We start from the raw sequence: 71,750 nt of genomic DNA on the forward strand, positions 1-71,750 counted from the left end.
ATGTTCACATTGAGGACAATGTGAAGTTTAGCTTGGGGGAGGGATTACTTTTGGCTTTGGGTAGTTACTTTGTGAATCATGACGATGAATGGCTAGTAAACTACTTCTCTGTGCCCCTATCCTTGATGATTTAAAGGTTTTTGGCTTGATTTTGATTAAAAGACTTGCAATGCGGATTAAATGATCATGATCTGATATTGGATTGTCTTGGCCTAATGGAAATCAACTTTGTGCAACTGTGTATGAATCTGGAGCTTGGCTGTGTTAACTGTGAGGCTTGAGCCTTTATTATTTATTCATGTGTGTTAGTTCCTGGTGTGACATTGATCTTAGTTTTGTCTTGAGACTTTTAGTAGTGTGTCATGATACATTGCACATGCACGATGAGGAGGATGAAGGCCATGTTCATTAGGTAGCCTCCAGATGAATTTAGAAACGTCTGTCCCCTTCTTGCTTACCCATGTTGTAGCCTTGTCCATGTTTTTCATCTAAGTCACAAAATTAACCTATCGGCCCCAATTAGTAACTTATCCCAAGTCTAGCTTGGGGGAGCCATCTATCTTGGTGTTCTCTATGGTTTGTGATGATGTTTTGGAGAAGATTAATTTGAAGCTTGATGATGTTTTGGAGAAGATTAATTTGAAGCTTGAAGTTTAATTTTGCTATATGATCTATTTTTAAGCTCTTATAGTTTGTTAAAAAAAAAAAAAAAAAAAAAAAAAAAAAAAAAAAAAAAAGAAAAAAAGAAAAAAAGAAAAAAAAAGAAAAAAAAGAAAAAGAAAAAATTTTAGCTTCTTGAATGATAAATAAAAGAGCTTCAAAAATATGAGTAGTACGATGAATTGTTATGTAGGGTGAATAAGGTGGTAGTTGCTCTCAATTCAAGTTATGATTGGAGTGTGTACTCTTATGGAGTTAGTTCAATGGGATTTTGATTTATATTGATTCATTTTCGATGGCTTCCCTAAGGGACTATTTTAGCCCACATTTCCCAAATTTTTCCTACCCATTTTCACCCGGCCTACATTACAAGCCTGAAAAGACCTTCTGACCTTCGTGCATAGTATTGTGTTCATGTGAAACGAGTCTTTTGTCAAAATGCTGGAGTATGTGTCACATTTCGAGTCGACTTTTGACTAGGTTGAGCGGCATTATTACCCTTTAAACACGCGAGTGTTGTGAGATAAGGGGGGTTATCATCATTAGTGGGGATGGAGAGAGATCGGGCTCATTTTTAGCTCGCCATATAAAATTGTGCGGAGTGACCACTAAGTGAGATATTCTAGTCATCGATTCCTTATGTGTACATGGTTGACTCTGTTTGATGGCCGTTCAGGTTGATTGATAGTCTGAATAAGGTGATTGGTTTGCTAAGATGCTTGTGTGTCCGATTTCGATTTTGAGTATGGTATTTTCAAATGTAATATGGGGTGAAGTATGTTTATTTGGTTGTTGCTTGTCATTGATTGTCTCGCTTGAGGGCAAGCAAGAAGCTAGCTTGGGGGAATTTGATGTACACATTCTATACCATATTTTACCCTCATTTTATAGCTATGTTCGTATGATTTCTAAGCTCTACGGAGCTATTTCTCGCTAATATTTTCCTCTCTAGTGTGGCTTGGTCTATTTGATTGATTTTATAGGCATATGAAGATTTCCGGATGATTTGGACTAGTTTTGGATAGCCACGAAAGCTTATTAAGATGGAGGAGAATTTTACCCGTGTCCGCCCTGGAGGGCAACATTGCCCTGGCAGCCAGGGCGAAGAAGGAAATTAAGGAAGGAGAAGAGAAGAGTAAAGTAGTACATAGATGTATCTTACCCCCGTCGCCCTGGCAGGGCAAGGTTGCCCGGGCAGACCGGGCAAGTGAAGTTATCAACATTATAAGCTCCGAAAGTCAGATTTTCTACTTGATGCTTCTCGCGCCTGACCGGGCGGCTTTGCCCGGTCAGACCGGGCGGAGTGTCGAAGACCGCATTTTCCTATTTTTTTCGGGTTTTCTTAATTAAGGGATATAAATACCCTTTGTAAACCCCGACTTAAGATACTTAGTTATTATTTTCTAGCTTTTAAACATTCATTTGAACCCTAATATTCTCTCTAGATCTAGATTACATTTCACTTTCAAGTTTTAATCTTTATTCATCAACAATTGGTACTTTTCTTCATTCAAGCAATTGGTATTCATCTTTAATTCTTCTTTTACTTTTAATTGCTTATTAATCATGTTTTCTTCATTGAATATTGTCTTTGCTTTCATTAATATGTGTGAGTAGTTTCTTTATTCCAAGATCTAGCGGAACCCGAATATGATTAATGCATGATTTAATTCTTTAAGTTCTCTAATAATAATTGTAATTGATATGCTTAATTGATTGTGCTTATGCCAATACTAGATTAGGGATAATTGGTATTGTTATTAGTCCTTTGTTTTAATCGCAACGGGAGTTGGGTTTTGACGGATTTGAATAAATCAATTAAGGGTTTGAAGTTCATCACGGGAGTAGTTGAATGGATGATTAGGAAGTTAGAGTAATGTGCTCAAGGTCTTTAATTTACACGATTCCACGGAAGTAGGCTTGATTGTGATTAGAGAAGCCATTGATAACTCGGGAGAGACCATTGGTATTATTCATGGATTACTTTTCCTCTTTAATCAATTGAATTATGTGTTAGGGGTAGAACGACTATTGCATTAATTATATTCGCGGTGAAGCTTGATCTTGGATGTTTTTAGCATTGAATTGTGCATTTTATTAGATTTTATCGTTTTAGTTAGTTCTTTAGATATTGATTCCCACTTATTTGATTTGGTTACTTGCTTAGTAATTGCTTGAGTCTATTTAATTAGTTGAACCATAGTCTCTTGGGATCCGACCCTTGCTTGCCCGTCTACATAGTAGTGGTCTAGTTAGGTTTATTTTTGTTAGGTACGCGACACGCCTATCAATGAGATCCATGAAGGTTCAAGTGGGAGCATTTTGCTTTATTAGTTTTCTTAGGATTAAGGGGCCATATTATGTCATGTTTTATTTATGCATTAGTAGATTATGCATGTTTAGGTTTATTTATGTTGCTTGATGATGCGCTAGAGTTCACTAAATAATCGCAACATAATAAATCTAGATCCCAGTAATATTGATGCAGCTTTTCCAATTAAAAACCCGACGAAACCTTCGATCGTTTATGATAGGTCGGCCCTCAGCAAAGTGTCATAATATATATTGGGGAAGTGGGGGTAGGACCTCATTCTACAATTTTAATTGGTTATATTCAACAAGGTTACCTAAAGCGTTTAGAACCTTGAAGCTAAGGGTAATAATTAAACATGTGATGGTTAATTATTCAACCAAGAATTACAAGAGTTGTAATCAGTAAAGAGTTTACTCATCTTGAAAATGTAATGGTTGATGGCAGGGCCTCACTCTGGTTAATTATTGCACAAATAAAGGATCTTGGAATCATTTTATTCAATGGGGATCATTTAAAATTGAATAAATGCTTTAAAGGTACCAATTTAATTCGCTTATGGTACTTTAAATTTTATTAAACATAATTGAATTTTGCGTTTACTTATAAGTAACATATCATTCTAATTTTATTATTATAATTAATCTCCTCGATTGAAAATAAAGTTGAGAAACGTTCTCAAAAGGTTAAAAGATAATCCATAAACCTATATTCCAATTTTGCTAAGATTGTTCTAAAAGGCAAGTTTTAGAAATTCATGTCACATGTCTAAGGTTGTTTTTATTCAAAATGTTTGAGTAAAATGCCAACACATCTTCATTTTGAAAAGTGTTTCAAGGGATATAATGAGATGGGAGGTACAAACCCTCTAAAAGACAAGTATAAAAGACCAATAAAATCTCTTATCTTCAACATGATTGAATATAAGAAAGTGATTGGAAATCTCTATGATCAAAAGTTGATCAAATGACACTATTTTTCATCCATTTCAAATATGAAAAATGATTGAATAGACTTAGCAAAATCATGAAAAGTGCTTAAAGAAGTTAAGCAAAGTATCATTTTTGAACCTAAGAGAAGTGTTCTAAGTGGCTCAAATGGGAAAGGTTTAGGAATATATGAGGATTGCATTAAGATGTTATAGGCCAAGAAATGCAAACAGGTTGCTACTTCTCAAACCTAGAACTACTTACATGCTAAAAGTTGTTATAAACAACAAATTTTTCCAATTAAATGGACCAACTCCAATTGATTAGAAACTACCTCATATAGTTGGAAGGTAAAGGAATGGAAATGTTCCAATTTAAGAAGTATATTATAGAAATTGATTTAGCATATTGCTACTTCTTGGACATATGATGTCTTGTTTAGCTCACTCATTGCACAATATGGTTGATCTAAAGGAAGAAGTTATAGCTAAAGGAGGAATAAATCTACAAGTTTAGAAGCAAATGTTGCTACTTCACAAGTAGAATCTACAAGTCTGGAAGCAAAAGTTGCAACTTTACAAGTAGAACCAGTATTTCACCTTACCTAGTAATTGGCTAGAATTAAACAAATGTTATTCATTCTTGCCATTATCAAAACATCATTCAATGTTAGTAATGACTAAGCATCGAAGATTCAAAAACGTGGAATAAATGTTATTCTATGCTTCATTGAATCATAATGTGTTTTGAATTGCTAAATAAGTTTAAGTTCTATATAATAAAAATAGTTAAACCATTTCTATATATATAAATTGTCTCTAAAATGTCAAATAATTCGAATGAAAATGAACATTGCATGCGAAAGATCCAAAGGGATGGACTCTCAATATCATTGGATTATGAATCCATTGATATATGTAATTATCATTCAAATTTGAAATTTTGACAAAGTCACCATTTAGAGAAATGATGATGTGAACTCAAGGTCGAATACATATCGATGTAAGAAAACCAAAGATTCAAAGGCTAGAGACGGACAATGAAACTTCATTTGTGATATGATCACTTGTGCTTAGTTGAAGCATAAGAGTGGAAATTTTGAAAAGTTCAAAATATTCAGTATGAAGTTCAATATCAACTTGACAAGATGATGATTACATTACAATGTGATTGTAACTGTGAAAATTTAAGTCAGGACATATACTTGGCAACACATTCAAAATATTGCGATATGATCGTAATAATGAGAATTTAAGTCAAGACCTTGATAAACATCCAAGAGTTGTGAAATCGTTTTACAACAAACTCCGAAAGAAAACCTTATGAAATGTTCATAAAAAGGATCCATCAATCTATATGAAATATATTTTGATAATGGATGTAAATTGCCTATCTTCCAACAATTATTCAAGGGATATACTTTTAAAGCTACAAAACTAAACAAAAACTACATAGGTCAAATCAAAATGTAGCAAGGCTTCATATGTGATATGGATAAGAAAAGTTATTATTAAGTCTTTCTACAAAGCAAGGAACAAAAGTTGTATTAAACGTTTAATGCACATTGTAGGGAATAGTTTCAAGCCTTTAAAATCCCACTAGCTTGAACCCCACTGTGATCATACACTAAAGTACGGTGGCGTCCAAAAGGGAAGAAGATAGAGCAAAAGAGTCGCCAACAAGTTTTTAAGGAACTTGTAAACCATCACGAGGTGAAGGTTACACCCCTTAACGATCCAAGAGATCGTCAACTCCATAAGGTCATGAACCAAAATAGGGTTCGGGGATGATGGTACAAATCCAACCTAAAAGAGATTGAACCTGCCCTAATAGTAGGCCTCTACTTTATTCTGATCGTATTCATGTGCGCTTTCTGACTAACATACAATCAATAGGATTAACCCTAAACCTGTTTAATCTATGTTGGTTGAATATTAATGCACAAATAAATCTATTATTGGCGATCACTTGAATTATAATCACAATTAACCCTAAACAAGATTATTAATATCTTATTAAGCGTGATTACAAGTACCAATTCCCTTTAACATGCATAAAAGGTGATCAAGCAATAAAGAAATAGCATCAAGCAACATAAAAAATAATCAACATCATTAATAAAAATAATATCAATCATAATCATAATCATGTTAAAGCATAGCAAGATCCTAGGCATGATACTAACAAGATTAATAACAAACCCTAGCATGTCACTAAGCAATAAAAATCAAATCTTTAACCCTAACATGATACTAACAATCATAAGTATTAGGAAGAATATAGGAAGCATCGTAGCAATCATACTTGATATTAAAATTACCCTAGACATGATACTAGGAATCATAATAACAATCTAAACATGATATCTACATCATAATATCAATAAAATCAATTAAAGCACTTACTTGGATGCCTCGTACCTCTTTCTAATAACACAATACACGCGTTAGTAACTTCAAGGAAAATAATAATCAAAGCAATTAAATTAAATAATTGAAATAGAGATTTGGGACCAAACCCTCAGAAATCAAACCTTTCACGTCTAGGGCGAAGGCAACTTCGAATATGGCTAGGTGTATCTAGATCTAATGAATGCGGAATTTTGTATGAAAAAGCAAAGTTTAGAAAAGAATGCTAAAGAATTAATGTTATTGAAAGTTGATGAAAAGAGATGAATTGTTTATATATGATGAATGAAGAGAATTAATGAATGGTAATTGATGATCCGTCCATCAAAACGGAGTTTTTGATACGATATTTATAGAGAAAATCATCCAAAAAAGATAATTTATCAAAACAGAGTATGAAGACCACAAAACCACTTTGGCGCCAGCCCTGGCTCATTGGCGCCAGGACCAGTGGCTAGCGCTAGGCGCCAATACTGGCGTCTGGCGCCAATACTGGTTCCAGGCGCCAAGGCCTGGGGTTGGACGCCAAATCGGCTTTCAACGCGTTTTCGAAAATCTGATAAACTTACCGTACTGGAAGATAAAATAATATAATTTCAGTCGAAAATGCTATTTGATCTTGATTAAAACTCTGAAGAGTCCTAATTGAATTAAAAATGAAAAGAACCTTCTAGAATTTTCTAGAATACTAAAACCATTCCTAATTATATTAGGAATGATAAATTATATTAGGCCCTCCCCTAGATCATAGGGCCGTACTTAAAGCTCAAACCGGGCCCAGTTTAGTAAATTGGCCATAACTTCCTCAATATTCATCGGAATTGGGCTTATAATATATCGTTGGAAAGGTCTTTGCAAGCCCCATCCAACTACACCACTATTGGACCCATATCATGGACCAACCAACTGGATTGGCTGTTTTCTTAAAATAAAGTTTTCAAAAACAGAAAGAAAAGAAAAGAAAAGAAATAAAACTTTCCACAACACTAGACCTTTCCACACTTTCGTTTCATTCGATTATGATTCGACGTGAAAGGTACTCATCACCGGGTTTGGTTTTGGGGAGACACAAATGGGTGTCTACAGAAGCCCCCACTTTGACTGAGTTTGGAGAAACGTATGTTTCGAAAACGAAAGTCAAAGTATCGATAGGGACGGAGAATGATTCAGAACGTTCTGTGATCCTAAATCACTCTTGTAACGCCGATACCTGCAAAACAATGTTAGTTAAACAGATAAAAGAGTTAAGAAATGCGTATCTTGCACCGTCGAGCACACGTCTCTGAAAGTAACCGATTGTTGCCGTTGTTGCTGTTGTTTTGATGACCTTCTACAAGCTAGAGAATGCCCTCCCGCCTAAAAACCGCTACGCCTTGTAATTGCTTCCAAATTAGAAGATTGCTTTGCCTGAAACTATCCTCTCCGCTTTGATAATATTCCACGTCCAAGGGAATACCATCGAAGATTGCTTCACTTGAAACAATCCTCAGTTGTTTGTGACAACTCTCCACAATCTAGGGAACGCCACCTTGCTGTTTGTTTTGACGATCTTCCGCAATCTCGGGAACGCCGTCGATCAATGTTGCTACATCTTGAGCCTTTTCTTGAATCATAATGACAACTTTTCCAATCATAGCAAAAGTCGTCGAAGACTGCCCATCTCGTGCTATCTTCTCAAATCTTGGGTGACAACCTCCACAATCTTAGCGAATGTCGTCGAAGACCGCCCATCTCGTGCTATCTTCTCAAATCTTGGGTGACAACCTCCAAAATCTTAGCGAATGCCGTCGAAGACCGCCCATCTCGTGCTATCTTCTCAAATCTTTGGTGACAACCTCCACAATCTTAGCGAACGCTGTCGAAAATAACTTTACTTGAAGTCATCCTCAGTTGTTGCGATAATATTCCAAAGAAAATTACCGAAGACCAACACTTGTCGATCTTTAAAGCTCACTCGAACTTTGCTTCCGCTATGCCTGTACGTCGGCGCTTTCGTTGCTTTGAACCTATACGTCGGTGCCTTTTCTGCTTTTGAGCCAATACCTAGGCGCTTTAAGCTAAGTGAGACGATCTTTCATTAGGTCGATCACTTATTGCAATTGTAATCCAACTGACTACTTAATCATGTCAAATTGCTTATAGAGGCTAACTGGCGTACCAAGGAACCCGAAATTGCTGTATGAAATCGAAATCACCTTTCTGGGAGGCTTCAAGCTCTGTCGTTGCTGAGATATCTTTGGCGCTAGGAATGGGAGTAGGGTCCTCCCTATTCTGCTGCACCTGTATTTATTTTTTACTATAGAACTTTGCCAATTTCTTTAATCATCTTAGGGTTGACCTAAGGCTTAATGTTGCTTGACTCATCGACTCGACTCAAGGTATAAACTTGACTCGATATGTTGACTGACTCGAGGTTGACTCGACTCGAAGTGAAATGACACATGTGTTAGACTCAAATCAAAGTGATACGGCACGACATGACTCAATGTGTACATGACTCGTGTGTGCATTGTAATGTGATCGTGCGACTCGAAAAATGCAAAAAAGCAAGAATTTTCCGTCATTTTTGTGGAGGGTGGTACCGACTTTCTCCCGAAAAGGAAAGACGCGAAAAAGAATTGAAAGTTTTCGAATGCTTGTTGAATGAGCTTAGTTAAATGTTGTTTGATACTATCTCTCAAGATTCAAGGATTAACCCATCCTAGGCTATCTCAACTGTTGACTCCATGATGAAAGTATTTGGGTAACTTAGGCACGGAGGCTAAGCACTTCATACTTCGTGATGCAATGATGATTACGATTGATGAGCGATTTTGATATGACAAGGCATGCTTCAGCGTTGTATTAAGATTTCATGACAAAGGGTTCCTAAGGGAAGTATATTTGGTCATGTATATGTGCAGTGTGTGATAGTGACACTAAAGTTAGGCCGCAAGAGCTAAGTGTGTGGAAAAATATATTGAAAAGAGTCAAATGGTGGTGACTTTTAGGCTAGATAAGCTAATAATGTAGGGATCAAGCCCCCAAGTCTAGCTCTAAGTGAATAGGGATGAGCACAGGGGATCCCTTGATATGATCATGGTGTAAGTGTGTGAATGTGAATATGAATGCATGTTTATTACAGCCGCACCTCGATGGGAGGTTGCCTACGTATCCGTTAGGAATCAGGCCGAACGTAGCTCTAGCCAAACCTCGCACAAGTGTGTGTATACCTCAAAAAGGTCTGTTAAGGGTTGTAACGTGGTTAGGCTAAAGGTTTAAAGAAGAAGGGGATAAAGGCTCAAGACCCTAGATAAGCCCCCAAGGTGTGCAACCTTGCTTTTGAATATTTATATTTTTATGCTTGAAGTTTCTACTCTTCTTTAGCTCTTTTCTTTTGCTTTAGCATTTATTTCATTTTTATAAGTGTGGGCAATCCCGATCATGCGGTCTATCACTCACTTGGCATTCATGTTTCTCAGGCACGGTACCGAGCACTCGATAAGAAACGCAATCTGAGACGTGCTCATATCGAAAATATTTTCATATCAAAGACATTGGAACACTTACCCTTTTGTACACTTGTTTTGTTTTTTTTTATTATCGCTTATTTTTTGCTATTGCTTTCTTTTGAATTTGCTCAAGCTTTCTTTAGAATTGCATAAGTTGCACGCCATCCCATCCCAAGGTTAGGTAGATGTAGGTTGAAAAAAGAAGGGTCTATCGTTAGACGAGGCTCAAAGTGGTTTATGAAGAAAGGATTGTATAATTGAAGGGAGAAAGGAGATATGATGTGGCTACAAGGGGTGCCTCAAATCGTTGGTATACCTCGTGCTTAGCTCGACATGGATTTTTTTTTTTTTTTTTTATGCAATGTAATGAAATGATCATATATAAGGAATTAAATGCTCATTTTATATTAAAAAAAAGGAAAAGAAAGAATCTACAAAATTAATCTAAGGGAAAAGAAAAGATGTTTCCTGGTTATTTCAGAAGTTGAGTGAGAGCCTTGGTTGCCACAAGATTGGATAGAGTCTTCCTATTTAATTAGGAGTGTGTCTTATTTTGGCCTCTTGAAGAGGGAGAATTCAGAAAATGCATGGCCGTGCTCAAATGTGTTACATACTAACCATTTGTTTTGTAATTCTAACTCAGATTTCAGGAAATGATTTGTAGATTAATAATGATTACATAAGATGCAATCATATTATCAAATCGACACAAAATGGCTTAAGGAATTTGAATATTGCGCACTTGTCTCAGACAAGTGGGAGATTGAAGGAATTGTGTCTTCGATAAGTGCAATTACTAGATATATCAAGGATCACTATTATGGAGATAATAAGTTCATTCTATTGGGGCGTCATCCTCATCTGTTGCTAGACTATGAGAGATGATCTTTGGGCTAGTCAAATAGTCCAAAGCCCTTTAGAATGGATCCTATAAGGTCACACACAAGGGTAATGGGTTAAGCAAGTTAGAGGCCCATTAATGGGCCTCATGAGCATTTAATTAGTCATAAGTGTGATTGGGCTAAATGTAGTTTGATCGGGATTAGGGATTGGGCTTTGATATGGACTATTATTTAGAGATATGATCTATAAATAATAGTCATGCCTAGAGTTGATTAATCAAGTCACAATTAACTTACAGTGAATTGTGAATCTAAGCAACCAACATCCAAAGCCCTCACCTCTCTCAAACTCTCGGCCCTCTCTCTCCCCTCTCACCCACGGTCGGCCACCCTAGTGGTCCTCGTGGTGTTGCGCGGTGGTTCTTGGCTAGTACGTTGTTCATACATCTCCGTAGAAGGTCAATTGAAGGTTTCAATTGCAACTAACTAGCATTAGTGGAGGTCTTAATCCATGCCCGTGGACCAAGTAGAGGAATCACGCTTGAGGTTCTTTATCTCCCCTTGTTCTTGCTCGATCGCACGTGGAATCACGCTTCAAAGGTACAATTATGTGTTCTTTATGTGTTATGCAATGATCCTAGGTTTAGGTACTTTATGAATATGATTCATGTTATTTCCGTTGCGTAGTACCTATAAACTCCTACACCACTCATAATTGTTTATTGATAGTTAAGACCTTTTAAAGAAGATAAACCATAATTGGGACTGCTAGTGTCAAATTGTAAATAAAAATAATGTTGTTGTGTTTAATAAAGTTCTTCACATGCATGTGATCTCTAATGCTCTTATTTGATCATTAATATGAATAATATCTTAAATTAATTGCATATTTGTTTAAATTATACAAATGTAATCCGCAATACATGTATATATTTAGAAATTTTGCCTTGTAATGAATCAAATGAGATCAATGCAATATGTTATTTGAAAGCATGCCTAATGCATTGACTTGATCGACAAAACCAATGCACGTCTGGTTAATTTTGATTATGAAATGGATGTACGTAGAAACCACGTCTCTTTGTTTATATCTAAATTAAATTATAAATATTCTACAACAGCTAACCTTATTTTAAATGGTTAAATTAATTCAATTTGTACTAATTAATTTCACCCGATCAATCTCTCATATAACAAAATTTTATAAAAATGAGTCAAGTTACAAAGTGTATGGTGTTGCTATTGTTAATAGCCATGGTAATGCAGCCAATGCTTGTCACGGCCGTTCGCGACAACTGCATTGGCCTTTCGTCTGGTGGTTTACTTGGTTTTGATTTTGGTGATGACTGCGACCCGACACCGTGATCACCACCACCAGTTATAAAGTTATTATACAAGCAGGAGGCCAGGTTATCCTGCTGGTTATGGAGGTTACCCTGCTAGTTATGCACAATGGTTCTGTAGGTTATCCTACTGATCATGAATATAGTTCTGTAGTTTTTCCAGCTGATCATCAAGTGGTTGTTGGACAACCATAATTGCCTAATTGTATTGCTGATCATCATGAATATATTTCTGTTTTATATTTCAGTTTGTCATTTTACTTTTCATGTAATACTGTTTAATTATAGTATTACATGCATGTTTCTTGTTAACAGTACTCTCTCCATTTTTTGATATTTGCTCCATTTCTCTATGCGCAGAGTTTTAGGAGAAAATAATAAAATATGGAGGTAGTGGGGTACGTCGAAGAATAAAAAAACTGTAAAAAGCAAAAGTATGGGAGAGAATTGGAGGACAGAGAATATAAAATTAATAAAATGTAGTTCATGGTGGGTCCACTAGGTGAGAGAAATTAATTAAATATTGTAAAAGTTTTTCAAATAAAGAGACGAAACAAGTATTTAAAAACAGCCAAAAATGAAAAGTGGAGCAAATATTTAAAAACGGAGGGAGTATTTGAGTGTTTGTTGGAAAACTTATTCAAATAGCTTATTCCACTGAACAAGCTCCTTCTAGAAGTTTTTTCATTAATTTATTCTATATCTTGAGGTGAAATTACACTTATACCCCCAAACCCTATCTTAACTACCTACCCCCATAATTAGCTTATTGGTCATTTCACATAGTTAAACAACTTTAAGCAATCATTTATCTACCAATATCTTACATACAATCAGCTACTCGTCCTTCGTCCCATAATATAGTTATTGTTAGTGTTTTTTTCACGGTATTTAAGAAATAAAGAGGAAGAAATGGATAAAGTACATTCATAGACCTAAGTTAGAGAGAGAATGTAGAAAAAGTACAAAACATGTGCAAAAGTTAAGGGAGCCCTTTCCCTAGATAATGTTGCCTTTTTATCTAATTCCCAAAATAAAGTCATTCTTTTAAAAATTCCCACTGTCCACGTAAGCAAATATATAAAAATCGGGTTTTTTTTTTTTTTTTTTTTTTTTTTTGCGGTTCAAATGAAAACCGTTACTTAAGGGCTTGTTTGACATTGTTTTCATTTTTTTAAAAAACAAAAAACCAAAAACAGGAAACAAGAAAAAGGTGTTTCACTTTTCTGTTGCCAGTTTTCAAAATTAGCATGATTTTAATAAGTTTACTAATTTCTTATTCATTATATGACATATATCATACACTTTTAAAATACAAAAAACCAAAAAACTGAAAACCGCAACAATGCCAAACGAACCCTAAAGTGCCGGTTTTCATCTAAAATATATTTTTTTATTTTATTATTATTTTTTATATATAATAAAATAAATAAAAAAAAATATCTCACACACAGACTTGAGCATCGACATTCACCGATTGCATTTCAACTCCATTTATCCTCTTCATCCAAAGTAAATCTTCCAAATAAATCCAACCAAAATCTAAAATCCAACATTCCAACCCCCAAATAATCATTGAAAAACTCCCAATTCCAATCTCATCTCTCAAAACTTACTCCCAATTCCAATTTCTCTATTAAAATTACAATCACCAAACTTATTATTTGACAAATTTGATAATTGAATTGAAATGAATAAAATGATTAGGCATAACACTTTGGCGGTGGAGGTTTGTCGGCGGCGGATGCATCTCCTAGCAATGGCAGGGAGGTGTTCTCTTTGGAAATCTGGAAGTTTTGTTCTTTGTGGATCAAGGAGAGAGAAAAACTTTTTTTTAATTTTTTTTTTTTTTTTAAAAAAAAAGAAGTACAAACCGCTACTTCACGATAAAAAGACACCACACTAAACCGATGAAGTGGACAGTATAATAGAAAATTATAAAAGAGTGATTGTATTTTGGGAATTAGATAAAAAGACAACATTATTTAGGGAAAGAGCTCAAGTTAAGAGTAAATTAGGAAGTAAGAATAAAATTAAAAAAGTGAGGGTATAATGATATTTACATACTATCCAAAAATAGAAATAGGAATAACATTTTGTATCTCCAAAATAGGAAAACATGAACTATATTATGGGACGGATGGAGAATTTAATACAATCAAATAGTCAAATCACTTAATACAATCATTTAGTCAAATTAGTTAATATAATCATTTAGTCAAAATCAACTAACAAAATCGGATTCAGCTATAGGAGGCCTCGTACGTGCGGACTGGGTAGGTTGGGTCAAGGATAGGTGGGTTATGGGCGGGGTGGGATAGCTCAACACAGGATTGGCAGCCTGGGTTAGGGGTAGGGTGGGCCAAGTCGTGGGTTGCAAGGTAAAAAAAAAAAAACAAAAAAGATGTCGTCAAGGTTTGGTTTGTGAGTTAAATAGGTGGGTCGAGTAGGTTCATGGGTGGGTCGAGTTGGTTTTTTGGGTTAGGGACGGATGGGTCAAATGGGTTAGTGGGTTGTTTAGGTCAAATAGATTTTTTTTTTAGAGAGCCACCAGGGCGGGGGTGAATGTAGGGGTGAAAGTAATTCGGATTAAAACCGAACCGAAAACCAAACCGAATTAGTGGATTTTTTTTAAATTCGGATTGGAAAAATTAAAAAATATGGATTACGGATTGGATTCGGTTTGGGGTTTAAAAAAACCGAAAACCAAATTACAAACCGAATTTTGACCCAATACTTTAACCCATTTTCTTTTTCAAAGTATCCAACCACTTTCCCCTTTCATATATAAACTTAAAAAAGAACCTAATTCTCCTTTCTCAATATCTTACTCTCTCACAAAGAATGTAGTTAACAAGAAATGATTGTAGGAATTTTCACGGTGAAGTTCGAGTTTCGGATTTGAATGTTGCAAAAGAAGGGAACAAATTTCGATTTGGATTGGATTCTAATTTGAAAAACCGAATTAATTCGGTTTGGTTTGGATTGGATTGAATCTTAATTCGGTTTGGATTCGGATTGAGATTTCCGAAACCGAATTAATTCGGATTGGATTCAGTTTTGGCTATAATCCAAACCGCAAACCGAACTTTCACCCCTAGGTGAATGGGTGATAAGAATCGATCCTAAGATCTCTTTGAATCGGAAAAGAAGCTCTAACCATATGAGTTATCCTTCACTCTCGTATAGGTCAATGCAAATAGACGAGTGTGTAGGCCAGGTGGTTAATTGGTTAAATATCCAAGTTTGTTTTTCAAAATAGTCTCCCAAAACATATTTGGTATGATATTATTTGACCCAACATTAATGACTACTGATGTAAAGAACCAAAATCTTTTTTGTGTGGCTACTACTTTTATTTTTATTTTTTATGAAAAAATATAAGATGAAAATTTTCAAAAACTAGTAAAGAATAAGATCTCAAAACTCTTTAATTATTTTCAAAAAACACAACTGCCTAATTAATACAGTAGTACCAACCAGCTAGGACACACTAATCTTCTGATTTAACCCCCCACCCCACAACCCACATTAAAATAAATAAAAGAAAGATTTCAATAATAAAAACTAAAAAGGAAATAAATAAAGAAAACAAAAATAATGAGTAATAATTCCAATATTTAATTCCCTGAGCCGGGTCACAAAATCTAGCCGTTACACTATCCCACCGCTATCTATCTAATTTCACGTTACACCCCACAACCACTTTTTAAAACATCAATCTGACCGTTACTCTTTTTTTCTCTCTCCTCAAAACACTTGACTTCCTCTGCATCTTTTTTTTACTTCACTTCTAACTCTTCCTGTCTTACTTTCTGTACTAGCTAACTCATACTCCTCGTGATACACCTCTCTCGATTCGAGTCGATTCGATTAAAATGTCGGTGGCGTACGCGTTTGGTAAGGAAGATTTGGCTGTGGATCAAAGCCTTGGGTACCCAAGAGCTTACGCTAAGCTTTGTAAAGATACAAGTATTAGTCCTTATTGTCATGGTCCTCCTTTTACTTTCACTCCCTATTCTTTACATCCCCAAGAGGTAAAATATAAATTATAAATTAAACAATTTTGTTTAGCAATATTATATTTTCTTGATTTTAGAGTGTTTTGTTATGAATTTGTGATTGCATAATTGATTTGATTGGATTTGTAACATGGTTTTTTTTTTTTTTTAGATATTGTTGGTTCTAGATATTGCATAATTGATTTAATTTTGCTTCTAATTTTAATATGTTTATATGATTTTGGAATATTGAATTGTACTTTCCGAATTGTTATCAAAATTGATTAATGATATACAGGGCAGGTTACACAATAGGAAATTGAAATGGGCTGCATCGTCAATTAGTGGAAATAGTTAGCTAAATCAAACATTGACGACCTTGATACCGTGATTTTGTCGTGCATTTCTAAAAAAAAAATATTGACAGAATAATGGGTAGTATTCTATAAAATTTACTCCACATTTTAGTTAATTTTATTAGGTTATTGTAGAGTTTACTCTCTTCCGTCTTTAATAGTCACGCTAATAGTGTAACTTGAACTCGCAATATGTAGTGGTACATGATTATACATTTTAGTGATTAAATCATCTTAATTTTATTGGGTTATTGTAAATGTATGCTTCTTTTAATTTTCTTTCTGAACATTGATGATGTATGTTTGGATGTTTTATTAAGAATATATAATCTGTTGATTTAGGCATCAAGAGCAGAGGAATTAGATGATTTGTTTCCTATAATCGACCCACAAGCGAAACCAACAGCCAATTACAGAATCTTTGTTAGTATAATATGGAAGCAACTCAACCACTTAGGGTAATAACCCTTCTACCAAAGAACTTTTACTCTTTCTTCAACTAAATGAACCACAATTCCAAGATATTTAACTAATACTTATGTTGTTTTTTTGTGGTAATTGTTCTTAGAAATGCCGGCTTTGATCCGGCCATGTTTCGGGTTGATCCTTATGGCAATGTCATCTACCTTCATGCTGATGCCGCCTCCCCACTCGCTTGGGATATCGATCACTGGTTCCCTTGTTCAAGTACAGAACACATCTTCTACTTGTGTGTACATTACAATTTTCTATATTATATGACATATTGTGGTACAAAATGTAGGAGGAGGATTGACTGTACCAAGCAATTTAAGGATACTTCAATGGCAAGTTCGCAAGAGGAAGCACAATCAGTTGGAATTTTTAGTACCTTGGTGGGATTTGCAGTTGGGCATATCTATTGATCAGTTTTTATCTGTCTTTGCTGCGTCGAATTCGGATTTTAGGTGAATGGATTGATGAATTATCCCTTTTTTCTGTGATTTTAATTTCAGATTTTTGGACTAGGATATAAAATGTTGTTTATAACATGTAATTTGTTTTGGTAGGCATAGGGCATTTAGGTGGATGTTTGCAGCAGGTGAGAACGAAGAGCTGAATGATATGCAAACTGTAGACTCTCATAATTTTCCTCAACCATTTATGGAGTCGAAAGAGCACCTTGGCCTAGCGCCTGCTGCTGTTGTTGCTCGTGCTCGAAAAGAATTTGTTGATTCAACTTTGAGAACATTAGATGTCAATAGACAGCATAGGCCTACTACTCCTATGATAGGTAATAACTTAGCACATAATCAACTAGCTTTTTCAATATTTTTTTTTTTAGTCCTGTTTCTGTTGTGTAACTTGTTTGTCTAATGATAGCTCCTTCGAGGAAATCGAAGAATGCTGGGTCAAAGGAGAATGAGATGCCTGATATGGCTACAAACCCTTACCAAGCCTTAGTTATGGCAAGAGATTCGTTGAAGCGGAGAGAAGAGACTAATAAGATGAAGGCAGAAATTCAAAGATTGGATGATGAAGTGATTGAATTGAAGCTAAAGAATGAGGAAGAAAAGATGACAATTCAAGAGCTTGAGTTAGCATTGATTAAACGTAGAAGACGGGCTGAAAAATGTCGTAGAGTGGCTGAGGCTCAATCTTCTTACAGAACAATGCTGGAGAAAATGATCAGAAATGCAATGCATCAGTAAGGCCTTTTTCCTCTTTTGTTGCACATTTGTTGGGAATTTTTGGAACTTCTTTTGGTTGTAATCCTAAATTCTAATTCATATTGTTTGTGAATTTTTGTAGGAGTGTGGTTTACAAAGAACAGTTGAGGCTAAACCAGGCTGCAACCAACACACTCATGGCAAGACTTGAAGCGCAAATGGCAATTTGTAACTCGGCTGAGAAACAGCTTGCTAAGAAGTATAAGCAAAGGGATGAACTTGAGAAACAAATAAAGCCAGAGTGGGAACAGGCAAGGAAGAGATCAAGGACTGATATTGATGATGCTTTTGCTGAGGAGAAAGAAGACCGAACACTAATCTACTTACCGAGGATCAAGTCTAAGACACCTTCACACAAGGAGCTAAGGAAGTTCCTAGAAGAAGAACACAACTTGTCAGAAGAAGCCCTTTTGATGATTGAAGAAAACAGAATAGAAGAAGAAACAGAAGAGACACCGAGACTTACATTAGGCCCAGAGATAGAAGAGGAAGAAACAAGTCATAATGTGGAGGAGTTAAGTGTCAAATTCCCCTTTGTTCGAGAAGTAGATGATGATGATGAGGAATCGAGGAAGGAGAAAGGGAAAGGCAATGTAGAGAAATGGTTGCATTTGCTGCTGGAAAACACAGAAGGCGAAGATAATTTGAATTTTAGCCCTCCTAAAGTAGCTCAAGAACCCGAGACTAGCAGCAATACTGATGAAATCATCAAAAAGCTCAATGAAAAATTCCCACAGAAGGAGATAAAAGTCCTGAAACCTCCTGTTTCTGATGAAAAGAAGAAGGGTGTAGAGGTTGAAACCAGTAAACCGAGGTCAATGAGCACTCCTAGGAGATCCATTTCGGTTGAGCCAAGAAGCCATGAAACAAAGAATGATAAAAAGAAGGAAGAAATTGTTTCAGCTGAAGTTAAAAAACCAAGGGCAATGAGCACTCCAAGAAGATCCATATCATATCAGGCTGATATTACTAGCAAAGGAAGTGAAGCAAGGAAGAGTTTAGGAGCAAGGAGATCCATTTCTTCTGAGACTGAGAGTGAAGCAAAGAAGAGTTTTGGAGGAGGGAAAGATAAAGGGATTGCTAGGACTGAGAGCGCGAGGTTCTTCAGGCAACTCCCATCTTCTCCTTCAAAGATATTAAATATGAGAAAGGGGGTGGATTGCATAAGAAAGAAGCCACTCGTGATAGACGATGATGAAGACTATCATATTGATGAGAATCATTATCATTCAGCTGGTGACAACTTCCTCAAGTCATCCATCAAATCCATCAAGAAGGCTGTCAAAATTTAAGTTGTAAATTTTGGAATGTAAATTATTTCCATATTCTTTTTGTTTGTTGAGGTTGATATTCATTTGTGTGTGAACTTAAATTTCATTGTCAGTTTGTTTTTCAGACTGATATATAGAATAACAGCTTGTTGTTAATAAACATAGTCTTATATAAGGTAATACTACTTTACTTTTCTTCTGAATGGCATACATTACTTGACATATCCAAACTTTTGACTCTACAGGAAGACTTGTAGCCTTGTAGGCCTACAAGAAGACGTATGTATTTCGTACAAATTAACAAGAAAAACAAATATATAAATCAGTGTTATTATGCTGATGGTAATTAAAACAACAGACTTCGTATTATAGAGTAAAGAAACTTGAATTGATCACGATAGAGACTTCCTCCATCTGTGTGAGTTCTTGCCCTTGGTAAGAGGGGTATGCCTTCCAAACCCGACTTCCTCAAAATCCCTCTTTCCTACATCAGTAACACTAGTTGAGCCAGAAATTAAAATGAACTTCTTCCATCTAAAGAACCCTTTCTTTTTCTCAACCACTTTTTCCAGCTGATTCTGCAGGGTAGTTATCTGGTTCTGAAGTCTGACAACATCCTCCTTTAACCTCTTGATCTCCATATGCTGGACTGAAACCTCCCGTTTAGACTGACATCGGCCTGGTGCATCATGCCTATTAGAGTTCGGGCTTCTAGCCATAGACATAGGGCCACTCCAGTCCAGCTGCCGGGAAATCTTGTTCTGTTCTGTAAACAGGACTTGCACTACTGCTCGAACAGGCAATCTTTCGTTCTGTGAGGCATGTAGGCATGCTTCTGGAGAGAGTTTTCGACAATCAATTAATCTGCATAAAAGCTTCCTTTCTTGCTTTGTTACCTTAGTATGTGCCTGTACACCCACAAAAAATGTCTAATAACTTTTAAACAATATGTATATCATTCAGAAGAGACCAAAAACCAGCACTACTTGTAAAGTTGTAAATTTGTAATGCAGTATTAGAAAATTGGACTCTTTTTAATCAGAAAAGATTCTGTTTCAGTAATAACAGGCAATAATTTTTTGGGCTCTTCTACTATTCCCTCCCCACAAAATTATGTCTTGGCATTTTCACTTGTAGGACACACAATATAAATTACTGATTAATTTTGCTGTCTTTCATATCACTATATCTATACATCAACCGACAATCATATACTAAATCATGCTTATTTTTTGCCTAAGTACGCGTTTGGTTGTCAATATGTGAGACATTATATTGATTATACTAATATAAACTCTTATTAGAAACTATGTACAACCTGAAATTGCTAACATATGTTGATGGAAAAATGTTGTGCATTAAACTAAATAAGACAGGAAATTTTGCTGAAAAAGGGAGGAATTAGATAATTAAAACATAAATGAGAGGACAAAAACAAAGGCTAGTATTCCGTACAAATACACAAAAACACAAAAAAGGAGCTATGAAAGATTACCTTGAGATAAGTATCAACAGCGCGATATAGTCCATCATCTATGGCTCTAGCATGGGCAGGGAGGGCACCAGCAAGCTGAATGAACTCCTCCAACTTCAAATTTGAGTCCATCGCGACTTCAGCTAAGTACGAGTCCATTAACTTAGCCACCTTAATTAAGGCCGCGCTACTCCTAACACCTTCATCTAATCCCACAAACCTCTTTACTAACCTCATGACTAGCTCTACATCAAGCAATGTACTACAAGTGTGACTAAAAGACGGTATCATAATCTCCTTCAATGTGGCTTGGTCTAATTGCCATGACACCCTTTTTTCTAGCTCTTCTTTATAGGTGAGCTCAACACCAACCATGTTGGCTACCCTTAGTAGCCTTAGAAGGAAGTTACATGGGACGGTGTCATTCTCCGGGGGGAGGATTCCTACAAGTGTTTCGACGAAGAAGCGTTTCTTCCTCCAAGCGGATGTCACGGACTCAGGGGAGGCTGATGGGTCGTCCCCCTCAAGTGTCATGACATCCCTACTCTCGGATAGTTCAGGAACCCACTTAGACGCGTAGTGAGCAATGATCGAGCCAACAAGGTCAGGGCGTACCCCCTTAGACTTTATACCGGAAAGTGTCTTGACAAAGTAGTCCATGTCAAGAATACAAGCATCATCTAACCATTGCTCACCCGCCAACTGCGGTGGGTTGCCTGCAGAGGTCTTCGACAAGGTGACCCTATTATTCATTTTTTGGCCTCTACTATATGGTGAGTGTGTGTGTTACTAATGTGTAACATAACATAAAAGAAAGAAATACCTAGACTACTATATAGCACATAATGTTTACAAGTTTCGAAGGAGTGAAAAGACGATTATACCCCTCGAAAAGTACACATGTTGTACAAAATCCACAAGGGTATTTATGGAATGAATTAGTTGAGGAGGATGGGTGATAAAGAAGAGCTCAACAAAGATAAGAAAGGAAAAGACAATGTAAGATGCCTACCTTGCCTTCAAGTCATTATCCAAACAAGGGTTTTATTTTTTGTATAGAGTTTAGGGGTTTTGTTCTTTGTAATACTAAGTAAGAAATAGACATGGAGAATATTGCATTAATTGTTATTTGTCATATTTTTGGGCTCTATTTTAAGAAATTACCTCATTGTATTCTTATCTTTCTTCCTTCCCATCACTTTGTGTGGGAAAATTAGAAAGTTGTTGCACAAAAAGATAATGTGAGTGATGTATTTTCTCTAAAATTCCAAACCCTTTGAAAATGAAACGTTTAGTGGGGACTAGGGATGATTGGCATAACGCCAATATTTCTATGCTGTCTAATTATGGATTCACGTGAACTCCCATGTAAATCAATATTCCAATTTTTTAACGGTGGAAGTTATTTTTGTTATGTGTAATTTGTTATGTATAATTACCTAATACTGTGATATATAGACGGAATTTGATCCCAGATCTTGTAAGTTATTTGCAGTCTTTGTTACGGTTGAGTCTTGGAGCTAAGGGGCCAAGTTATAAGGATCTAATACTTCGTACATGTTGTGCAATTACCGATGTCGAATCTTGGGTACTATGGGGCCTAATTATTCGAGCATATATGGGTCTAAATAAAATAGGGTCATTCGTTCAATCAATTGACAGTCTATGGACAACTTTTTCACTTGTACATGGCTATTGTTGGTATAATTAACTTGTCTACAAATAATTTTTCCATAAATCAAGAGACAAATGATTGAGATAGATATTCATTAAACTATGATTGTGTTAAATGTTTGACAAAATAACTAAAAACTTAGTTAGATGATAAGTGATGCCGATTCAATTAGAGCCTAGGCATTTGGGACTTTGGGAGTAGAAGGCAAGGTAAGGCCAATTTCATTACACTATTTAAAATACACCAATGACATACTTTCTCCGTTTCATTTTACTTACAACACATCTTTTTTAAGCACGCAGTTTTAGAAGATGATTAGTAAAGGTAAACAAGCGATTTTATCAAAACAATCTTAACATGAGAAATAGACTACCTCATGTCTTCATTAGTCATTAGACTACCTATTTCGTCGCAATCATCTAAGAAGAATATTTTGATAAAAATGATACAAACTAAAACGACCTATTTATAGATCAAGATTAACTAGTAACTAGTCAATTCAACATAATACTATAGGTGGGCCAGTGGGACTAACTAGTAACTAGTCAATTCAACATAATTTCAGATGATCAAATAATCACGACTGTATCTTTGATGATTCACAATTTCACAAGGTAACTTATGTTTAATCAATTTTGATATAGATATATAGGACTAGTTATCTATCTTTAATGATCTGGCAAGTTTATGTTTGGATCTCCCGTGAAGAAATATTATTAAGTCTCGTGAAAGTATTCTATTATTGTAGTTGACTTGTTGATGAGTTATTGGGTCTATAATGAGGTACTTTAGGTATGGTTTCATTTTGGACAAACATAATCCAAGCGCTCATTAAACCCATATGATGAATGCTTTCTCCGTTCTCTTTTAATTGTAACGTGAAAGAGATACACATTATTTACAAATTGAAAGATGAAAGAATAACTCGTATGATGAAAAGAGAGTTAGAAGAAATCATTAGCCAAATAAATTAATATTGTAACAAATTTGCTACTCATTAAATAGAAATACGTTGCAAATATAAAAGAACAAAGTATAATATACTGAACTAAGATTAGTATTTAACGATGCTCTAGGATATTAATGCATGGATAAAAAAACCATGCATAAACAAAGCTCATGATAGAATCATATTTTTATTATTTTTTGGTGTATTATTTTGTTTTGGAAGGGAAACATAAAGTATGACATAAGAAATTTTTTATTTTTTGTATTATTGTAGTTGACTAGTATACTAATAATACAATCGAAAGGAGCATAAAAAGGCCATAGTGATAAATTTTACTTTAAAGGAGGGGCGGATGAGATTCGAACTCGTGACCTTTGTGTCATACTGGCTCCGATACCATGTTAGTGGACCAACTCAACCAAAAGGTTAAGCTGATGATTAAGGCCCAGGAATATATTTTATACTCTATCAAAGGTCTTAAGCAAGCTTACCAAAAATTAGTGTTATAATTTTATTTGTGTTTTTTTTTTTTTTTTTTAAGAATGATAGGTACACAATTGGTAGTGGACTCCTTATTAGTTATTACAAGAAAATAACCAAAATTTAGTAACGGTTTTAAGAAAGAACCAAGAGTTATAAGTTTAAGAAACACATAAATAAAAAGGAACTGAAGTCGGCATAGGGTACACCCATAAGGACAATCAATTAAAGCTTTAGTTCCAAAAGTAGATTTGGCTACATGAACCAAAAATGATTATTCCGTAATTCGTATACCATTTTGGCTCATGTTATGGGATGTGATAAAGTTTTACACTGGTTGAAACTAGCCTACCATAAGTCCATAACCCTTCTTTATTCAAGCTTGGGACTGACAGCGGAAAATTTACAGGCGGAGTTGAAACATGTTGTTGAAAGATGAAAACCACCAAGGACTATGAGACGCGGAGACGTAGACAAGGGACTTTGAAACGGTGAGGAAGGTGGAGCAAGTCGGAGCACTATGAACGGTATAATTTAACACTCTGTGGACTCTCATCTTCGACAAAATGCTAGTAAATGCCGATTAAAATCAAGTCAATATATACCCCTTTTTTTTTGAAAGAAAAGTTAATATATACATATACCCCTCTTCAACTACAAATAAGCTTAGTTGACCTTAATGTAGATTAAAACAAACATAATCAAGAGGGCAAGAAGCCAAGATAGCAAAATAAAGTTGTCCAAATTTAAAGTCAGAAAAACAAAATAAAAATTGACAAAACATTGTCTGTCAAACAAAATAGGAATAATTGAAAAGAAAAAAAAAAGTAAAAACCACAAGATGAACTAAAAATAAATCAAAAATGGAAAACAGGAAAAATAAATTACAAGTAAGGTCAAAAAGTTGCATTACAAAGGCAAGAAATTTGACCAAAAATAAAAAAAATTAATGTCAAAACTTGGATCAAATTTATGAGCGCAAGCTATTGATTTCTGATACTGTCAAAAGTTTTACTAGCTAAGCTAAGCGAGAAAAAAACCAGCAGATTTTTTTTAAACAAAGAAAAAAATAATAAAAGAAATTAGGCTCCATTTGTTTTAGTTTAAAAAAAAAAAACATTTTCTAGGAAAAATAAAAAATTCCCGTTCTCCATTGTTTGTTTGGTTATTAAAATCTTTTTTCTTACACTTGTCTTCCTACGCATCTTCTGCAGCTAATATCAACACACCATTCTACCTGAGAAAGCGAGAATCCAGTCACAGTACCAATCTTCCTCAGCCATCCCAACCGCGTGTCAACTCTCAGGCTCGCTAGCAAGTTACAGAGTTACTGCCATCTCGAGATCCTTCCTCTGTGCTCAATGCAAAACCAGTTTGTTGTTGTGATGAAAATAAGGATCCCACTTCAATGTAGTGTAGCTGTTATAATAACGTCGCGTCTATTTATTCTGAGTTGATTGTTTGTAGTATCCTGCGAAAATGACTAGAACAGCTCAACTGGACCGCGTCTTGTGATAATTGTACATGACATGAACATGTTTTCCTACATGTATGTTAAGACGCCCTTTTTTGTCAGTAATCGTTCTTCAATATTTCTATACCCCCCTAGAAGATCCGTTTGAAAAAACTTGTTCCCTAATGAAAGATAATCAGACTGTTTCTGTCGCCGTTGCTATGATAGCTAAGACTACTTAGTTTCACACTTTCACCTTGATCATCTAATGAAGCAAACATGTTCATGTACAAATGTCACAAGACACTGACCTAGTTGAGCTCTGCTTTCAATGTAAAGATGAATGTCAAAAAATAATGAATCATGAACTAATGATGTGCACAAAAACTGACCAGATTTATAAAAGCATGAGCAGATATTCATCCTTAAAGGGCAAAATAGGATATAGTCATCAAATTATGAAATACACCAAAATCTTCTACACTGCGGCGAAGGCCAGCAATTTTTTAGGAGCTTCAATTTTAACCACCTTAATCCAGCCAATCTATCTAACTACCTATAATTCAACGAACAGGAGCGCCTTCTTGAGGCAATCTCAGCATTTCCAGCTGGTAGGATTATTTTCAGATCCTCACTTTCTATTACAAATTCTACAACCAAACAAACTCTTTCTTCTTTCTTGTGTTTTTTGCATTGATAAATTATAGAGCTAATAAATAATTATAATCTTACTGGGACTTGAGCCTCTCAGATGAACTGCCTGGCAAGTCACCAACTGTTGGATTCAAATCGGACCCACTGCTGAGGGAACCGTTTTCGCTGCTGTTTTCAGCCACGACTGGGATCTTAACAGCAGCTCTCTCCATCTCTTTTTCGAGGTCCTCCTCCCTACGCAACTCAGTGAACTGTTTGTCCAATGACCTGGCTGCTGCTAACCATGCGGTGACAATTAGCAACAAAATTCCTCCAAGGTATGGAGTTGAGTTGGCTAGTGAGCCAAAGGTCAAGATCATGAACTGCTGGATTAGAGCACCTCCTGACTTTCCAAGTGGGTTGCAAACAACATCAATAGCTGCCTTCCCCTTAACCTGCAGATGCATTGTATACGACGTTAATAATGCAGAACCACCAGAAGAAAAAAAAAAAAAAAGTGTGTAGAGTAAGTAATATTCCATATATTAGATCTTAAAGGGTTAGCTGGAAAGTTACAAGGGTGTTACTTTCAAATATCATTAAATATTACCCGCTGTGAGGTTGGGTTATTAACGAAGAGGAAGAGAATTTTAAGGTATATTCCCAAAGTAGAATATTGAAATAAAAAGAAAATCTTTGTGTTATTAAGATAATATGATCTACATTTCACCCTCGCTCTCCTCTCTACCCTTAAATCAAACTTGTATCAATTTTGTCTAACTAGTATTGTCCTTGATGATGAGGAATTAAAAGAATACAGCTTTCACATGTAGAGTAATTGAGCTCTGTTCTACTTTTAGGAGATTGGGGGTTTGTTACTAGGACACTTTATTTCACCTCAATAACGTGTGTCAGATCCTTAAGGCGTCAACATGGGTCCACCGAAATATGGGAGATATTGTCATAAAATAGCCAAGTCGAAACCACTGAATCACTGATACCCGAGTTTAACATACATAAGCAAGTCCAGGTAATAATTCTTCAATATTATTTTAAATAAATCAGTACTTAATGGAAAGGTGAGGAAATGAAGCGAAAAAATCGAACGAGATGAGATAAGGGTGAAGAGCAACACACACTTACAACCCTCTAGTATTTCCAAGTAATTCAAGTGGAGGTTACCTTTCTGCTTGTTTGCCCATATATGGAAATTTGTTTGCTTACCCACCCCATTATACATTCCCCTTCAAGTAACACCTCTTCCAAAAGAAGCATGAAATATTGTTCCTTTCTTTCAGGACTGAGTACAGAACCAGAAACTATCTCTCTGGACTCTCGTTTCACCAAAATAAAAGAAATTTGAAGATCCAAAAGACAAAGACGATATTAAATTAGAGAATTCAGCAGAACAAACCTTAGTGTCCTCGTCCAATGGAATGTAAGCCATTTCCTTGCAAGGATCAAACAAACTGTACTTTGCACTCTTGCTGAAAATATTTTGCAAGGCACCCACATAAACTGCTGCTAGAAGAGGAGTCAACCCAATGGATCCGATCATTGGTGCAAGTGGAGCACCAAATAAAATCAATGAGAAGAAACCAACTCCTGTAATGAGAAGAACTGTAGGTGTAATGGCAGCTGCAACTCCCCAACCAAACTTGTCAAATATGAACTGACTGGCAAGCATCATTGTGAAGGTCATTATCCCGGTTGCCGTTGAAAAATCACCCATGAAAGCAGAATATTCGTTTGGACTAGGGAACTGCATCAAATATAGATATGAGAAGTCAGCTACAGACAACAAAGTAAAAGTGCATAAAAGATGTCAACTGTAAATGAATCCATACCTGAGCTTTAAGCTTTGACTTCCATGTAACCTCAACAAGGTTAATACTGATACCATAAGCAACAACAACGGTAGCAAGATCCCTAATGTACTTTTGCGACACCAAAAATTTCAAGCTCTCCATTGTTCCCATTTTGACCTTCTCCTGTAAAGTTATGTCACAAAAAGGGTCATATAAGAATCAGTTATTTCTTTTCATCCTCCTGAAGTCCTGAGCCATTAAAATATCTAAAAGCACTTGTTTTGTAGATGATTGTTTTTTGGGGACACCCAAGGACAGCGAAATAGATGCAACAATTATGAAAGAGCTTTAAGCAATCCTACAGCTTTTAACAGGTATAATAATTTGCATAAAAATCTGAAAAACAAGTTAAAAATAGATTTGTCGGAGAAAACTAATCTCGGGAGTTCAAGAACAGAAATAAGGTGCATCAGCTAAGAAAGAGAGGCCAAATAACTCATATATGGTGATCGTCCTGATTTTTGTAAATTGTGAAACTACCAACATTGTGTACATAGATAACAAAAGGCAAGCACTAAATATAAAATGTTCAGGACAAATTTAGATTTATTACTGCTTACTCATTGAATTTACTTACCTTTTTCTTCTGGCTGCGGGTTGGAAGCGGTACAAATGTATTCACCCACCAGTAAATACCACAGATAGCAAGGCCCATTAGTACCACAATGCTCATCATACCCTTAAGAGAGACAGCCCAACCATCTACACCAGGCCCCAAGTTTTGCCTGAGTTGGGAGAAATATTTCACTGTTCGTCCAGAGAAAATGAGGGCAATATTAGCTCCTAGCCCAAACAGAGGATAAAATCTCTTAGCTTCATCAACCGTAGTGATCTGCAAGTGACAGTAAAGCATGTAAGAATTTGCAGATATATTTTTGAACAAAATTTAAGAAAGGAAGCCATATCCATACTTGATTGATAGCAAAGCAACAAAGATTTCCCTAGTGGATTCTCAAAGGATCTAATCACAGAGAAAAAATAAATGAAGTGACGACATGACTGTAAATCTCCACACATTTGAGCAAAAGAAACAGCAAACTCAAGGCTCCAAATTGTAAGGAAGTCAGCTTGTTCAAAATATATGTCATCACTCCCAGTCTACCATGAACAACTAACTAAGAGGGTGTAGACGGTGTCTATTTGAACAACTAGCTAAAAGGATGGGATCGCAGACAGATATTCTCAAAAATCTACCCATTCTGAAAGGAGTGTAAGTATTAAGTCACTTAATTTGAGATTTAGACCAGCATGAAGAATGACTGGATACTAAATTGCCATTCTTTCAAAATTAAAAGCACTGTCCCCCATTAAAAGAGACAGTATACCCCAATTCTCTTAAATTAAAGCACTAACAAATAAGAAAGGTGGAAAGAGAAAAGACAGTAAGCTAATTGGGATTATACCCAAGATAGATAGTCAGGTCCAAGTGTCCAACCCCACATCTTACAAAATAATTACCATCCAATTAATCACAGCCTTGAGCAGATAATCTACACTCAATGGAGGTTTAGATGCCTTCCTAAAGATGGTGAAAAGAAGTCAATTCCCCTCATTCAGAAGAAGATCAACCCCCCCGGTGGCAACACATAAATCTCAAATACTACAATCTTTATCTTTTAAAAGGTAGATAATCAAAATCACATACAACATCATAAGAAAATGTTACTACCTTTTAACAAAGAACTTAGCATCATGAAGACAAGCAAAAGTACAAAAGTGCAGCTACAAATCCTATCAGTAACAGACTAACAGTCTACAAAAATTACAGCACAATATTCCTCTACATGACATGACACATGAGTAGTTAAAGTTAACTGCAAAATCTTGTATGAAACGACTTACGGTCTCATATAATTAACTAAGTAACCTAGATAACTTTCTACTCGTAGGGTGACCTCGTGACATTAAACTTCCTCAAGGGGTAACTTTGATGCCTCACACAAAAGACTTACTCAATACTTTACACCATAAGAATCCACAAATAGACTTGACCCAGAAGCAACAATATGAGTCACAATCACTAAAGCATCTACTACCAAATAATACTAAAAAAAATATATTTTAAAAAAAAAAATCCTAGAACAGGCATGATAAGTACACCTCAAAGCTACATTAGTCAACCAATAACTCAGCAAGAATCTGACATATTGTCACACAGTGGAACAAGGCATGTAATTAAATTGTAAAACTCAAAACACATAAGGTGAGGAAAATTTTAAAATTGTTGATTTTCACAATAAATCAGGAATACATATACCAAACAACTCATTGTTTATTAACAAATGATGGAACACCAAACTATAATACCAAACAAATAGATCTCATTGTCAAAATCTACTAAATTCTATTCAAAATTCATTTATGCACAAAAATAGAATAGAATAAAATACAGAGTAAAATAAAATAAATACCACAGTCATTCAAGTATCACCCAGAATCAAAGATGCAGAACATAAACATTAGAATTAGAATATACATAATAGGCATACAGTAACTAATCAAACTACAATAGTAATAATTCAATGGAATAATCACCTGATTAGCAAAACCCCAAAAGAGCACAGAAATGACCACACTCCCCCATAGCTCAGCCATGACATAAAACAAACAGAAACTCCAGATCCTCAGAATAGCAAGGGGACCGAGAAACCTCGGTCCGAGCACGGTCAGAAGCTTATCAGCAAGAGCAGTGGGGTGGAAATAATTGCTCATAGGATACAAGACAAACCCAAAAGCACCAAAGAAGGCAATGAAGGGAAGAATCACAGTATAAAACAATGTCTTCCTAGGCAAAACATCAGCCAATTTAGTGTATAACACCATAAAACCAACAGCCATTGGCAAATTAACCCAAGTTTTTAGAAATGGAATAATTTCAGCACTAGACCCTTTTGCTGTTACAACTAACACATCCTTTGTATCCCTCAAAATTGTGTAATTAAATAGGATACAAAAGAACATTAATCCTAGTGGAATAATCTTCTTATATGTGATTAATTCAATCCCCAAAAACTTTGGTTGTTGAATTTCATCACCACTACCACCATCAGGCGCAGCAGCAGCTGCAGCCGCCTCAGCCCGACAAATTGGGGAATTTCTCAAATTCTGGGCAAACCCTTTTGAATTTGACACAACCCCATGAAATTTTTGAAACCCATTTGAAGAAATTGAAAACCCTTGAAGAGGATTAGGTTTCAGGGCAATTGGGGTGCTGATTCTTTGCCTAATTAAACTACTTTGAGGTGATTTGAATACCCTTAATTTGGGGTTTGAAGGTAGAGAAAGAAGGCCCTTTGTTTGTAGAACAGCCTCCATGTCTCTCCCTCCCCCTTGTTTTCTTCAACAAAATCAAATGAAAATTGCAGGAAAAAATTGGTAAGAAAAATACCCAGATACAAAAAATTACAGACAAATTGAAAAAAATGATGAAAACCCAAATTGGGATTTCAAGATATGAAATTTATTTTGTTTTTGAGGAGAGAGAAAATGGGAAGAGATGTGGTGATAAGGTGGCTGAGAAGATTTTTAGGCTTCTCAGAAGGAATATGGGGTTTGGTGAATTAAATTAGCAAACTTTATAATGGGAAAGAAATGGACAAGCCAAAAACCCTTAGATGAAAAATAAAGGGGTTTTACAAAAATAGAGTAGGAATTTTGGAGGAGAAAATTGAAAATTAAAAAACATAGGACAAAATAATGACAGGACTGTGAGAGGGCAGCAGAAGAAAAATCTTGCAGATTTGTCAGAGGGATTAATGAAAAAGATTAGATGATTATGATAAATTTTTTTACTAATAATGTGATTAATGTGTTACCTTAATAACTACCATGACTCTCTTATGTTTATTGTGGTTAATGTGTTGGCAATATTACTTTAATATGGTTTTCGTCCCTAATCAAACCATATAACCTAAGAATTAGTGTAGACCAGTGGTGGGCATGGGCCGTGCCGGGCCTACCGTGGGCCGTGCCTAGGCGGGCCATGAACAGTGTCGTGCCGGGCCGTGCCGGCCCACGGTGGAGGCGGGCCGTGCCGTGCCGTGCCGGCCTTCAAGCTTTCCCTGTCCACGGCACGGCACGGCCCACCGTGCCGGTCGTGCCGTGCCGGGCCGCCCGTCGTGCCGGCCACCGTGCCGGCCCACGGCTTACCCTTTTTTCTTTTTCTTTTTTAAAAAAAACAATTAAAAAAAACTTTAAAAAAACTTGAATTTTTTTTATGAAAGAAAAAATTGAATTGAATAATTATACAATTTAATATTTGAATTTAATAATTATTAAATTTTTTATGGAGTTAAGTTATATTAAATATTGTTTAAATTATATTAATATTTATTGTTCATTCATAATTTACTATATATCATATATATAATTTATAAATTATAATATATGAGAATAAGAGAGTAAGAGAATGAGATGAGAAGATGAGTTGTGGAAAGAATTGGAAGTTGAGGGTGGTATTTATAGGTGAAAATAGAGCCGTTTATAGCCGTTGGAGGGAAATAGAGCTGCTGCCAACTAGCCGTTACCCACGGGCCGTGCTGCGGGCCGTGCCGGCGGGCCATTTCACGGGCTCGTGCCGGGCCGTGCCATTTTTTGTTTTTTTTTTAAACGCAGCCCGCACGAGGCACGAGGGGCGTGCCGTCGTGCCGGGCCGGGCCACTCAGCGGGCCGTGCCGTGCCGGGCCATCCTCGTGCCGTGCCCGGGCCGCCCGCGTGCTGACCCGGCCCATGCCCAGCTCTAGTGTAGACTATGGAGTTTTTTAATTTTTCATTTATTTTATTAGTCAAATGAGATTTGACACTCTAACTATTTATATTATACAAATAATCAACTACTTGTTAGTTTAATTCTATCATTACTTATAAAAATTGTGTTTTATATGGCGTATCACATGTTCGTATAATGGTGTGACATTATCAATATCTCATCCCACTAAGACATTAACCATTAAATTTCTCTTATAAAATTAATCAATATATTGCTTAAAATCAGGCAACAAATTTTTCTCAATTTAATATATACTTCCAACTTAAACGCATCTAAAAATACTATTTTTAAAGCTTGCTACTAATTTTCTTGTAAAGTGATTTCTAGAAAACCATTAAACCATTATATATTGAAATTTCAATTTGAAAAATACTTCCACCTTACATGTATTTAGGAATACCATACTATTTTGGTGGCTAGTAATAAATAAATTTCTTCTAAGTTATTTCTAGAAAACCATTTAATTTTGACATTTGGCCGTGTACTAAAATGCCCTTGAGATGCCTTGTGGGCTACTAGCCTGAGATATTTGTTCTTCGACTTCTTGCTTATTTTGTGGTCTTGCGCAAAACCTTTTTCCTTTTTGCAACCCAAGTTGTTACTTTTGGTGCATTGCTGCTGTGAAAATTACTTGTGTTGATTATGATAGCAAGTTGTCAAACCTTATTTGTATGATGTGTTCATCTTTCATGCACAAGTTTTTAACCAAAAAAATCGAATCCAATCTTTAAATTTCCGATTCTCAATGTGATTTCTCCATCCCTTGACAATAGTGGGAAAACATGCACTAATGCCCGATTTATTTCATCTTATTTTTGTCAAACTGAAATTATTTTTTACAAACTAATTTTATATGACTACCTCATTTTCAAAAAAAAAAAAATTTTAAAAAATATTACTCGTATTTGTGAGATATAAAATACACTTTTATTATTGTAAATATAATAAGAAATTGAGGTAGTATTTTTATAAGGTGAGGTAAATAGAGTCCAATAAGGATATGTACTCCTTTTATTTCTTTTTGTTAATCATTTTTGGAATCTTTATATTTTGTATATTCTAATGCAAATGATGAAATTTCTATTCATTCTCTTAAACTTTACTAGCTACGCCTTATTTTCCGTAATGCTATTGGACTATGATTGCGCTATTAGTAAATCACTTTCTAAATTTAGAAATTGTTGACAATTACAAAGATATAATACAATATATTTATTTTTAAAAAAAAAACAATGCAATATTAAAATTAATTACCTGATTACTTATTAATTATTATATATTTATATGTATTATGGAAATTTGTTGAGATTATTTTTGGTATATAGAGATCGAGTCACAAAACAAATAAATAATGTAGACGATATTTAGGCTCCGTTCGCTTCACCTTATTTTTGCTTAAATGAAATTATTTTTGCTGAAACAAAATTATATTTGTTGAACTGAAATTATTTTTACTGAACTTAAATTAATTTTACTGAACTGAAATTATTTTTGCTGAACTGAAATTATCTTTACTGATTTTCTTTTATAATTCTTCTTTAAAAAAACTGAATTTTACTGAACTGAACTTATTTTTAATGAACTGAAATTATTTTTACTAAACTGAAATTAATTTTACTGAACTGCACTTATTTTTCCTGAACTGAAATTATTTTTACTTAATATTATTTTTTTAAGGTGAAAAGAAGAGGGCCTAATATAAATGTATGAAATCGTTCTAAATTTTAACTAATTAAGAGCCTGATCTAATAAACTGAAATCAGCTGAACTAAACTGAATATTTTATAAGAGAAGGAAATTAGGAGCTGAAGTAAGCTGAACTGAACTTAACTGAACTGAAAATAAACGTATGAGAACAGACCCTAAGATGTGTAACATGCATGAACAAATGTACCAATATTATATGACTTTATGTTACATGTTCTACCAAAGTTGATTAGGTTCCGCCGACTCCTGGTCAAATTGTTTAAAAAGTTGAAGATTGCAACTTAGGAATGTATGAATTGAATATATATCATGATCAACGTGACTAATGACAGTATGACACCAAGATTTGGGTCCATATATGATTTAATGGTACTCTTATATATATATGGGATATGATATTTACAAAGCCTTATTTTTAATCATACAAGCAAGCTAAGGCACATAAGCCCCACCTCATGATGAGAACTATTTCAATAATCTACGTTATTAGGATTGTTTACCAAACACATTAACTACTTGGTCAACTAATTAGCTAGTAATAATGGTAAGATTTTTGTGTCCTGATTCAGAGGTTAACCAATAACCACTTGATGAAAGGTCAAGCATGATTCGGTAAAGAATGGATTGGAGGACTTGTGAGAGGATAGATTAGTTACGCGTAAAGGTTACACATACAATTGTTGTATGTGGTTAATTTATTCATTTTACATATTCCTACAAGAAAAAAAAAGTTGTAGGCTTTTTAATGGAGTATTATGTCATTTATTTATTTTACATAATTACATAGTACTTTGTGTTATGTAAGACCTTTCTAATAAATGTTCGTGTTCAAGTTTAAGATGAAAATATTAGAGCTCAAGAAAGATGATAAATGTGACAATGTCGTAACCATATTGGAAACATTTATTTATTTATTTATTGCTAAAAGACATGTATACTAATTAAATAGTTTTTTGTACGGAAATGAAGGAGAGGTGATGAATAAGAAAGAAAGGTGGTGCTTGTCCTGCTTGGTTACTATGAATTGTGATGACTTGAGGTATAAATGTTCGTTGTTTTTTCCATGTACGCTGTATACGTATGAATTTTTTTTTTTCTTTTAATGTATAGAAAGATACACAAAGCTAGACAAGTTTTATGTTAAGACTATATACTTCATATAAACTTAACTTATCAAAATAATTATATAAAAAAATAAATAAATAAATAAATAAATAAATAAAACCCTTATAATTTACAGGATGATTTATACCTTGATGAGCTTGTAAGAAATGACCTAATTAACAAGAAGGAAACATGCATAGTCTATGTACAGGTTGATTCTCTGTAAAAGTGACCACACCATAGTGGAGAAAATACATTTGTTGAGTAATGATAATAATAACTTTGTTGTTACTTTGTATAACAAATAAGGCATGGAATTTTTAGAGATGTAAATCGACATTTTATAAATATCAATATCATATCAATTCAGGAGTATGTGGTAAAATCACTAATTGACAATTGATGTTATAATTTAATAATCCTTAATTATATTTTACATATACATGCACAACTCTAAAGATTGTATAAATATATCATCGCTCATCCTATCAACTACTCTGTATAAGGAATAAGTTGTTTCTTTTTAACATGAGCGTATTCAATGTTGTATTGTGTAGGAAAAATTATGAATATACTTTGTTTATTTTTAAAATTTTATGGTGAAACTAAACAAAGAATATGAATATACCTTTTCTATTGGGTTTGATATGAATATTCTTTGTTCTTTCTTTTATTATAAAAAAAATAAAAATAATCATAAGGTGCCCAATACATGGACATGGGCGTTCGGAATACATTGATAGGGAAACCTAGAAAGGGCAATTGGGCCAATTGGCAAAGAAGCATTTTTGAAATGCGCATATTCTTTCTTCACTCAATAATTTTGTGAGGAAGATATTTTACACGTGTACGACAGATAATAATCCACGTGGCAAATACAAAATAGTCATCTAGGACTAATCAATCACATAAACCTCGAGGCATTCAATTTTGGGGGGCAAAGTAAGTCCCAAGACTTCACTACACGTGAACGTAATCTCTTACCTCCACTTCACCATCCACTACTCCAAACAAAGTTATTAAAATCGGGATTCTACTTTGAATCGAAAGGGAATATTAGAATCGAATCGTAGAATCGTAAGATTCTACCGACATGCATAATCATGACGTTAAATATAAATTTAATTAAATATATTGAAATTATGAGTTTGAAACCTAATTATTGATAGATAATAGTTATTTAACCATTAAGCAATCAATTCGTGACAATATTTATTTATAAAAACCTATATAAACATGTTTTTTACTTGTAAGGATTTCGCTAGTTAAGAAAAATATGTAAAATCGGATAGAATCGTAAATCGAATCATATGATATACATAAATCGTAAAATTGTAATATTCTAAGATTTAAATCGGGATTTTAATAACAATGACTCCAAATATTCACCATCATTCCATGCCAAAATTTAATCCTACTCATAATAATCTGGCTTTGTTCTTTTGAGTTTCTTGGCAAAGTAAAATAGAAGTTAGCAGAGCAGAGCAGGGCATATTTCAGCAATGTAGAGCCGGACTTTCAATACGTTGTAGAGCAGAATAGAACGGAACAAGACAGGCAGATCAAGGTAGAGCATAGCAGAACAGGGTAAGGCCGGGGAGCAGAACAGAGTTGAACAACTCAAAAGAAGAAGGTCTTACTCATATTATGGAATTCTTCTTTCGTTCCAAATTTTAATTTACCACAACGCGTTTTCAGTGTGGCTGGACATATCATGTGGTCGGCTGATTCACATCAAAACACTAATTGGGTAACTCCTAACCTATTGATTAACCCCTGACAACCGAGTAACCACCGACCAAGTAACCTCTGACTGACTAGGTAACCCCTGACCGACCGAGTAACTCATGAATAAGCAATTCTGATCGTACGGTTTAGTCAGCCACATATGAAACTATGTTTTTTTTTAGAGAAGATAGAGCGAGCATTTAACCACATATGAAACTACATAATTTGACTAATATCATGCTTATAATTGCAAATCCAATGTAGTTGGTAAAGTTTCTGATTACTTAACACCACTACTACTTAAATAATTATTGTAACATTCCAATCAAAATGAATCAATTGTCTAGTTTTTCTTACAAAGCTAAAGATCTTGTTCTTTTGAACTGAAATGAGCTGAACTAAAATGAACTAAAATTAATTAATAATATGAGCTAAACTAACTCGAAAATAAGTCAGCAGGAATAAGACCTTATTCAATACGGATTAGTAGATAATGATGATCTCGAGTTTAATTCCATTTTCTTACAAATTTTGTGAAAGGAACTCCTCATGTCTTTATATGTCCTTGTTCATTTGTTGAAAAGATAAAACAAGGTTAAAGTAGGAAGAGAAACAATTAAAGACAAAGTGATTGGAGTAATATATTACAACATTAATTATATGTATTTATTTTTTCCTTATGGAATATAAGGGTCCGTTCTCATTGACTGAAATGTGTTAAACTGAACTAAACTTATTAGAGTTGAACTGAACTGAAATGAATATTTTATAAGAGAAGGAAATTAAGAGTTGAACTGAATTGAACTTATTAAAGCTGAATTGAAGTGAAAATAATCGTATGAGAACAAGCCCTAAATGTAAGACAAATAGTCAACTATATAAGTAATGAGCTTAGTCTAGTTTGGTTCAATAGATAGACCTACATCTTTAAAAAAAAAATAGCGAATAAGAATCTCTATTAACAATAATACGTAGTAATGTTTATTGTGTATAAATACACAACACTTTTTTTTTTTTTTTTTTTTTTTTTTTTTGTGTGTGTGTGTGTAGAGAGCAACAAGGACAGGTGATGAATATCAATCCACGATCACCTGAAATGAGGATAAGCCTCTAATCACTTATCTTAAGCTATATACAACAATAATAGTCCAAAAAAAAAGCGCAAAATGTGCCAGGGCAATTTTAAGACCTTTCTACTTGTCAAAAAAAAAAATAAAAAAAAATTAAGACCTTTCTAAGTTTCAACCCAACCCAGCCCAACTCATATATTGCGCGGGCTTTAGTAAAACATAGCCCAAATATCATTGGTCCAATACAGCAATAGCCCATGTGACATTAATCAATCTTGGTCTCTTGGAGATGCTTTGTGCGATGAAGACCATACTTTCCTAGTGAGCAAAATATCTCCCGTTAATATATACTTCCACCGTTCTTTTTTACTTGACCCGCTTTGACTTTTACACAATTTACCACCCTTTCTTTGACCGTGTTTTGTGAATAATATATAAGGAAAAACATATTTATGTTGGATCATTTTGAATTCGTCGTTATTAGACCGTGTTTTGTGAATAATATATAAGGAAAAACATATTTATGTTGGATCATTTTGAATTCGTCGTTATTAACCGTTAAAGTTTTGCATTGGCAAGCGTGATAAAAGAAACAGGTCAAGTAAAAAAAAAACAGAGGAAGTAAGAGATAACATAATTATGAGTGATTTTGTTAGATTCGGCTCATTACATATTTTATTAATACTAAATATTTACGTGTATAAAAATGAAGATATGTGCAACAGAGGGTATTAAACACGAGTCTGGGCCGCACTCGCAAACCAAGAGAGAGAGTCCACTTCATAAGTCCAAGGAGGTTCCATCCCAAAACCATATAGCAATAGAAGGAGTAGCCCCTTAACCTTATAAAGTGTTTAATTACTCTTTTTCAACCAATGTGGGACACTTGAGAGGTTTATTCTTCAACAGAGGGAGTAATAATATATGCATGCAATGCGTGTGTGACTTGTTATAGACTTATAGATACTAGATGCACAAAATGTCAAAATTACATAATACATAATTGTAAGTAACTAATTTATACAGTAATTAACAATAATTTTGAACTATTCAAAAAAAAAAAAAAAAAAAAAAACAATAATTTTGAACAGGATAGTTGGCAAGGTGTCAATAGGCAAGCAACACTCTAGTCTCTAGAGATCTAGATTATTTAGTAGCACGAGAAGGATCAATGATTATTTGGTATTCAAATCTTTAGTAATTAGTATCCTCAATAATGTCGACATTTCATGAATCACGTTTCTTCATTTTTGACAAGCTTATTAATAATAAGATGAGGTTAGTTAGACACTTGATGAGCAGGTTATAAATAGGCAAGCTTTGGTATGTATAAAATGCACCAAATAAGGAAAAGTTCTCTCCTCTACAAAATAACAAACCTACAAAAAAAATGGCGAAATTTATTGTTATTGCTATTCTCGTCCTCTTTGCTTCAGGTATAAATTGCACACTATTTTCCTATCTATTTAAATTACTCGTACAAAAATACTTTAGACATCAAAACTTATTAGAACTTATTTAGCTCTAATAACTAACTAATGTCTAGTATGAAAAATCATCCACCAATAAGCAAGAAAGTGACAAATTTCTTTCATTTTTGCTTAAAAATTCCCTCCTCTCATAAAAAATAAAATCAAAATAATTTTTAGTTTTTTACTATCCTGGTGAAAAGTCTAATTGGAAACAATAACATACAGTAATAATAAAGGTCCCATAACTTGCATTGTTTGTGTATAAATTTTATATCACGGGAGTATCTGTAGGAAAATATCTCTAAATATAACTTTATATCTTTCTTAACAAATCGGATGTGATATATATTTTCAAAAACCTCTTTTTCTTTCTAGTCAAATCGGGTATGATATTTATTATTCCCACATAAATATAACACGTGATATAATATAATACGATATGATCTATGACTATAAGTACATTTAATTTGTTTTAGCTCCGGCGTTAGCAAGTTCGCAAGTGGGAAGCAAGACCCTTGAAATGGTGACCTCTGAGGGACAAAGTGAAGGAATGCAAGAGATGATGGTAGATACTAAGTTACCAACCATAATTAAGGAAGAAATTTTGGTGATTGAAAGGCCAAAGGAAAATGTAGCAGCACAAAATGGAGCACTCAAATGTGCCGATGAGTTGGAAGATTGCTTCAGAACTCCTTGCTGCTCACCTTTTTATTGTCAAGTTTACAACCGAGCTATTTGTATTTAATAATTTACCTAATTAAGTTATGGACTTATGAACAGAGTATGTGTTGTGTATGTCTCTCAAGTCTCAACCATGTGAAATTTTTAAGTACTACTCGAAATAAAAGTGGAAGTTTGACTTTTGCACTATTTATATGCTTATTTTGATAATACATTTTACCAATATATAAATAAAATATACTACGTATAAGCAATGTTTTCATGTAAAATATTTTTTATCAGTCTTTAGGTATTATTTCATATAGTAACTCTTTATAATTCTTAATAATATTATAATTTATAAACAAGAGATAAATAGTGTTAGACATATTCATATTCTTTAAACCTGTACAATACATGCACAAATCAATGTATAAAAATAATCCTTCTCTCCATTTTCCTTCTCTTCCCTTCCATTCCTTTCATTTCCTTCAATCCAAATAAAGAGTTGCAATTTTAAGTTCTAGCCCAACTAAAACCCGTATATTGTGCGGGCTTTGGCAAAACATATGCCCAATTATCAATGGCCCAATTCAACAATGGCATATATGCATTAATCATAAATCTTGGAGATGCTTTGTGCGATCTCAAAGACGATTACAATTTCGTTATAATTTACATTGAACATAACAAACTGCAACAACTTAAGAAATAAAATTGATCACCACTACTAGCACATAGCCCGATAGCCGTATACTGCCATTTTACAACATTTGTTAGGGAGCAAAATATGTGTATAGAGCTAGAAACGGATCCCATTACAACTTCTCATATTAGTACTTACTAAGGGGCCGTTTGGTTCGCACAGGGTAATCGGAATGGAATGAACAAAGGGAAAGACAAGGAATAGAATGAAATTACCTAAAATTGTGTATGTTGTTTGTTTTACAACAAAGAGAATGAGCCCCACCACCACACCACCACCACACAGCCACCTACACTTTCACTCTCCACCGTTTCCAGCCACCACCCAGCCACCAAACCCCTCGCCGCTGCTCCCTCACCGTGCGCCTCCCTTCACCGGCCGTCCCCGCCCCTCGCAAATCCTCCCTCAGCCCCGTAAAACTTACCTCAGCCACGAATGAACCCTAGAAACCATTCTCCCTCACCATATAATCCGTCGACAACCCTTCCCCCACCCTCGTAACACTAACGTTTAGGGTTTCGAGGGTGGTGGGAGAGGCGGCTGACGATTTTAAGGGGAGGGAGAAGAGTTTTTAGGGTTTTGCGGTGGTTATGGGACGTTTTATGGGGGAGGGGCAGATTTGCAGGGAGAGGGGAAGGGTAGCGACGGGAAGGGGCGGGGCGGGGCTTTGGGAGGGCTAGGCGGCAATTTAACGACGACAGGGAGGGCTGGGTGGGTGGTGGTGGTTATTTTTGCGGGGGTTGTGGTTGTTTTTGCGGGGGAGGGGAGGGCGGCGAGGATCGGGGGTGGGGCAGCGGTGGTCGGGGGTAGGGTCGGCGGTGGTCAGGTATGTAGGTGGGCTGGTTTCCGGTGGTGTTGGTAGGTGTAAAGGTTGTGATGTAGTGGTGTTGGGGTGGCTAGGGAATGGAATGGAAATACCTGGGGGGGGTGGGGAATGGACTTAGAAGGAATTTGGGGAATGGAGGGGGTAAAGGGAATGAAAGAAAGTGCTAAACAAACATCAACAAAGGGAATCGGACCAGTTGATTCTCATTCCCTTTCCTGAATACCCCCAACCAAACGGCCCCTAATCATATATGCACGCGATACATGTGTGATCTGTTGTACCAAGTAATATGTAGTATATAAAGATGGACAAGTGGACAACATTAACTATAAATTTTTGAATGGAACATTTGGCAAGGTGTCAATAGGCGCAACACTCTAGAAATCTAGATTATTTAGTAGTACATGAAGAATCAATGATCTGGTATTCAAATCTTTAGTTTCCTCAATAATACGACATTTTATGAATCACATTTCTTCATATTTATTAATGAGAGACTATAATAACATGAGGTTAGTTAGTCTCTTGATGAGCAGGTTATAAATAGGCAAGCTTTGGTATAAATAAAATGCACCAAATAAGAAAAAGTTCTCTCCTCTACAAAATAATAACCTACAAAAAAAAATGGCAAAGTTGATTGTAATTGCTATTCTTGTCCTCTTTGCTTCAGGTATACTTGCACACTATTATTCTGTTCATTTCAATTATTCCCTTAAAAAATACCATAAACATCTAACATGTATGTTAAAGTGCGTTCTATTCACCTAATATATACTTCTTCGAACTTATCTTATGTCATATGAGCTTGCTTATTTTAGTTGTAAATTGACTTTAAGTAACTCTTATTACAATCTAACTAACCTCTAGTAGGACAAATTGTCCATGAATAAGCATGAAAGTGTTGAGTTTCTTTCATTGAATATTAGTTTTTTTGTTTGAGGATTCCCTCCTCTCATAAAACATAAAATCAAAACAATTTTCACTATGCTCAAGAAAAGTCTAATTGGACACAACTTCATAATAATAAAGGCCCATAACTTGTTTGTATTTAAATTTTAAATTTTACACCGTAGGAGTATCTATATTGGAAAATATCGATAAATGCAAATTTTTGTTCTTTTTTATCAAACCGAAAATGATACTTTGTCTTTATTAGATCTAAAGAAATATAACACGTGATATGATATAATATGACATGATGGCATGATCTGAATTGACTATAAACATATTTGTTTTAGCTCCGGCGTTGGCAAGTTCGCAAGCAGGACGCAATACCCTTGAAATGGTGACTTCTGATGGACATAGTGAAGGAAAGCAAGAGATGATGGTAGATGCTAAGTTACCAACCATAATTAAGGAAGAAATTTTGGTGATTGAAAGGCCAAATGAAAACGGAGCACTCAAATGTGCCGCTGTGTTGGAAGATTGCTTCAGAACTCCTTGCTGCCCACCTCATTACTGTCAAATTTACCAACGAGCTCTTTGTATTTAAACATTTACCCTAAGTTACGGTTGGTAAACACATAGTATGTCTCTCAATCATGTGAAACTTTATAGAACTACTCTAAATAAAAGGACATATTTACTTACACAAATTCGTGTTAAAGTTTTCAGTTAAGTTCAGTTAAATCGAAGTCTATTCTATACTCTTTTACAGTTTTACCCAATTTGGTGTACTTCTTACAAGTCTAAATACTCACATTTTGACCACATACCTCAAAGGCTCAAAGCAGTCTCAGTAGATGCAGTTGTTGCAACAGTAGCAGGCTTAATAGCTTAATTTCAGCATCAAATACATGATGATGAGTATTTGGTTGCATAATTGCCATCTCTTTTCTGGTATCCATTCTCGTTGTTTGGCTTGACCATTGCCATCTTCATAACGTAATACTAGGCATTCCTTCAGAAGTTCATACTCGTTACTGGCATCCCTACAGAGACTGGAACAGCTGCAAAGTTAATAAAATCGTGAAATTCCTAGGAAGTCTCGCTTCCCCCATTATTTGCTTGCGACCAAACAAGCACTAACCTTTGCTTGTTGAGTCAATAAACAATGCCATATACAATTGATAACCCAAGAAAGCTAACTAAAATACAGTTGAAATAGAAGTACTCAAAAAGAATAACATTGCTACAACAGCAACAACAAAAACACAAAATTGAATAAGACTGGCCTCAACAATTTAATAGCACTGTATAGAATTAGAATATCTTAACATAATAACATGTTTATGCTATGAGGCTAATTAGGCTAATTATGCTCCTCACCATACATATTGTTTATTTTTTGAGCATGTACTTCATCTATAATAATACGGAGTTAAATATATGTAATCTTGCTTTATAGTCCTAGCCGTAAGACCTGGACTCCTAGAGCATCGAGTACTGTTCACCAATATTACAATAAAGCCATTAGATTGACGTCAATCATTAAGATTAACTGGGGCTGGCTCTTAAAAAATTCTAATAAAACAGGTGGATGATGCCCTTGGTAACTTTCGCGTTGTTCTTATAAGCGAACATTTCCGATCTTCAATTGGAGGCCAAGTCCTCCAGGGGGATTGGTATACATATATGTGCAATTCCACCAATACTAAAGCATGTCTCAGCAGAAACTGGATCAAATTTTTCTCCCGTTCAGTCACCATGTATTTCTTTATCACAATTTTTTTGAGATGAGACCTGCAACACGAAGGGATCTCTTTAGTTGTACTGCAAAACTCTTGTTCCAACTTCAATCGCTCAAAATCATCCATATTCTTGTTTTCGTAAATCATTCCCTGTGAGGCAGAAGACAAATAGACAATCAATTACTTTTGTTACACCATTGCCAAAATTTCATTTCATGTATGTCAATATAATACCAAATAAAGAAGATATTGCACACTGACCTCTGGAAAAACAAGAGTTTCTAAGACAGGGGAGCAATTAAGAAATGCCATCAACACTTTATCCCAGTAGCAAAATTGTCGACAACCCAGCTCTAGATGTTTCAAATTTTGAAACACGGGCAAATAATCCTTTACTCTATAAAAATCTAGAATCTTCACCCAAAGATTCACAAGCAATCAGTCAATTTTAACAGTTCATACAATACGTGCAATAATAATTTTTTTTAAAAATAGGACCAGAAAAGATAATTAAGCTAGAAGAGAGATTGAGACAAACCTGCATACACAAGCCTGCCATAGATAAATGTTGAACATTAGACAAAGGTCTGATAAGGCTAAGTGTTCTCTGCACAGGATCATCAACTTCCTGACCTACGGAAGCACATCCAAAGTTGTCTATGCTGATGTCTCCTTTCACAAGACACTGCATGTTTTGGATATCGTAGTGTACTGCTAAGTTACCATGGTAGGCAAGACTTTTCAAGTTAGGAGTATTTAAATGCAAGGAGTTACTGTTCTCCTCTGCATGACGTTGATGCAATTTTAAATAAAGTCTTCGAAGAGAAGGCGAAGATACAGTTGTAAAAGGAAAATCCTTCCACCAGGCTTGCACCGTGAGGTCTTCAAGTAAAGGGCAGCTTGAAACTAACTTATTCAGAAAGTCTTTCTCAGAAACAAGGGAAGTGGTGAAGTGAAATACTTTCAACTTTGGAAGATGAAAGAATGGCATGGTGAAAACTTGATGAAGACCAAGATTGACATCAAGCTTCAATACCTCCAGCGTATCACAAGTGAAAATCGCTGAGTGCAGCTGATCTTCGCCTGGTGACCTCACCTGAATGCGGAGATCAAGCTCCCTAAGGCCTTGATGGCTTAATGGAAAACCGATCAATGCATTAAGCAGGGGGAATTTCAAGTCAGGGAAACAACATTTATCACATGGACCCTTACCTTCAATAGTGCACCCCGAAAAGGACCTGGTAACAAAGTCCCTTCCTATTCGAAGTCTAAACCTGCTGAGATGTTCAGACTGGTATGCTTGGATGGCTTTGATAACAAAGGACACAAATGCAGGGAAACGATCAATACGATTGGGATGTTTCAAACAATGGGATATAGGTGAATCATCAAAGTCGAGGCTTGTAATCAAAGGGAAAACACTTCTCAATTTCCTAGACAAAATGGACATAACAACAGCATCTGTGGTGGGAAGCAAAGAAAGTATTTGAATTAACAATTCATCAGGTAAAACGCCGAGCCTATCAGCTAGAAAATTACCACTAGCTTTTCTACCCCATCTAGTAAAATACGGCGGTTCCTCATTCAAGTTGAAATCCATTCTCCTGAATCCTGAATTCAAATGATCCATGCTCGCGCATCCTGGAAGAATAAGATCCATACTCATTAATCAAATTGATATTCTTTAAGATCATGCTTTACTTTTTGGGTGCAATTGCATGCTAATATACAAAATATTGTTGAAATCACACTGAGAGATATGAAGGCAAATAGAGATTTTGATATTCTGATTACATAGATAGGCTAAATCATCAATTAACAAAGCTTCACCAAATCGTATAACAAAACCCTAATCGTGCTTCGAATATCAAAATATGAAGAACTTTTAGAGACGGAAAAAATATAACGCATTAGGTGGCACTACTGCATTAGACACTAACTATTAAATACCATTTCTTTGTTATTTTATTCATTTGACTATTGTACGGATTGCAATGCATATATTTAATTAATTTCTTCAAGTAAAAAATATTTGAAAAAAAAAACAAATGATTAACAAAATTTTACATTTATACTTTTTAATCTTTGAATAAACTATTCACGAGCAATATCATCAGCAGAATTTAAATTAATGCACAAAAAAATTGTTTGAATTAGCAAAATTGCAAAATTCAGTTTAATCAGGTTTACAACATCATACATAAATTCAATTCCAGGAAAAAATTAAAATTAAAAAAAAAAAAGCAGGCATTTTTAAATTGCACTGGTATTGTTTACAGAGTACTATAAAGTTGAAATGATGAGCAAAATTTAAAATCGACTTATAATTTGGAGAATGATACTGCAACAATTGCCTTAATCCTGAATCCAGAATTTTCCCCTAATTCAATCAATCAAAAATCATACAAAAACCCTAAACATGAAAATCGAAAGAAAATTTAAACCAAACAATAAAGAAATCAAACGATCAATCGAATAGAATTGAGGAGAGAGAAATACCGTGACACGCGATTGCTAAATGGAGTATTGAAATTGAATTGACATCTGAATTTGTGATTGAAGGTTTTGGATTGATATGAATGTGAGTTTTATAGTAGGATGAATTATGAAATGGAGTATTTTACAGTATTTGTTTTGCTTTTAAGGTGTTGGGCGTTGACTCATTTAGACCTAAAACCTCTTTGATCCCCGATCCTATCCAAATTTTGTTTTTCTACTCTATCCAATTTATCCAACTTTTTTTGATTCAATGTGAATGCTTTTGATTTTAAATTTTTTTTGTTAGTGCTTACGGTAATGATACGGAGTATGTAATTGATAGACACATGTCATTAAAACGAGTTTTATAAAAAGCATGTTATGTAGCTATATATGGATACCCATGTTGCTTAAGGTAATGATCTCTAACGGATTCACACAAGTCTAGTTACCTGTCGTTAAAACGAGCTTTAAAAAAAGGAATTTTGTTATGTAGCTATACATGGATACGCTTGAGATTCTTTAAATCTTTAATTGATTAAAAATTTTACATGTTGGCATGCAGACCAACCGATTGTGTTGCGTTCACTTTTTAAATTAGATGTCTAAAATCAATTGCTCCATTTTCTATGTTTTGGTAAGCTTTTGGCCATTGTGCCGATTGAAGGGCATTTTTGGCACAATTTGGGAAAATGGTACTAACTCATGAAATAACCAAAGTACGTCTATTCATGGTCTAGCTCTGAAGGTTGAACAATAGCCCTATTAGTGCGAGCAAGTCATTACAGGTTGAATAATATTCGGGCTAATTTTTATATATATTGTAAGATTTAAAAAAGAACAAAAAAAAGACATTAGGATGCCCTCCTCATGAAGGGTACTTTTAACGTATCAAAAGAAATAATAGAGAATAAACTAGAATTATTACAAACATTAATGTTCATGGTATCATGAACTAAATGTCTCACAATAGCTATCCAATCTGCTGCACGATTTTCCTCCTAATAGATATGTTGGATGCTCCAATAATGAACTGAGAAAAGAGAGAATGTGTGGCTTTGATAACATGCTCAATCTGCCAATGGACTGTCCAAATATCTTTTATTAAGTTGATGACTAAAAGATTATCACCTTTAATTTGAATATTTTGAATGCAGGAATGAAGAGCTAGTTGGACTCCTTTATGAAGAGTTGTAGCTTCTGCAATGAATGCTTTGGTGTTGTTGAGTTGAAAGTATGAGTCTTAAGAATTGTGCCGCTATTGTCTCTAATGATATTCATGATGATGTTGAGTTGTTGCGAACCGACCCATCGAAGTTGATCGGAGGTGTAGATACAGAATTGAATGATGAGGAGAGAGTGTGGGAAAATTGGATGTGGACTCTCGAAATGGGAGATCTTATAGAGCAAAAGGAATCTAAGAGAGATCTTTGGCACCACTCATTGAACACAAACTGCGCTTGATGGTAAATCCTTAAACATTCAAAGTACTCATTGCGAAAGATAATAGCATTATGTTCTTTCCAAATACGTACTCCAAATGATGAGAAAGATAAATTTCTTATAGTGTTGGGATGTTTTCTTAGAAAGTGTAAAGTATCAGTTAAACTTACGGAAGAGATCGTACAGTGTTCTAACCACTTTTTTATTAGAGAAAGAGCCCACATTTATCTAATTCTTTGACAATTGAGAAAAAAAATTATTAATTGTTTCATTTTGACGATTGGAAACCGTCAAACCGGGCAGATTATCAGTGGGATAATCTTCCTTTTATAAAGTGTTCCTTGAACACAAACTATTATGGAATATGTGCCAAACGAAAATCTAGATTTTCGTTTTCGGGGGAGGGGAATGTCAATTTTCCAAATCCACTGATGGGGCCAATTATTATCTTCATTATTTAGATTTAGATTATGAGCTAATCATGTGGCTGACTTAACTAAGAAGTTACCATGCGTAATGAGGCCCTACACGGGAGTGTCTTTCATATCATTAAATGGTAGCTGAATGCCCATGCTTTGTGCTATTTCGTTTTCAGAAAGCAGGGGTTGTAATTTTAGTCTAGTCCACTATTTATTAATAAGATAAAGTGTGATACTTTATTGTCTAAGATTGACTTGGGTTCCATTTAAGTGGAGGATTTCTAAAAGACTTTGATTAGCTACCTAATTATCGAGCCAAAAGTAAATGTCTTTGCCATCACCTATTTTCCAACAAAGACCCTTTTGCAGAATCTCTTGTTGTGAAGGGATCTTTCTTCATATGTGAGATTCGTTTGAATTATGTTTATACTAAAAAAAGGAAGTCCTATGCAAATATTTATGTTTAATGACTTTTATCCAAAGGTTAGTAGGATGTGTCGTGATTTTCCAACTTAATTTAATTATAAAAGCTTTATTTAGTGGTAAGGTACGATCAAGGCCCAACTCTTTTGCACTCTTTAGTCTACAAACTCTCTCCCAAGATATCAGTGGCTGTAGACACCCATTTGTGTCTCCCCAAAACCAAACCCAGTGATGAGTACCTTTCACGTCGAATCATAATCGAATGAAGCGAAAGTGTGGAAAGTCTAGTGTTGCGGATAGTTTTAATTTTCTTTTCTCTTCTCTCTGTTTTTGAAAACTTATTTTAATAAAACAGTCAATCCAGTTTGGTTGGTCCATGATATGGGTCCAGTAATAGTGTAGTTGGATGGGGCTTGACAAGAGCTTTCCAACGATATATTATAAGCCCAATTCCGATGAATATTGAGGAAGTTATGGCCAATTTACTAAACTGGGCCCGGTTTGAGCTTTATACGCGGCCTAATGATCTTGAGGAGGGCCTAATATGATTTACCATTCCTAATGCAATTAGGAATGGTTTTAGTCTTCTAGAAGGTTCTTTTCATTCCTAATTCAATTAGCATTGTTAAATTGGCTTTTGTTGACTTTTCAGAGTTTTAATTAAAATCAAATAGCATTTTCGAGGAAAAGATACGATTTTATCCTCCAGTACGGCAAACTTATCTGATTTTCGAAAACGCGTCAAAAACAGGCCTGACACCTGACTCCAGGCATTGGCGCCTGGAACCAGGTCTGGCGCCAGCTCTGTTTTGCGTGCGCCAACCTCGTTTTGCGTGCGCCAAGTGCTCTGTTTTGATATTTTATCTTTTTGGCTGATTTCTCTATAAATAACGTATTAAAAACTCCGTTTTGATTCACCAATTCTCACCTACAATCAGTTTTCATTCGCAATCATTAATTCTCTAATTCTCTCTTTATCATTCACCAATTCTCATCAAGTTTTCTTGATTATTTTATCTCTCTCTCTTCTAAACTTTGTTTTAATACAAAATTCCGCATTTACAAGATCAAGAAACACCTAGCCATATTCGAAGTTGCATTCTCCCTAGACGTGAAAGGTTTAATTTCTGAGGGTTTGGTCCCAAATCTCTATTTCAATTATTTAATTTAATTGTTTGATTATTATTTTCCTTGAAGTTACTAACGTGTGTATTCTGTAATTAGAAAGAGGTACGAAGCATCAAAGTAAGTACTTTAATGGTTTTTATTGATATTATGATGTAGACATCATGTTTATATATTGTTATTATGATATTCCTAGTATCATGTCTAGGGTAATTTTAATATTAAATATGATTGTTACGATGCTTCCTATGTTCTTCCTAATATTTATGATTGTTAGTAACATGTTAGGGCTAAAGATTTGATTTTTATTGTTTAGTGACATGCTAGGGTTTGCTATTAATCTTGTTAGTATCATGCCTAGGATCTTGCTATTATTATGCTTTAATATTAAAATGATTATGATTATGATTATAATTGTTATAATTTATGATGATTATGAATATTATTATTATTGTTATTTTGATGATGATTATTTTATTTATGATTATTATTGTTTTGATTATGACTATAATTTTATAATGATGATTATTATTATTGTTATGATTATTATTATGATTATTATAATTATTATTCGTGATATTTATTATTTATTATGTTGCTTGATATTTATTGTTATTGCTTGATCACACCTTTTATGCATGTTTAAAGGGAATTGGTACTTGTAATCACGCTTAATAAGATAATTAATAATCTTGTTAGGGTTAATTTGATTATAATTTCAAGTAATCGCCAATAATAGTTTATTTGTGCATTAAATTCAACCAACATAGATAAACAGGTTTAGGGTTAATCCTATTGATTGCATGTTAATTAAAAAGCGCACATGAATACAATCAGAATAAAGTAGAGGCCTATTATTAGGGCAGGTTCAATCTCTTTCAGGTTGGATTTGTACCTTCATCCCCGAACCCTTATTTGGTTCTAGACCTTATGGAGTTGACGATCTCTTGGATCGTTAAGGGGTGTAACCTTCACCTCGTGAACGGTTTACAAGTTCCTAAAACTTGTTGGCGACTCTTTTGCTCTATCTTCTTCCCTTTTGGACGCCACCGTACTTTAGTGTATGATCACAGTGGGGTTCAAGCTAGTGGGATCAACGCTTGAAATTTATTCCCTACAGTGGCGTATTGTTTTAATTTTATTGCTTGCGCCAAAAAAAGAATTCGGTGTAAAGAATCAATCTTAGAAGCAACATCAATTGGCAAGAGAGAAGAGGAGCATAAGTAGAAGGGGAGAGCCTCTAAGGGCCTGTTCTATTCAGCTTAATTTCAATTCAGTTCAGTTTAGCTTTAATTAATCCAATTCAGTCATAAACAATTTAGTTCAGTTCATTTTAGTTTCAATCAGTTCACTTCAGTTCAGTTTAGCTCAGTTCTGTAAATCAGAATCGGCCCTAAATTGCTTTGAATTAGGGCCTGTTTCGATTTAATGAAAACAATTAAACTGAACTAAGCTGAACCAAACTTAACAGATTGAATCTGAACTGAACTGAAGTATTCACGAGATAAGGAAATTAAGAATTGAACTAAACTAAAGTAAAGTGAACTGAAATTAAGCAAAACAAAACTGACCCTTTTTTTTTAAAAGCAGAACAGAACGGACCCTTCGAGTATGGTGTTTAGACCCCAAAATAAAAAGGATTCTTTGTTTTAAGATTATTACTCCCTCCGTTTTTAAACATTTGCTTCATTTCTCCATGCGCGGAGTTTTAGGAGAAATTGAAGAAAGTAATAAAATATGGAGGTAGTGGGGTTGGTGGAAGAATAAAAAATTATAGAAAGTAAAAGTAGTGGAGAGAATTGAAAGAAAGAAAATATATGAGAGAAATAAATTAAATATTGTAAAAGCTTTCCAAACAAGGAAATGGAGCAAGTATTTAAAAATGACCACAAATGAAAAGTGGAACAAGTATTTAAAAACGGAGGGAGTATGGGAAATGATTTTGGCACACCCTAAATTGATTTTGGCACACCCCTATGTGAGAGCACAGTTTTCTATGCTCTTCTCACATAGGGGTGTGCATAAATCAATTTAGGGTGTGTCAAAATCAATTTCCCTTCTTTCTCGGGAATGTAAGAGATAAAAGGCCTAAAATGTACTGGGATAGCGACCCAAACATTATTTGGGCGTCATGTTAAAATGACTAGCTAAATTGAGGATTTTCTTTTGAAAAATTATTGACCATTTATGAAAATTAATTAGTTGATCAGAAATCTTGCAGAAATTATCTAGTAAGGGTTTTAAAATTTTAATCTATTGCATTCCTAGAAGTCGCTCTACAGCAAATAAGACGCAGAAATCTATTGTTGCTGTTTCTGGAGCTTCCGTCTGGGCGTTTCAAAAATCAAAGTGGCCGTTTTGCTTGTAAAGTTTAGGGTTCAGTTTAAGCTTCGGATTTAATTAAAGTCTATAAATTTGATTTTAGATTTGTGATTAATTGATAATTGTTTAATTGCGTGTAATTTTGATTTTTCAAGGCGATGATAGATTGTTTAGGTTTATGTTTTTTGCTAACAATTGTTTGATTTTCCACTTCAATTATCGTTTTTTTAGCTGAATTTCTGAGGTTTCTGTTTAGTTGATTTCAAGTTTTGATAATGCTCATCATTAATTTATTTGTCAGTACATATGATTCTTCTAAGTTGGATTATTGAATTAATAGTTATAGTTGGTGAACATCTTAAAGATTATACAATTGATAATATTGATAACCTCGCCCTTGGCCGGTGGTGGTTTGTTAGGAGGAGAGAATGTCACAATGAGTTAGAGGGAAGAAAAACGTGGAATACTAGTGAGGATATGTTTGTCCATTCATGTTTAAATGCGGGCGTTACCCGGTAACATGAAGGCATCGTTTAGCTTTTCACTTCATGTTTGTGGTTCTTCTAAGATGGATTACTGAACAGTTATTCAAAATTACTGCTATGTATATTGATGAAATATTGTACGAGCGGAGTGATTTTGCTGATATATTATAGGCCATAAGAATTTAACATGTGGTTGGGGACCTAGAATACCCCATTTTTGGCCGAGAAATCATTCTGTTTTTGGCTTTTCTTTCTATTTGAATTAGCAACCTTTTGCAATTTTTTTGTGGTGTTGAACTAAATTTGACAAGTTCCTTTAATAGATGTGGAAGTGTATAAAAAGAAGTATTACCTAGTTAAACTTTTCTGGTTGGAATATCATAGGTTGACTAAGGAAATTTTGATGTGAAGAGCTCTATGGAAGCAATAAATGTTGAGTCTTCTTCGGCATACCACATACCGTTTTGTCTACCATGTTTTTTATACTCTGCTGCTTTGTGCATTTTTTTTACTGCTTGGAGTTGAATTGAGAGCAATGATAAGCTCAGTTGTTAATTCTAAAGGGTGTCAAGGCGGTGTCTTAACCCTTGTAGGATCGATTATGATGCATTGGATGTTTTTGCCTGACTTTAGAATTGTGACTTTGGTAAGAATTATGCCATATTAACAGCTGATATTTGGATAGAGTCTGTACATTGAAGAGCACAATGACATCATTGACAAGCCGGGTTCAAAAGGTGTAGTTCTTGACTATACTCTTTGGAACTATGAATCTTTGCAGGCTTGCAGTTGATGACTCATGGACTTTTTATTAGGATTCGCAAGTTTCATGTATGGCTCTGTCGATTTTGGAGTAGTACCTTTTGTTGATCTATCTTGCTTAATTTCGTAAGATATCTGCTGTGGTATAGAAAATTTTGAGCTCTTGGACTGACAATACTATAACATTTGGGATTAACGGAGTATTTGTTTTGTTATTTTAATGTTTTGCAGACATGATGGATTGTTTGACGGAGGACCTTGAATCTAATAAATCTTAGTGTAAGTCACTTATTTCTTTTGAATTCCTTCTTATATTGGTGATACAAAAGACTTGATTGCATTTGTGATTTTTGTATGATTATTCTGCTCATATATCTGTTCTAACTAATCTTGGACTTGTGACCACTTAATGTTTGTTGTGGTGGTGAAAGTGAAAGGCATGAAACTATGATATTTTTTAATGTCTGTATTAATTTTATTTGCTACTGATATATTGTATTTCTTATTTGCTTATGTGACCTTGGTTTGTGTAGTGAAGGAATATCTTATTATGGATTATGGGTACTGATTATATTGTGATGCAGTACACATATATTTTTGCACCTTAAGCCCAACCTAAGAGTCCAAAAATTGGGAGACAATTATTCAGCATGCCATGAGTTGTCATGCAATATACTTCGTATATTAAATTAGTACATCAGAATTATGTTCGTCACCATATGCTTAATCAGGTTTGAAGTATATTAGTTAGGACAGATATGTAATCAGTTACCTTATGATTAAATTAGTTAGAACAGATATTTAATTATCGCAAGGTCTTGTAGAATTTATCAGTTTATAACCTATAACCAGCCTTGCTTATTCATACATGTATGAAGTTTTTTGTATTTTTGGCCTTTTTATAGTCCTTTATTGTTGATTAATTGGTTCAAGCTTTAGAAGTTTGTAGAGTAGATTTCTGCTGACTATTTTGGTTGATCACGAACATTTAATTCATTCATTTGATCACATGGGAAAATCGCTGAAGTTTCACATGACAGTGAAGGTATTGCCTGAATTATTTGCTGCTGTTATCAACTGAATACGCTAATAAAAGCACAAAGGAAATGCTACTTTGCATGCTTCGTTCTGCAGATCCATTGTCACACTTGAATCCTAATAGCAGATAACTGATGTATACTTTGTTTCTTAATGTGATGATATGATACCCTTTCTATAGCGAGGACTGTAAATTCAATTGGTGCTATAATATTGGAGTATTTCTGTGCATATAGCTGAATGCACACGAGACTGTATTTAGATATTCGTTCGAACCCTCTGAGGTCTTTTAATTTGCTGAAGTAGAAACCTAATTGAGTTGAATTGCTTTGCCAGTCATTGAGTTTAGGAAATTTCTGATGTCATAGGGTATTGTAATGAATCTGGCTTTTCAAATCTGTCTAGATTATGTGTGTGCTACTATTGGATTGGTACTTGTTTAAAGCTTTTTAAACTTTGCTTCCTCTTGTCTCCTCAAATGTTAGGTTTTTTTTACAAGAACCTTTGGCTTGGTTGACTATACCAATTCTGAACAAAGATTGACATTATTATAATCTAAAAAATAAAGCAAGCGTAAAAGAAATAAAGATTGGGGCTTTTCACCGGTGAAATCCGATGGTTTTCAGGTTTTGGTAGTTTTATTTGTGAAATCATGGAATGGGTTTTGTTTCCGGTGGAATTCTCTGTCTCTAATAATTTGAGTCATGAATGAATCTAATAACACGACGTTGGTATTAAAATTGTGTTTAAATGGTACATCTAAATACCAACAAGGAATGATATTAATACCAACAAAAATATACTTTGGTACTACTAAATTAGTATTTTGGTATCATGATAATCTATCTAAAGTACGGAGTATAATTTAATACCAACACATGTTGTTAGAGGAATTCTTTGCCTATAATAATTTGAGTCATAAATGACTCTAATAACACGCGTTGGTATTAAATCATAGTATTAGCTTTTTAGTCAACTAAAAAGCCAAATAACAATTAACTACTATATTAAAAGCCAAAAGTTTTTGTCAAAAAAAAAAAAAAAAAGCCAAAAGTTATAGAAAAAGTCAATTATCAAACAAGTCCGTTATCTTAGAACAGCTAATCTTAAACTCTTAATAGTCTTAAAACCATTGGTCGTTCTGTCATCAGGATGTGGAGACTATTTCTCACCTTTTCCGAGACTGTCAATTTACTTGGAATTTATGGGAAGACCGACCTTGTGGTTCAGCCTTGAATATGTCCCAGGATCAGTCTTTTGAAGAGTGGTTTCCTGAGGTTCTTTTTAGGTTTCTTCATGATAAGGACTGGTTGATGCTAGATCGTTTTCTAAGTCTGTTATGGGCCCTCTGGCTTACTCGGAACTCTTTGCGGTTTCGTTCTGCGGTTTATTCTCCTGAGTCTATTATGGATCTAGCTTCTAGTTGGGTGGACAGGTGTTTAGCGGCTAGATTGTTCAGATATGATATTACGCCTGCGTTTCCTCCTGGGTTTTCTTTTGCTATGTCTTCTGCAGTTCTTAGAGGGAATGCTTCGGATGTTTGTACAGTCAGTCTTACTTTTGATGGGGCCTGGAATTCTGACAGTCATAATGCGGCAACTGGATGGGTATTCTTGGATGCGGGTTCTAATGTTCAACTCGGGGTGGGGCGCAGGCTTGTAGCTCTAATTCTGCGTTCCAGTCTGAAATGATAGCTTGTCTGTTTGCTTTACGTCATGCCAGGCAGCGTGGGTATTCCTCTTTACAGATTCTTACTGATTGTTCTTTGGTGGTGGATTCGCTTCGGTCTTTGGTTCCCAAGGATATTTTCGTATGTTGGATTCAGCAAGAGCTTCTGGAAATTATTGGGGCTTTGGTTGTGTGTCATGTTCAGAAGGTTCCAAGATCTAAGGTTGCTCAAGCTCACTGTTTGGCAGGGATGGCGCGTCGGCGTGATTTACTTTGTTTCCGTTTTTAGTATATTTGTTGTTTGTTTATTTGTAAGTTCTTTTGTCAAAAAAAAAAAAAAAAAAAAAAAAAAAAAAAAACTGAACCCAAAATATTTGAAGCAACTTTCAACCCATACCCTTGATGGATCCGATCCACTAACTGTTGGGTCATAGATTGTGTATGAGTATTTAATCGTGTGAGCCCGAATGCAGCAGAGTACAGAGTGTCCGAAAAAGCCGTTTCAGATTTTAAATGCCCCACTTCAGATTCTTTCTTTTTGCTTTTTTGAAATTTCTGACCGTTAGCTATATAACGACATGTCTTGGCAGAGTTGGAACAAGGTGGGTCATGTTTAAACTCATATTTCTTGGATAAATGGATATGGATTATGGAGTCACTAACTAATGTGCTATTGTGCATTTGTGTATTTGGGTTGTAAATTTATTTTAATTTTTTTAGGAAAATTTGGCTTGTGTAGGAAAATTTGGCTTGTAGGTTGTACTCGATGAATTGTGTCGAAATTTTTTCCTCTCCTTAAAAATTCTTTCTAAAGGCTTTTGTTTGGCTGAATATTTTGTGTGAGTCGGGTTTATAACATCACATCATTAAGACTCAACTTCATCAAAACCCACAACAATGGCGGAACCTTTAGCCCCCGGTCTAACCGACCACCTTCCTCTGCAACTTATCAAATCAGAAACAATTCCACCATCTCTAAACCTCTCAGAATCCGGAAACAATGGCTTGGATGTATTCGGTGTGGAAGTATCCTGATAGTTTCCTAAGTATTTCTTGTTACTCGTATATTTTAAGGATCGTATTTTTTACTCTTATGTAAAAAATCTGTAACAATGGCTTGGCCTTGATTATGTATCCTTAGTCCTTACCCCCTTCTTTACATTTATCCTCGTACAACTATGTTTTGATGAAAATAACTTTTTAATGTGATTAACTTATTACTCCATTTGTCTCATAAAAAACTAATCACGCAATCAAACACTGCCCACATGTCTATGTACTAGTTGATCTTATTTTTACATAAGTAAATATTAATGTATATAATAAAAAAGTTATACTATGAAACCTTATATAAAAAATTATTTAACAATAAATTTTATGATAAAATTTGATGTTATTAATATGTTAATAAAAAACTATTGTCAAAGTTAATGTAAGAATAGTGGAAAAAAGTCCAATGTGTTGTAAGGAGTATGTATATTTATGATTTAAATCTATTTGTAAATGACATATGACATCTTTTGTTTTTGATTTATTGTACGAGGATACTAGTTGAGTTACGATTTATTTTATTAATTTTTTAAACGGGATGGAATGAATGTGATAGAGTTTTGCGTTCCCGAACTAGTTTTAGGATTATTTCGATAATTTATAGGTCATAAATGAGTCAATCTGAACAATTTCTAGTATTGTGTACTAAATTTCAAGGGCGAAACTTCTCTTAATTAATAGGTAGAGATAGTAATACTCTGCATCTTATATAACTACTCCCTCCATTTTTTTTAAATGCATCACTTTGATTTTTGCACTATTCACATACCATGGTTGACTTAATTTTTTCACCTCTATAAAATAAATATATGTTATTATATAAGTATATCATTAGATTCGTCATAATGTTTAGTTTCTTAATATAATTTTGTTATAATTTTTACTATTTAACAATTAAAGATATAAATGGTCAAAGTTGCGTCTCGGCAAATGTGCCGGTCAAACTGATGCCAAAAAAAAAAATATATTTACTAAGGGCTTGTTCACTTTAGCTTAGTTCAGCTCCAATCAGTTCAGTTTAGCTCCTAATTCTTCTCTCATAAAATATTCATTTAAACTCAGTTCAGGTTAGTAAATGTGAACAGACCCTAAATGCTTGTTTCAAAAAAATTAATTTTAAGAGGGCAATTTGGTAAAAACATGTATTGAAATTCGAATTTTGGCTCGAATATATAATTTAATTTCAGATTTTATCAATTGTTGAATTTAAATTATTTGATTGCTTATATAATTTTTGGATTTTAATTAATATTTTCTCAATTACCCATTTTTTTTTTTTTTTTTTTTTTTTTGTAGGGTAATTACCTGATCATTCAAGTTAGTATTTATAAAGTATGGCTCTCCATTTATTTTGTAAATTTAAATGCATAAATATTCTGTTTAGTATACAGAAAATTACAAAGTAGAATCAAGTGACAACAATGCAAAAGATTCTATACAACGAAATATGTTATCAGAAAAATAAGTGACAGAGTATACTACGAGGATGACCATTATGAATTTCTCTACTAACCCAATCATATGATTATATTGTCACTTTTATCCATTTGACAGTTTGTATGGTTTTTAAAGAAGCATACCAGACAGATTTCTTATTATAATTAATGTAAATGCATCAAAATATTCTCACCTTTTATTTGTTAGGTGGAGATAAATTATTTATACGGAGTATCTACTTTTGTAATGCTTGCTTTGATTATTTAATGGACACGCTTGAGGAAGAAATAATACTCCACTCCACATATAATAAGTGAGGATCTTTCCGAATTAAAAATTATTTTAGTAATCGAAAATCATTTCATTTTAATTTACTACGTAGAGTTGTAGGGGTTAGTGAATCGACATTTCCATTCCACCTTTAACAATACATGCATGTGAGTTGTTCATCTAATGTAACTTTGGAGTATTTGTGTCAGGGATTGTGAATTAGTGAATCGTACAAAACAGTGAGAATCATCAATCAATTTAGACACTGATATTAAATTGCAACTTAAATACGAAACAAATAAAACATGTTCAAGAATAATGTCATCCGCCAAGATAACACGACCCTTCTTTGTAGCCATAGCCTTAGCACCATCCATAAGACCAACAGGTCAACAAGACAAGGTATAATTATGCTAACGTCTTGATTGTAGAGAGTACTCATTGCCAGTAACGTGATGAGATGCACCCATGTCAATAATCCATGACAAAGAAATATAACCACCATCAATATGGCCGTCAGAAAGGGTAGAAGAATTACACACCATCCAAAGTAGGAGTATTGGCGTGAAACTGAATAGTAGAGATGGCAGACAAGGTGGCAGCGCCAGACACAAGTGGATCAGTATTCGGAGAGGAAGAGCGTCCTTGGTGTCCATATTTGTCCAGCTACCATTCAGATAGCCCATGAACAAGAAAACAATCGTCATAATTGTGACTCGTACGTTTACATTGAGTGCAATATAAATTCGACTTCCGTCGTTGCTTATGTAGAAAATTACCAGTGGACGAATCATCAGTGTGATCGAAATTAATAGAAGACATCATGTTGTTGTCATTCACCATTTTTAATTAAGTAGTAGGAGTAGTAGAATAGCATGCATTTTTTTTAAAAAGAATTTTAGGGTTTAGAATTTAGAATTTTAGGGATTATAATTTTAGAGGCTCTGATACCATGTCAGGAATTGATTTTCCTTAGTTGTATTACTGTATGAACAAGTATATATGTACACACCACATAACGAGAGATTAGGGCCGATAACATTGGCCCATTAGCTATACAATATTAGACTTGACAACTTGTTACTATCTTGTCAAAAAAAAAAAAAAAAAAAAATTGTTACTAAGGGTCTGTTCACATACGTTGAAATTCAGTTCAGTTCAGTTCAGCTCAATTCAGTTCAGTTCAGTTCAGTTCAGTTCAGTTCCTAATTTCCTTCTCTTATAAAATATTAATTTCATTTCAGTTCGATCAGTTCAGTTCAGCTCCTAATTTCCTTCTCTTATAAAATATTCATTTCAGTTCAGTTCAACTTCTAATTTCCTTCTCTTGTAAAATATTCATTTTAGTTCAGTTCGGTTCAGTTCAGTTCAGCTCCTAATTTCCTTCTCTTATAAAATATTCATTTTAGTTCAGTTCAATTCAGCTCAGTTCAGTTCAGCTCAGTTCAGTTCAGCTCAACTCCTAATTTCCTTCTCTTATAAAATATTCATTTCATTTCATTTCATTTCAGTTCAGCTCAGTTCAGTTCAGCCGATGAGAACAGACCCTAAGTATGGAGAAATTATTTGTCAAATTAAAAAAAAAATATGGAGAAATTAAATTGAGCAATCATGGATTATTTTGGACTGTTTAGACTTTCACTGTCATGTTAGGTATCTCTATTTGAATTTGTAAATGGCATGAGAAAAAAAAACACAAATTCTATCTCAAAACTAATAACCCTACAATTCCTTGAGCTTATAAAATGCTATCATCTTTTTGCTTCTATAACGCGGGGTTTTGGCCATTGACCATATGGTGACTTTGTGCTCGTAAATTCATTAACTATCAACTAAAATTAAGTTCTTTGTGCTAGTAAATTCATTAACTATCAACTTAAATTAAGTTCTTTGTGCTAGTAAATTCATTAACTATCAACTTAAATTAAGTTCTTGAATGAGGGTTTTGAAGGATTGATCTCATCCAAAATTGATGTTGAGTTCGTCGAAGGATCGTGTTAATGTTCCAACTTGAATTTAAAGACTAGTGAACAACTTGATGATAAATTCTATATATTCATTACAACTTTTGAATAGATCACTTAAATATGTTTGTTTTGAGTATCAATAAAAAAAATATCATACACCAAGTAGATGTAGCTTACAAATTAAAAGGTACAAGTAGTCAATTTTTGGATTTCAAGTTTTGCATTCTACTTAGTACGAAGTATTGTATGGCTTTATAACACAAAAGTAATACTTCTACCTTGTTCATGTTTTTTAGCTTAACCCAATCTCAATATGCTACTACTCCAGTAGTCCATACTAGATATTAATAAGTCTTGATTGTCAATTAAACAACATCCCTTCTATTATTACAGAAGCATACACTGATACACATATGTCAGATCTATTAGACATGTTTTAATTCGAACTTATTTCAACTCATTTTATTTTGGACCTATTTTGCGAGTTTAAGAATTTATAAAATACTTGTGCAAATTCAATTATCCAAACAATCATTAATTTGACCAATATTATATCCAAATATCCGATTCCAATCCTACTTTAATACAAATACAAATCGAAATTACATACCTCTATACGGTTATACATTTATACCTATAGGCTATAGCCACAAATTCAAACAGGAGCGGCTTTCTTCATCATAATACTCCATAGGGCCTTCCCATCAGAGCAACTTGATCACTGGCTACGCTGACATGTGTATGTGTTAGGGGTGCTTATCGAGCGAGTCGATCACGAGCTGAGGGGTGCTCGACTCAACTCGAAAACTTTTTACATGTGCTCGACTCGTGCTCGCTAAAGTTTCGAGCAAATAAAACCTGCTCAACTCGTGCTCGTTAAAGTTTCGAGTCGAGTCGAGCAGCTCACATTCTGCTCGTTAAAATTTTGGTCCTTCTATTATTATATGCCTTTATTTATTTTTTGTTCAATTAATATTGTTTTCCTTATTATATATAGATTTTATTAAAAATTTACTCTTTCTTTTTTTATGATATAAATTAAGGCTTAATAAGTGTCAAATTTGTTTAAAGATAGTAACTTGTTGTTTGCAAATTCTATATTAATATTATATTATCGAGTTGCTCACGAGCTTATCGAGTCGAGTTAGAGCTTGCTCAACTCGTGCTCGTTAACATCTCGAGTCGAGTCGAATTCGAGTCGAGCCAACTCGAGTCGAGTTTTGACCGAGCGTTGACCGAGTCGAGTACGAGTTGCTCGCGAGCTGCTCAACTCAATTAGCACCCCTAGTATGTGTACAGGAACGGGTGCGGGAGTAAGAGCAGAGGAAAGTAAGTCAGCCGGCAGGTGTTGAACGATCTACTCTACACAGGTGTGGGCTTACAGGGCTAGGGCTCATAAACCTTTTCTTTCATTCATCAATAGCAACAAGAGTTCGTAGAACGAAGAGAGTGTACAACTGGGGTTCGTGAAGAACTCTACTTTTTTGTTCGTAACGGCTCAAGACATATCTTTTCAACCGAAAAAGAAAAGAGGATCATTTCGTTCTATTTTTAGTAAAATAGTTAAAAAGTTCCTAGTGCTCATTGAGCCGGTACGGGGTTGCCAATGTTGCGTATGATTTGTAGACTTTCTACATCTCATCCAATTGTCACAGGTTCTAACTTGCGCATGGGCATGGTTGCCATGGGCTCTCTCTTGGCTGAGTCAGTTGGGTGTGGAAGTACTAATGGAGGAAGGCTAACCCACGACAGCTGACGGCGGATTGAGGGCGGAAACTATGATTAAAATTTGGCGCTTGAGTGGGGTCTGGGGGGTCCCTTCGAAACGTAAGTGTTCGGAGGCGGTTCACCGGGCTGTTAGCCTACCAAGCACTTGCCTGCATCTTTGATTACGATTAAAAAAAACAATCTCAAATAGACCAAGATCCCATTTCGGGGACAAGAAGATCGATCCCGTATGGAGCCATCGTCACAGTATGTCAAGAAACCTACCTTTCCAGAGGGTTTTGCAGACAAGCGCTTCAGGATCTTAATTACGGATTTTCTGCTGCCCAAAATAAGGGGATATTTTCTGCTTACTGCTCACAGATCTCAATGCACTAGAACACCATACCTTAAAAAACATAAAGAAATTGTGTAACTCAACAAAAAATAAGGTAACACAAAATTCAAAATTAGTACCCTAGCAAACATGCTCCAATAAAGCAAACATCAACTCGACACAATAACCCATAACACTAATTGGGCCACACATGCCCGCCACCATTTACCCTTTTTCTTTTCCTTTTTTTTTTTTTTTTAATCCAAAACCATTTTTTTTAAAAAATTAAAAAATCGCCGAAATCAAATATTTTTCAAGTTTACCCATTTTCGCCGTTTATTAACAATCGCCGGTTTCCTTCTCTTTCTCTCTCCTCTTTCTTCGTTCTACTGGTTCGTTCAATTCTCGAAGAGAGAGAAAAAAAAAAACCTTCGAAACCCTAACAATGGCGGAACTACATTCATCTTCTTCCTCATCACAAATTCTCTGATCATTCAGAAAACCATCGAAACGACGCGAAATTGATTCGTTTTGAAACCGTTTTTTCAACGGTTGGTTGGTTAATTTAAACTGGCTATGGCAGAAGCTGTATTTTCGACGGTTTTCTTCTTCTCTGTTAGGGTTTCGACTTCGTTACGATCGCAGATCTCTCGCGATCCTACCTAAAAAAAAAAGTCATTCAAATTCGTTTTTTTCGTTAATTTATTTGATTTTATTCAGGTGTTAGAGGTTTTTCGGTGGTGGTTGTGGTGGCGGAGGAGAGAGAAAGTCGATAATGGCGGGGTGGGAGAGGTTGAGGAGGTGTTTGAGAACGGTGTTTTTCATGTTGGCAATGGTGGCGTCATTATTGGTGCAATGTCTGCCATTGTTGGTAGCCATTGGAGATGTTTTGGTACCTTGTGTTTTGGTTTCAAGCTTCACCTGTGTTAGGTGTTATAGCTTTAAACAACACCTTAGAAGATACGCTTTTAAGAGCTCTTTGATTGATATTCCTCTTGTTTCTGTCCTCAGATCTCTCCTTATTACCTGTATGTCACTCTTTTATCATTTTGATTTTTCTTCGTTTTTATTTCAATCCAATTTATTCTTATAAGTATGAATTTTGATTGTATTTTTAGCAATACTGAGCTAAGATTGAGGTGAATTAGAATTTTTTTATCATGGAATTTGATATGAATATTGGTTAGTTATGCATGTTTTTGGTTAAATGATTCATTTGTTGCTCTGCTAATGTGTAAACATCTGGGATATTGCTTAATTGCATTCTGTAGTAGCTATTGATATTCGGTGTACCGGTTAATGTAACTAGTGGTGATGTTATGCTCGGTGTAAAGGGTTTGGTATGGCTTTATGGTATGTTCATTTTGTGGGTGGTGATGGGGCAGTCCTAGAATTGTATATTCTATGCGTAGTTTTTGGCGAAATTTGGATAATGTTGTTCTTATGTTATATACGAAATACATACGTGCGAACTCTGGGTTTTGGATGAATGTACATAGGTGAGAAAGTAGTTTTGAAGATGAGTGTAGCTGTGTATGTAATTTGTGAATTGTCTGCTCTTCCATTGCTTATGGATTTATGCGTCGTTGCAGGTGTATATTCTCTCTCTGATGCTCCTGCTCTTTCTCATGGACCATATCTTGGAAGTGTGACGATATGTTCCATTTCTTCAATTCTTCTTCTGTCAGTAAAGGCCTGTGTTTTCTCTGCGAATTCTCAAATGGTAGCTGAAGCTTCACATTCTATTTCAAGGCGTATTCTTCATTTGAAAAAGTCTTGGGGAATGCCTGTTTTGTTTCTGTCATCTGTAGTTTTTGCTCTTGGCCATATGGTTATTGCCTATCGAATTAGCTGCAAGGCGAGGAGAAAACTTCTATTTCATCGGGTTGATCCAGAGACGGTAGTTCCCCCTGTGGTTTCATCCTTTTTAGTGTTGCTTGCCTTCTAGTTGTTGTGAATTTGTCTCCATTAACTTAAATTTTGCACATTTGTCATTTATTAGCTATCCTTGCTGTTCTCTAAAGCCAATCATATGTTGTTAAAGTGCTATGCTTGAAATATTTAACCGTTTCCAATGTCATGCTGAAGTGTGATCAACCTCTTGGCAGGTTCTGTCTTGCAAGAGTTTGCTATCTGCCTATCAAAAGCTTCCACGATCTCCCATTCCCTCCTCAGCAAAGGCTACTCCTAAAAGTGACAGTGAGACAAGAAGGAAACCTTATGGTCTAACCCGTTATGACGGTGTCTTGCCTGTCAGATTACTTGCTGATATTGATAGTTTATTCACAACTTGTCAAGGCTTCACGCTCCATTACAAGATTAGTATGCCTAGCTCTCCTGCACGTTCTTTGTCATCCACAACCTTTGTTGAACCCAGTAGAAGCTGTAGCCCTCAGCTGGGCATTGGTAGGGTAAATGTTGATCGGCCATTAAATGCTCTATCAAAAACCCAACATAACCTGTGTAGAAGCTATAGCAACAATTTCTATTCTTCTTCTTTGTTTGACCCATTGCTTGAAAATATGGCACGTTCTGCTGTTTCATCTGATGAATTTCCTCCTATGAGCCTTGATGCTGTGGAGGACAAGGATGTAATAAATGATTTAAGCCCTCTGAAATTGGATTCAAATTTGGAAGCAAACGGAGAGTGTGGTATTGTCCTAGTGCATGGATTTGGAGGCGGAGTTTTCTCATGGAGACATGTGATGGGGACACTGGCACGTCAAGTAGGTCGAACTGTTGCTGCATTTGATCGTCCTGGGTGGGGTTTGACTCCTAGGCTACTAAGGAAGGATTGGGAAGAGAAACAGTTGCCAAATCCTTACAGCCTTGATACTCAGGTATAGCTTCTAGCTAACTTCCTTTTATTATAATGAATATAACTTAATGGATATGGAACTTTTATTATGAATATAACTTCTAATAAAGAGTTATTTAAACATACAACATATCGATTTTGAGTTTCATGTTGCATGTCAATGTTAATATTTGATGCAAGACCCTTTCACCCTGGTGTTTGGTATTGGTAATTTTTTAGAACAGAAACCATAATTTATTTACTTGTTAATTTTCCAGTCTTGCTGCATGTGTGGCTACGTTGCCTACGGCCATACCTTTTATTGAAAGCATGTCACATGATACCATTGTCATTTTGCATTTTCTGCTTTCACATTTTAATCTTGATGTTACAAGGTCAATTTTGTTGTCTCTTAATCTAAACTTCTATAGGATGCTGATATGCTCTCTTGGCATTAGAGGATCTTTTCACTATTTGTTTGCCTGTTTTAATCCAGTATATGAATGGGCCTTGACAGTCTTCATATGTGGTTACATTATTAGGGCTCCTGGTACTATGCTTCTACTATCTTTATGTAATTTTTTGCATACTGTTTAGAAGCCTGCCAGATTCGTGCTATGTAGTTGTGTCAAGAAGCTCTCAATTTTTAAATTCTATAACTTTCTTTCTAGATGAGATATATGTATCATCTATCAGCTTGAAGTTATTGAGACTTTTAAAATACTTTAGCTTGTTGCTCTTTATATGGTGTGCAGATCCCTTGTTCATAACACTGATGACCATTTTACAATTAAGCTTCATCACTAGTATTCTTTAAAATATAACTATCAAACTCTTGAACTCAGCTCTTCCTTTTAACTGGAGATAATTTACTAACCCAGTTGAATTGCCTTGATTGATGCCACTATCTTCGGTTACCATTGCTTTTGTAGAAGTTTGATTTGTTGAGAATTATATATCTGCTGCTTATTATCTGCTTGCTTACTGACGAGGCACAATTGTTTTATTATCTGTTACTTTATTTTGTTTTATTATCTATTTCTTTATTTTACAAAGTCGGCTATATTTTTTAAATGTCCTGTCTTGCATATTTTCAATCATTGTCATTTGGGACTTTTAATTTCATTTTTTGGCTTATGCTGTGTTGGTTCCTATTTCAGGTGGGCCTGCTTTTGTCCTTTTGTTCTGAGATGGGGTTTTCTTCAGTGATACTTGTTGGCCATGATGATGGTGGCTTGCTTGCATTAAGGGCAGCTGAAAGGGTGAAAGCATCGGGGAGTTCTGCAAATGTGAGTAATAATTGCTTGGTTCATGCGAAGTTTTTTGGATGGGCTATATATCTTAGACTTAGCTGAATGGTTTTTGTGTACAGTAAATGTTGTGTATGATTTATTTTTACACCTTTCATGAATTTTTGTTTTGCTTATTGCTTATTATCAGTCCAATTACAGATTAGTTGGATGGAAACCAATCTCTCTGTAGCTATTTGTGGCCCTTCATATGTGTTGTGTTTTGTGGGTTGCAAATTGCATGCATTTTATGCTAGTTGTGTGTCAAAGATATGCAACGTACAGTATCAGCCAAAATGTGTAAATGGATTTTGTGACAAAGCAAAAAACTATGCATACTTAAAGTTTTTATGTTTCCTGTTTTTCGATAGTAAAGAAAATAATTGTTTTTTACACCATTGGTTATTTGCGGTATTTTTGATGCTGTGGTTACTGTACTTTTTGATGGAGTGCAAATTAATTGTGTTCTTGATTGGCTTTCTTTTGGGATTGAAAATTATTAGTTCATTGCTTTGCTGAAGTAAATGCTGTGTTATACGCGAAGAGTTTTCATGAACTGGTTGGGCTGTGAATCAAAGAGGAATGAAAAGTTTTTATGGGGCAGATACCAGCTGGAAGTAGTAATTAGGCAGATAATGTGTAACTAATCATGTGAATAGTAGGTGTTTGAGGATGGAGGAGGGGGTGATATTTTTTACCTTTTGTACTATGATTCTATGACCAAGTTGAGGCTAGACCGCTAGACAAAATTCAAAATGTAGGTGTATTGTAGAGCGATTAACAGAGTGGTTATTGAACCCAAAGTAAGAAATGCTAAATTGATTGTGTTTCAGAAGTCTGGAATACTGTCATCAAACTTGAGTAACATACTAACATGACATATGTTCTGATGTATGGTGAACTGTTGTCAACAGCTTCTGAAAATTCTGCTTACTTGCTGAAGAGGCTTTGTCTTGGCAAATGAAGCCAAAATGTTTCTTTATCTATTTTTTGGTTCTATTAAAATCATTATCCAACAGAGAGATGAGTTTATTAATGTGGGTTTTGATATGTCTATTGTCATAATTACACCCCCTTTAAAAATGAAGGCTTTCCTTATATCCTCATCTGTAAACGCATACAATCTAGGAGTTGGCTGATGTTATTTTCTATGTTTAGTAGATGTTTATATTTACATTTAAATCTTTCCTCAAGCCGGACTAGAAGGGACTACTGTACTGATTGTTGGCTGATTGGGATGTAAGTTAGCTAATCATGCATCTTACTTGCATTTATGGTACAGTGACTATTTTTTGCATTAATTAGACATCTGTACAACTGTACCTTTAGACTCCACTATCAGGTAGCTATTATGTTAAGAGTGCCTTAGAATTTGAATTATTCTTTCTGTTTTCAGGTTGCAATCAAAGCAGTGGTGTTGCTGAGTGCAGACCTTTCTCGAGACGTAGTTCCATCTTTTGCGAGGATACTTCTGCGCACTTCATTAGGAAAGAAACATTTGGTTCAGCCACTGCTGCGGACAGAAATTACGCAAGTGGTAAATAGGCGTGCATGGTATGACGCTACGAAGCTGACAACTGAAGTTTTAAACCTATATAAGGTATAAGGTTTGCTCATGTATATTCTGTTTTAGGAGTAGGATTCTAAAAAAGATCTTTAAGTCAAGTCAGTTTTTAACTTGATGTTACATATGCATCCTATCAGGCCCCTCTCTGTGTAGAAGGTTGGGATGAGGCTCTTCATGAGATTGGTAAGCTTTCTGGTGAAACAGTTTTATCGCCTGAAAAAGCAACATCGCTGGTAAAAGCAGTTCAAGATTTGCCTATATTGGTTGTCACTGGAGCTGAAGATGCACTTGTTGCTTTAAGACCTGCTCAAACTATGGCTTCCAAATTTGTAGATTCTGTAAGTATTGTGTCTGTATTGATATGGTTGGGTGTGTTGTGTGTGTGTGTGTGTTTGTTGTTTTCTGATTTGTTACCATTATGATCTTTTACAACCCTCATTCTCTCTCTTTTTCTAAAAAAAAAAAAAAAAAAAAAAAAATTGACACTTGTTTCATGTTCGGTTCTTGCTGGTAACAACATGATCTCCCAAGTCCTGGACTTTTGTGGGTTAGGGACTAGGGAGACTGAATCATTTGATACATTTGATCTACCTGATCAATGTTCAAGCTGTGTGATTGGCCAGTGGATGATATTGTACGAAGGTTATTAGGCTTAGAGTTACAATCTTGGGTGGGTGGTCCAGCTAATTAGTTCAGTCAGGCAGATCAGTCTGGCATGGTTCTGGATTCTTGTTCTAAGCATAATATAGCATATGTTGTATGAGAAGAAACTGCCTTAGTTATTGTAGGGTGATAGTATGGATTTAGAAGTATTAATGCCTTATTCCAGTAGTTTTCATATGTAAAAGCATGTTTGCCTGTTTAATGTTTTAAACCTTTGGAAGATTCATACTTCATTGTATTTTCCCTTTTGACATGAAGCTCATTATTAATCGTATGATTATGCAGAGATTAGTTGCTATATCAGGATGCGGACATCTTCCTCACGAGGAGTGCCCCAAGGCTTTGCTTGCAGCTATGTCTCCTTTCATTTCTAGAGTTCTATGCGATTTTCAAGTGCAGGTCCATACAGAGTGAAACTTTTATTACTTAGCCAGCTTTAGGAGGGTCCTCCCCTGTCTTTGGGCCACCTCAAACGGCTTTCCTTGCTGAAACGTCAAAGAAGACTGTATGGTGTTCCTCTCCCCTCGGATACTAGTTTTTCGAGGTTGGATCTTCACTTCAAACTCTGAAGCTGCAGGGTTCCTCAAACGCCTTTCCTCGCTGAAACGTCAGAGAAGACAGTATAGTGTTCCTCTCTCCTCAGGTTGTAGTGTTGCCAGGTTGGAACTTCACTTCAAGCTCTCAGAAGTTGCAGGGTTTTGGTGTGAATCCCTTGTAAATTGTTTTTTTTTTTTTTTCCTTAATTAATTTACTTTGTGAGATGGTTACTGTCAGCGTGTAGATATTCTTGTCACTGGCTACCAAAGGGTAAACAATGACATAACTTGTATACATCATTTTACAATCTACACGTTGGCGCGTTAGTTATTGCTGTAGTGACTGTTGTGTACCTTTTAAAAATTGAAGAGTTGAAGAAATTTTTTGTCCACTCGTCTCTGAGTATCTTGCAGTTAACAAAGTCTAAAGAGAAATTCTCATGAGTCATTATTTGATCTATGCCTTATCGAGTTAGTTACTGCTGTAGTGAGTAGTGACTGACTGCTTTTAAATTGAAGAGTTGAAGGAATATTTTTGGTTCATTCGTCTCTTTGATTGTGCAGACGTGCAGTATATGTAGAAGTCCAAAGAGAAACTCCCGTGGCCTAAAAGCCACCTTGAGTTATATGGATATACGACGTTTTGGCAACCATTCTGTTTTTAAGCAATTTTTAACAAATGTCAAAAATTCGTTCATAGCCGCAGCAATAGGCATTGGGTGCTGCTAGGGAGTAAGGACATACGTAGTAGATGATTGTTGTTACTCGCGAGCAATCAGCATGATTTCAATCTAGTTTGAAGAAGGATCATACAGTATTGGAACATAATCTTTGACATGTCAAACCTGTGCTAAAGCTATACAAATTATGCACTTACTATTGGATATAAAACGACACGAGAATTCCTACTCCCCCAAGATCTACAATTAGTAAGAGTCAAACTAGTGGCCTGAAGGTAACAAACTTACAATGTGAGAGCAATTTCTACTTAAGTTATTGAAATCAGAGGGGGTCAGGGGACCTTCACCGGGGCCATTTGGGGCTCGGCCCATGTAAATTCGTGTAATTAATTAGTTAATGTTATTCAATAACCTATTTTAGCTTATAAATTAATGGAGTATAGTGATTACTTTTGAGCGAGAGGTAGATTCAAATCACAGCCCCTCTAATATTTTCGGCCAAGATCAGCCACTGATTGAAATATTGTGTGGCTTGTATATTCTCATATGCTAGCACTCTACCTAAACCTTTTATTTTGCTAATCATGACATTTTTAGAGTCACTTGAATTTTTCCGCCATATATAGGTCTTATAGAGTAATAGCCGAGACTATTTTTGTGTCCCCGCACCCCACGACACCAAGACTATTAATTTACTACGTATTAATTTACATTTACTCCTCCATCTCTTAAAGTTTGTCTCATTCTTTTATATAGAATAATAATTATGAAGTGTTTCTTTAAATTT

At 34.9% G+C, this 71,750-nt stretch overlaps 5 protein-coding genes across 7 annotated transcripts; 2 read left to right on the forward strand and 3 right to left on the reverse strand.

The window, feature by feature from the left end:
• Nucleotides 1–15,742: 15,742 nt before the first annotated feature.
• Nucleotides 15,743–19,460, forward strand: LOC145558711 (uncharacterized). The gene is made up of 7 exons (XM_081620025.1): nucleotides 15,743–16,021; nucleotides 16,684–16,799; nucleotides 16,910–17,028; nucleotides 17,105–17,267; nucleotides 17,370–17,593; nucleotides 17,683–18,007; nucleotides 18,112–19,460. The coding sequence occupies exons 1-7, from the start codon at nucleotides 15,863–15,865 to the stop codon at nucleotides 19,319–19,321; spliced, it is 2,316 nt and encodes a 771-aa protein (XP_081476151.1). The 5' UTR covers nucleotides 15,743–15,862; the 3' UTR covers nucleotides 19,322–19,460.
• Nucleotides 19,461–19,597: 137 nt separating this feature from the next.
• On the reverse strand, nucleotides 19,598–21,670 carry LOC145558712 (root phototropism protein 3-like). Of its 2 annotated transcripts, none has more exons than XM_081620026.1 (2): nucleotides 20,796–21,670; nucleotides 19,598–20,229 (listed from the first exon to the last, which is right to left on the reverse strand). In XM_081620026.1, the coding sequence occupies exons 1-2, from the start codon at nucleotides 21,525–21,527 to the stop codon at nucleotides 19,693–19,695; spliced, it is 1,269 nt and encodes a 422-aa protein (XP_081476152.1). In that variant the 5' UTR covers nucleotides 21,528–21,670; the 3' UTR covers nucleotides 19,598–19,692. The 2 variants fall into 2 exon arrangements, with proteins under 2 accessions (XP_081476152.1, XP_081476153.1); XM_081620027.1 differs by having other exon boundaries at nucleotides 19,598–20,208; nucleotides 20,796–21,650.
• Nucleotides 21,671–25,708: 4,038 nt separating this feature from the next.
• Nucleotides 25,709–31,416, reverse strand: LOC145558713 (plastidic ATP/ADP-transporter-like). Its single transcript, XM_081620029.1, has 5 exons — nucleotides 30,368–31,416; nucleotides 28,410–28,664; nucleotides 27,812–27,955; nucleotides 27,379–27,726; nucleotides 25,709–26,419 (listed from the first exon to the last, which is right to left on the reverse strand). Exons 1-5 carry the CDS (start codon nucleotides 31,145–31,147, stop codon nucleotides 26,060–26,062), a joined length of 1,887 nt encoding a protein of 628 aa, XP_081476155.1. The 5' UTR covers nucleotides 31,148–31,416; the 3' UTR covers nucleotides 25,709–26,059.
• Nucleotides 31,417–44,032: 12,616 nt separating this feature from the next.
• On the reverse strand, nucleotides 44,033–47,213 carry LOC145560105 (F-box/LRR-repeat protein At4g14103-like). Of its 2 annotated transcripts, XM_081621367.1 has the most exons (5): nucleotides 47,003–47,213; nucleotides 46,058–46,144; nucleotides 45,042–45,964; nucleotides 44,765–44,917; nucleotides 44,033–44,653 (listed from the first exon to the last, which is right to left on the reverse strand). In XM_081621367.1, the coding sequence occupies exons 2-5, from the start codon at nucleotides 46,131–46,133 to the stop codon at nucleotides 44,327–44,329; spliced, it is 1,479 nt and encodes a 492-aa protein (XP_081477493.1). In that variant the 5' UTR covers nucleotides 46,134–46,144; nucleotides 47,003–47,213; the 3' UTR covers nucleotides 44,033–44,326. The 2 variants fall into 2 exon arrangements, with proteins under 2 accessions (XP_081477493.1, XP_081477492.1); XM_081621366.1 differs by having other exon boundaries at nucleotides 45,042–46,144; nucleotides 47,003–47,212.
• Nucleotides 47,214–63,649: 16,436 nt separating this feature from the next.
• Nucleotides 63,650–70,675, forward strand: LOC145560106 (uncharacterized). The gene is made up of 7 exons (XM_081621368.1): nucleotides 63,650–64,459; nucleotides 65,024–65,331; nucleotides 65,540–66,271; nucleotides 67,389–67,517; nucleotides 68,914–69,117; nucleotides 69,222–69,422; nucleotides 70,033–70,675. Exons 1-7 carry the CDS (start codon nucleotides 64,207–64,209, stop codon nucleotides 70,159–70,161), a joined length of 1,956 nt encoding a protein of 651 aa, XP_081477494.1. The 5' UTR covers nucleotides 63,650–64,206; the 3' UTR covers nucleotides 70,162–70,675.
• The last annotated feature ends 1,075 nt before the right edge of the window (nucleotides 70,676–71,750 follow it).

This window comes from Chenopodium album, chromosome 9, assembly GCF_948465745.1.
Source record: "Chenopodium album chromosome 9, dcCheAlbu1.1, whole genome shotgun sequence".
Taxonomy (NCBI): Eukaryota; Viridiplantae; Streptophyta; class Magnoliopsida; order Caryophyllales; family Amaranthaceae; genus Chenopodium; species Chenopodium album.

Excerpts from the sequence above, each read along its gene's own strand:
- LOC145558712 (XM_081620026.1), bottom strand. The coding sequence starts at position 21,527 with ATGAATAATAGGGTCACCTTGTCGAAGACCTCTGCAGGCAACCCACCG. Across the intron at positions 20,230-20,795 it reads CTGTTGATACTTATCTCAAG|ACATTTTTTGTGGGTGTACA; the intron begins GTAATCTTTCAT and ends AAAAGTTATTAG.
- LOC145558713 (XM_081620029.1), bottom strand. The coding sequence starts at position 31,147 with ATGGAGGCTGTTCTACAAACAAAGGGCCTTCTTTCTCTACCTTCAAAC. Across the intron at positions 28,665-30,367 it reads TTTGGGGTTTTGCTAATCAG|ATCACTACGGTTGATGAAGC; the intron begins GTGATTATTCCA and ends TGTCACTTGCAG. Across the intron at positions 27,956-28,409 it reads CCCGCAGCCAGAAGAAAAAG|GAGAAGGTCAAAATGGGAAC; the intron begins GTAAGTAAATTC and ends ATAACTTTACAG.
- LOC145560106 (XM_081621368.1), top strand. The coding sequence starts at position 64,207 with ATGGCGGGGTGGGAGAGGTTGAGGAGGTGTTTGAGAACGGTGTTTTTC. Across the intron at positions 65,332-65,539 it reads ATCGGGTTGATCCAGAGACG|GTTCTGTCTTGCAAGAGTTT; the intron begins GTAGTTCCCCCT and ends ACCTCTTGGCAG. Across the intron at positions 66,272-67,388 it reads CTTACAGCCTTGATACTCAG|GTGGGCCTGCTTTTGTCCTT; the intron begins GTATAGCTTCTA and ends TTCCTATTTCAG.
- LOC145558711 (XM_081620025.1), top strand. The coding sequence starts at position 15,863 with ATGTCGGTGGCGTACGCGTTTGGTAAGGAAGATTTGGCTGTGGATCAA. Across the intron at positions 16,022-16,683 it reads ATTCTTTACATCCCCAAGAG|GCATCAAGAGCAGAGGAATT; the intron begins GTAAAATATAAA and ends CTGTTGATTTAG. Across the intron at positions 18,008-18,111 it reads ATCAGAAATGCAATGCATCA|GAGTGTGGTTTACAAAGAAC; the intron begins GTAAGGCCTTTT and ends GAATTTTTGTAG.
- LOC145560105 (XM_081621366.1), bottom strand. The coding sequence starts at position 46,133 with ATGGATCATTTGAATTCAGGATTCAGGAGAATGGATTTCAACTTGAAT. Across the intron at positions 44,918-45,041 it reads TGGCAGGCTTGTGTATGCAG|ATTCTAGATTTTTATAGAGT; the intron begins GTTTGTCTCAAT and ends CTTTGGGTGAAG. Across the intron at positions 44,654-44,764 it reads AAACTCTTGTTTTTCCAGAG|GGAATGATTTACGAAAACAA; the intron begins GTCAGTGTGCAA and ends TCTGCCTCACAG.